Below are 72089 nucleotides of genomic sequence, written 5' to 3'. Positions count from 1 at the left end.
TCAAAACTTGAAATATTACCTAGAGGTGTTGCTTGTGTTCGTCTAATGAATTAGAGTAGATGATAATATCATCAAAGAACACTCCAGTGAAGGTTCGATGAGGCCTGAACACCTTCTCCATCAAGCGGTTGAATGTGGCTGGTGCATTGGTCAAGACAAAAGGCATGACAATGTATTCGTAAAGACCAAATGTGGTGCGAAATGCGGTCTTTAGTATGTCTTGATCAACTATCCTTATTTGATGATAGCCACTTTTTAGGTCAATCCTACTGAAGTAGGTCGATCCTTGTAGCTTATCAAATAGGTCTTCTACCCAGAAACCTATTTTTGATAGTGATCCTATTTAGTGCTCTATAGTCGACACACATATGATATGTGTCATCTTTCTTTTGCACTAATAGCACAGGTGAGCAAAATGGAGATGAGCTAGGACTAACCATGCCCTTCTCAACTAACTCATGCACTTGCCGCATAATCTCCTCTTGTTGATCTTGAGAAACTCTATAGGGAGGTTTGTTAGGCGGTGAACTTCCTGGAAGAAGTTCAATTACATGGTCATCATTACCTCGTTTAGGAGGTAGCTCACAAGGGATGTCGTCAATAAAAACATCTTGAAACCCCTTGAGAAATTTGGATAACTCTAATTCCTTTTGGTTGCTTTTATTTTCTTTTGCTAAAGCATTAGGTTTATTTTGAGAATCTTTAACAAAAATCACGTACACGGAAATAGAGCTCTTTATTGACTTGTTGAAAGCTGGTGTATGTACAATGGGGATAGTGTTACCCATTTCCTTAGCATCTATATACATGTCTTTTTCCCTGAACTTAAAGGAGATTCTCCTTTCAGGAAATTTAACATTGGCAGCCAAGCGGTCAAAACCATGGTGCCCCTAGGATTACATCCTCATGCTTGAGAGGAGAGATAAAGAAGTCCTCTTTGTCCACATAGCCTTGGACATGAAGCCTCAATTTCCCGATTAAGGGAGTGAGTAAAGCTTCTTGCCCCTTGAAGGCACTGTCTGCGGGTAGGACATCTCCCATCTCGTAAGCTTGTATGCCTAGCTTGGTGGCCAACTCTATAGATATAAAACTGTGAGAAGAACCAGGGTCAAAGAGAATAAAAAAATAATTTTCTCTTATCTTTCCCCAAGCATGGCATAGAGGAGATCCTTTGTGGTGAGTTTGGTGAGTCTCCTCCTCTTGGATTTCAACCAAGGTAGCTCTAGGAGGCTCTTGGCGGTTGTTCTTTTGGGGACAAGCGCGGTACGCATGCCCTTGTTCGCTGCACTTCAAACACTGGTTATCCTTACGATAATGCTCAAGCTCTTCAGGAGAGAGTTTGTTCTTACCTTTGTAAACTCCCTTCTCTTTAGCTTTGTTGGAGTTGCCCTTAGGAGACTTTTGGACATTGTCCTTCCCCTTAGGCTCGTTGGAACCCTTGTTTTCCGTGGGCTTATTATTTCTTTTAGCCCCCGTTTGGAAATTGATTCGAGAGGCCACCATAGTATGGTGTATTACCGCCGATATGGTACGTGGCCTTTGGGAGTTGACATACTCCGCCATTTCTTCGGTTAAGCCAGCAAAAAATTGTTTCTTTTTCTCTCCAAAATCCAACTTTTTGAAAACAATGGCTTTGAGTTGTAGGTCCCAAAACTTGTCTACATATTTGTGGATGGATTCATAGGGAGAGAGCTTTAAGCTTTTCCATTCGGTGAGTAGTTTGTCTTTGGCATCGGTGGCTTTCCATGTTCGTGGAGCTTCACCGTTGGCTCATAGGCTAGACCACCATTGCCTGGCGGACTTTTGAAAGTGCATAGCTACATGGCGTAGCTTAGAGGACTTCGTGAAGCCCTCATCTCCAAACTCCACATCAAACTATTGGATAAAGGACAAGACTTTGTCCGTAGCACCAAAGGTACCATCATAGGTAAGGAAAGAGATGCTCTTCCCTCCCTCTTTGAATTTCTTCAGCTTGGATGACCTCTTCCATGCGGCATAGGATTTCCTAAGGCCTCTTCTTTTTTATGGTTCAAAGGTTGCACCATCACTTTCTTCAAAAGGTGAAGAATTTGAAGAAGGTGGAGAAGAGGGTGACCTCTTTCTTGCCTTTTTCTTGTCTTGATCTTTGTCGTCTTCACCATCACTTTCATAAGAGGAAGAGGATGAAGAAGATGGAGAAGAGGGTGTCCTCTTTCTCGCCTTTTTATTATCTTGCTTTTTATCATCCCTCTTTGAATTATGGTGTGGAGAAGAGTGTGATGGTCTTCTCCGCTTTGGTGTGATGGAGAGCGTTTAGCTCGCCGTGTTCGTGGAGGCATCTCCGCCGAGGTGGCGGGAGACTCACTTCTTTCTCGTTCCTTCGGTGGAGGCTCTTGAGTTCTCCTTTGGGAAGGAGATGCATCATCAAGAAGTAAATTCTTGAGCCCTTCGTATGGATTCTCTTCTTCTTCCCGAATCGGAGAGAGACCTCTTTTGGGAGTCTCACAAGGAGGCTTCCTAGGTGTTCTCTCGTCATGGTGATGAGCTTGGAGAATCCCGTGAGCACGGAGCTGCCGTTGCACTTCACTTTGGAGAGATGGATTGCCCATGGCTTGTTGAAGCCTAGAAACAAGATAGTTAACAAGCATCGGAGCATCATTACTAGCTTGCTCATTCGCAAAATCAAAGTTATCAACATTAATTTCACTCTCTTTACTATTGTCAGCCATTCTAACAACTTTTAGGTGTACTTTGGAACTTCAAGCCCTAGTTGCTACTCCTCTTTACCCCTTTAGAAAAAGCACTCAAGCTACTATACCCGTGGCTCGAATACCATTAATTGCAAGGAATAGAAGAGAGGGTCTTTCAACACCAAAACAGCACCGGCTCCTATCAAGCTTCTAATAGCTCAATAGTGGTTAAGCCATAGGAAAGCCCCATAGGACTCCACTATTAAGACCATAGCTCTCGACGGTGATGCCCCGTTAACTGCACGAAGGCAGGCGCACTGCAAGGCTGAAAAATCCCTATTCTACTTACTCACAGGCAATTAATAATACCAACCATTCATAGCTAGCTTGAGGACCTCCCTTCTTGAACAAGAAAAGAGAAACCTTGTGCTCTGATACCAATGTAACATTAACGACCTAAAAACTTGTGTGTAGAGGAAATTAGCATGAACATAGTGGGAATTTCATTATTGACTACCGGATTCAATTGTTCAATTAGGGCTTCTCATTGCCCTCAAGTAACATGGACGCACCTTCGTCACTCTCATCATCATGATATGGCATGCTATTGTATATCCTCTCATATACTTCAATAGACAACTTGTATTGTAAAATTTGACCTAGGGATCCTGCAATAGGCTCCATCAGGAAACGTATGGCCCTAACAAGATGTGAGTAGATCATTACTGAAGATGTGTGATCCAATAGCCGGTATGTATCAGCTTTTCCTTCAACTTGGCCATAAAAAAAGCCTTCAACAACCTTCCCTCCTCTAGCAATTTTGTTATGCCACTTATCCTTTTGTGCTTTCACCGTTTGGTACAACACTTCTGTGCATCTGATAATGTAGAAGTCTTCGTTTTCCTCAGCTGCTTTTACTGCAAAATTATCCCCTATGGACAGCATGCCACTTAACATTTCAGGGCATCCTTCATATAGTGGCAGGTTGGGCACTTGGCTCATCGGAATCGATGTTGAATCTCCACCCTCCTCCTCGTCATCTGATTCATCATCCCTAATTGTATCCCCGGACTGTGTCAAGGGTTTGATACAAACATATTTCCATTCTTCAATGTGCATTCTGTTCCTGCATCTTCTCCACAACCCACGCATACACGGATCACAAAAGCATGAAAGTGATCGAAAGTGTATGGCGGTACGGTTGTCCTGTGAATAGCCATCAGCACAATGAAATGAGTGGGAGCCAACGATGCGCTCACAGTCCCATTGCAGATTGCGCTGCACTGCATTCGCGCCAATAAGCCAAAATACTCTTTGCGTATTACACCTCTGAGACTATTCTCTTGGCTGAAAAGTTGCTTTCAAAACGTTGACAACATCGGCTGCACACTTCATACGCCATCCATCTGGTTTCAATTCCTCATGCGTCAAAGTTCTCTTGATGACTGCCCCTGCCCCATCATGTTCACCTTTTCCATGGCCAGATGCAGAGAAGTTATGCATCATGTGCAAGCCTGTCATTTGATAGTACCTGGCCACAAAATAGTAAGGTCTACGAGCCTTGAATTCTGAAGCAGCACCATCTGACCAAACCCAATGTTGTTGCAGAGAATGTCCTCGTTCTTTCGGCCACTTGTCATGCAGCAAGAAACAATGTTGTACAAACAATGTGTCATGCTGCTTGTCATCCGATATGTAGAAGTGTAGCGTCTTCTGTGTACCACCTGCTGCATTTCTTAAATAATTGATGTGCACAAGTATTGTGACTTGGGTAGACCACCAATGCATTGACTGAATTTCATTCTGAACTTTAAAGGAATAATTCTCCGCAAAGTCAATAACAGATACTAAAACATTGCTAGGAAAATTCTGCAAACAGTCCTTGAATTGTTGGGCTTGCCAGTGGAAGACAAAGTTGTGCCTGATGAAGCCTATCATATGGGCTGAAAATAGGCTAAGAAAAGTCCCACTTTTCATCCGTTGCACAATCAAGTCCTTTCTCTTATTCTCACTCCCACCTTCGTGAACCTGTCCTGTTCCAACCTCCATGAAAACCTTCACAGACACCTCCTTGCTATCCTCTGCTATCTCATCGGGACAAAATGTCAACCTCCGTACTCCACATTGTGAGCAGTCCCCCATCAAGAATTTATTTGCATGGTATTCACAATTTGGAGGCTTTGGGCACATGATGGATTCCCACATAACGATGATGTGCTGACACACTGCTTGGTTTGCAAAACACGTTCCTCTCTCATCACCTCTGCAACAAACGGAGCAAGTGCAAAGGTGACCTTTCTCGTGGTGCCCGAACTTTTTCTGCCGCATTTGATTAAGGGCCTCTTTGAAATAGAGCATCTACACATGAACCACACAATAGCAAGTATTTCTGTCCTTCAACTTCCGTACAAAGTATGGCTTCAATGCCTCAAAGCATCTAAGAGACACTACCACTGTTGAGTGAGCCTTCTTTAATCTTTGGTACGGCTCAACCTATGGCACAAAAACAAAACAATTCAGAAAAAAACCAACATCATGGTACTGGTAAAATTTCACTACTGCAGTAGTGCCAAAACTGGCTTTCGACAGTTCCAAATATGGTACTATAATAGCGGACAGACGTGCACCCAAGTTCAACAGTACCCAAAAGTACCAAATTTGGTACTGTAATAGTGGACAGACGTGCACCCAAGTTCAACAGTACCAAAAGGTTCCAAATATGGTACCGTAGATTTGGTACTGTCGGTAGGCTTTGGTACTCTATAGATATTATTTGGTACTCTACATATAGGCTTTGGTACTATCAGAAATGTGGGATACCCTGTAAATATACTTTGGTCCTATATTGAGAAACAAGATTCTTTGTAATGTTTGGGACATGAAGTACATCTGCTAAGTACTTTGATTTGCCACTCTTCGTATTTAGAGGTATGTCTCCTACATGAGCAATGGGGCGAGCTATGTCATCTCATGTCTGCACATAGCCTGACACATCTTGTTTGCGCATATCTCTAAACCACTCTCCACGAGACGTCATGTGATTAGGGCCACCTGAATCCACATACCAAACATCATCTTGGGTGGAATTCTCTGTAGTCATTGTATTCATTACATGCTACATAACAAACATGCGCTCGTTTTTGCTGTCATCTGCATCTCTGCTAGTAGATTCATAGTTGCCCTGTTCTCTCTTTCCACTTGCTTTTCCCTTTGGACAGTCATGTGACATGTGACCTCTTTCACCACAAGTCCAACATTCTCTGCTATCTGGAGTATGTTGCTGCCTGCTTGATCCTGCACCATGACCTCTTTGACTCCCCCTGCCTTGAGATTGGTTTCCCCTGCCACCTGTATTGTTTTGATTTGATTGACCTTCCAGAAATTGGCCCCTGCAACCCCTTGGGCCTCGACCACGACCTCTACCTCTACCTTTGTTGGAGTTAGAATAGAAGGCCTGTTTAGAATTATTTCTGCCATGAGAAGAAGATGTGTCAAGGTTCTTCTCCTCAAGAATAAGCATAGAAATCAAATCTTGGAACACGGGGATGTCGTCTCTTGTATTCATGGAAGACCTAAAATGTACATACTCATCTCCTAGACCATCCAAGCATGCACGGACAATGTCATCGTCTTCCACTGAGACTTTAATAGATCCAAGAGCCTCAATGATACTCTTGATCTTCAAGGCATAATCATTGATTGAGAGGTTGTTCCTCTTAACCTGATTTAGCTCCGACTTTAGTTGAAGCTTCCTGGCCTTGCTGTTCACCTCGAACACTCTGCCTAAGTTTCTCCATGCAATGGCGGGGGTTTCAGCATCCTGTAGATAGCCCATCATGCCATCTGTGATGCTCATAGAAAGCCAATACATCACTTTGCTCTGGCCTTGTTGCCAGTCCCACAAAGCTTTCCTTTGTTCTGCTGTAGCATTTGCCTCGGGAATCTCTGGTTCCTTTTCATTGTCTCCTTCTACATAGTCCCAATAACCTTTTACTTTTAGGAAATTTGTTATTATGAACTTCCATGCAAGGTAGTTATTTTTCTCAAGCTTCTCAGTAACAATCTGACTGAAACCGTCAGACATCTTGAAGCACTAAGACAAAATAGCTGCAATCTGCAAAAACCTGCAAATCTGTTGAACCTGCTATCGTGGTACCTGTAACTCTTTTTACACTCAACGAGTGTCCACAATCAAGCGTACATACAACCATTGTACTTGTACTTGCTCTCTTAGCCTCTCTTGCCTGCACCAGGCTTTGATACCATGTAAAGAATGGGAATGCAAGAGAGCTACACAAGACAAGCACAAAGCACACAGAGATGGAAAGCTTCTTCTTCTTCTTCACAGAAAAGAGAGTACAAAATGACTAAGTGCTAAAGTTGAAAAGTAGCACATATGTACATGCGGTCACTAAGTGTGAACTCGCTAGAAGCGTACTAGGCTGGCACTATAAGTGTAGTCCAGCTGTAGAATCACTGGCAGAGATCCTCCGTGTCGGTCACCTAACGCGCCAGTGAGTAAATGCCGTAAGCGGCCAAGACCCGTAGTGGATGCCAGCTCAAGGTGTAGAGCTCGACATCTCAACAGGAAATGCCCTCGGGGGGTTTGCTATGTGTAAAACTACCATATCACGTGTGTTCAAGACATGTTTCTAAAACCCCTTATATGTGAATTTTTTTAGGAATATAATATACCCTTTTCTTTTAAAATCTATAAGTTTTTTTCAAAGTTGAAAAAACAATGCCCTTCTGTATATATATTTATGTAAGTTTCAAGAACTTTAAATACCCTTCTGTTGAACTCACGTGATAGGTTACATTTTTATTAGGTGAACTCCCCAGGGAAATGCCTCGTAGGTGGTGTGGAGTGACCACCGCTAAAGCTCGGTGGGAACCAGGCTTCAATGGATTAAAAAAAAATTACACAAAATATGACAATAAAGCTTTAATTGTCCTTGGTGGATGAGCTGGATTAGCACTGATAGGAACCAATGTGGAGATGACGACGTGAACAGCCAGTTGAAGTCGCTTGTGTGTGTGTGTGTGTGTGTGTGTGTGTGTGTGTGTGTGTGTGTGTGTGTGTGTGTGTGTGTGTGTGTGTGTGTGTGTGTGTGTGTGTGTGTGTGTGTGTGTGTGTGTGTGTGTGTGTGTGTGTGCGTGCTTTCGACACAGGGTGATTGCAGAGCGAGGGATGAGGCAACCGGCAGGTGCAAGAGAGCGCGAGGGCGAGGCAACCAGCCATGATGTGTTGGGGACAAGCAGAGCAATAGAACAGGGTGATGATGGCGACGCACGACAGTGTAGGATCAAGCTTTGCAGGTGCCAAGTTGAGAACGTGCAAGCAATCAGTACTGGGTTGTGCGGTTTAAGACTGCAAAAGGTGCACAAGATGGGTGTGATGCCGAGGAGTGCAGTCAATCACAGGCAGAACCTTCTAGCTGAAGCCGTTAAAGGCGTGATAATTGCAAGACGTGCTATGGGCAACACTATGGGTAGCACTGATTAGTAGCGCCAAGTAGAAAAGAAAAATTCATAACACAGTGGAAAGGATTAGGGACAATGGTCACTATGCGCCTTGAAATCCGTAATTGAGCTAGATGCCAGCTTATAAAAAGTGATAATATCCCCCAATTGAAAACTTGAAAACCTCTCTCATTAGATAAAAAAGACAAAAAAACTATTGGCTCTTGGCTTATCCTCCCATGCTTTCCATGCCACTTATCAGAACCTGAATGAGACACTTAGACTATGAAGATGCTTATACCTAGCATGCATGAAGATAGAGAGGCACTTAAAAACAAAAGAAAAATAAAAGATAAAAATATTTACAATCAATTAATAATGCTTGTATAAAGAAAGTTGAATCGATCTCCTAGGTAGAAGAAGAACTAGATAATCTAGCAAGGAGATTATGCCTAAATAGCCTAGGACCTAACACACTATGATACCAGTTGTAGGATTTTAGGGCGGATAATTAAAGGAGTCTTTCATAACTAAAAGATAATAATTAATTATTAAAATAACTTGAGAAACATGACGAGATATAAATGCAAAATTAGGTGCTAGATTCGTTATTGAAGTTTGTACAAAAGTGATCTTATATAGAGCTACAAGGACACACAATATTGACACACAACACATGTTTGACACACACACCAACTAAAACATGGTTGACACACACCGGTTAACACATGGTTATGCATATAGGCTGACACATGGTAGGCAACACAACACACAAATATAGTTTGACACATGGAGAGCGTTTACACATGGGGATTGTTGCAAAACCCACAATCCTTACACTTTGGTCTGTGCTCATGACTGAAATCTAGCTCTATTTGTTCCTGGTTTGGTGGGATTACTTGTGTACGTGGGACGAGGATCACATCCTCAGGTTTTTCAACTAATGATTCTAGTAAAGCTTGGGCTGTTTGAATCATTTTCTGGCACATTTCAAGCCTTTGCTTTTCTAGTTCCACACATGGATATGTCATTCACCTTTGTTCTTGGGTTTGGCTATTTTTGAGTTGTGTTTCATAGGCTTTCAACAGGGCATCTAGTGCCTCATTAACCTTTTTTACCAATACTGATCCTCCTGAACTAGCACTTCTTGATTTCTCTTCTGTAGATGGTTCTTCTGGAGGTTGAGACATTTGTGTAAGAGAAGGTGCAACCCTCTTCTCATGTTGTCGTATCTTCTCTTTAACTTGGGTAAGCTCCTCAGTGAGGAATTTTTGTTCTCGTTCCCTTCGTGCTTTCATCCTTTCCAACTATTCCGTTTGCTCTTTATTTTTTGACTAGGCGCATTGGTCTTTGGCTCACCCAGCTCTGGACTCGCATCCTTTTTGTTTTATTTGTCTTTGGGTTCTCATCAACTTCCTTTTGAGCTTGCTCTCTCGTAACTACTTGAACTGGTACGACGTTTTTGTTTTTCACGCTATTGGGTAGTGGAATGATTCATGAGACATTCATAGTGATCTTTATGATTCGATTTGGAATTTTTGGACAATCGGGGATCAAGTGAATGACACCACAATCAAGACAATAAGCATTCACTTGAGTGATCTCCGTCTGAGGACATTGTTTGACCAAGTGGTTGTCATGGTTTTTGTGTCAATCTGCCTCTGGTTGAGGAGACTCTTCTTGCATTTTCTCTTAGCTGTAAACAGGCTCTAACCTAGCTAAGCCTCTATTCACAATGAACCGTAATGTCCTTTTGTCCATCTCATACCTTCTTTCTTCAAGTCAAAATGCAGGAGGTGGAGGTTGTACCGGCCTGACCACTCCATGTGTTTCTCTCATCTTTTGTTGCTTTGAAGGGTAGTATTTGCATTCGTTGTTATAGTACATTGTAGTTGGTACTAGTGCTTGTTTATTATATGCTCCCATCACACGTGTGTATCTCATGTCTATAGGCATTCTAGCACCTGACTGTGGAGATTGTTGTCCTAAGACAATTTGTGGTCGTGAAACTCCTACTGGTCCTAATGCATTCCTAGTAGCATATCTGGATGGATTAGGTACTACTGGAATAGGTTGTACATACCTCTCCCTAGCATATTCAATGCTATGGTAACACTCTTCCCTCTTATGGTTTGTCCTTTTCCTCTCAATTTTGCACCACTTAGGCTCCCTTGGATCAGACCTTACAAGAGGAGTTAACCTCTTGACCATTTCATCGATAAATTTTTGTTGATCGATAGATGCCGTTGGTTTTGCAATGGACTCACTCATCTGTGAATCACTATGTTGAGAGGACGCGTTGTCATCTTGACTCTTATAATCCTTTTCTTTATATTCCTCACAGAAGTTATCCACCATATAAAGAGATTCTTTTATCAATTTGTTTAGTGTCAGGCTCCTTATCATATGTAAATCCTTCTAGACCTGCATATCTCATTCCCTAGATAAAAATCAGCATCAATCGTGCCTGCGAAGGTAGTTCCTCTCTTGGACAGAACTTGATATATTTCTTGAGCCGTTCTACCGCTTTACATATTAATTCACCCTCTTTCTGCTTAGGTGGTTTTGGCAATATCTGGTAAGTCTTATTTCAGCTCTCCCACCACCCTCACCTAGGATTTGAAGCGCTTGCATGAAATGTTGGATACTTGGTGCCATCCTTCTTCTCTATTTTTAAACATGGGACACATAAAAATCTTTTGATCCATAGGGGATGATGATTTGTTTTGGGTAGTGGACATGAAACGGTAACCAGGGGTCGCCTTATTATTGATAATGTGGGCTTTGGTGGGTTTCTCCATGCTTCCTAGGGTTGCCTTGTCAAAATTAGGATGTTCATCTTTTTGTGCCTTTTCAACACCCTTCTGTGGAGTCTCTTCTTTAGTATCCATGTGTCCCATTTTAGGACTAACTTTTTCACATGCTATTGGGCCTTGGTTTGTAACAAGAGTAGCTAGAAAAAATCTAGCAAAATGCCTAGATTTGATACACTTGAAGCACGCCCCAAACAAGGTGCCAAATCTTAGCAGAATGGCCTTGAGACTATCCCCTACATTCACTACTAGATTATTGGCATATGGCTTTCGTAGATCCCACCAGATACATACCTTATTGGCAACCGTACCTACTACTCTTCTAGATGGTACAAAAAGATGGGTACCTAGGCCTGATGCTAGGTCTTTGAAGTTAGTTCTCAACCACATCAAGAGGGGGACAAATGTCAACCAAACTAGACACATGTCTTGGAATGCATCAGCGGATTCAAAGGAGGGATCCCAAGGGAGCATGCATACTAGTGGCCGATTAAGAAATAATGAGATGTCGGCTAAGACTTTGGTCACGACCACCTCATCACTAAACTACACTAAGAAGAAGCCTTTTGCTAGGTATTCAACATTAGAGATATATCACCCCTAATTCTAGACATTAAAGCTATGGATCCAATTGATAAGCTCAATTCTGGGAGGCATGCTGTCCATGTAAATTTAGCAAGCTCGGAAAACTGTTCCTTAATTGGACCAGGAGGAACCATAATGGTGGTGTGTCATCATCCACTTCCACACTTTCTGTGAGCCTTTTTTTAATGGCTTGATAGGCCTTGTTTCCCTTCATGAAATCCATAGACCCGATGGGTGTCTCAGCTTCTTCTAGCGTCCTTTTGTTTAGGGATAGCATGGTCATAATCTTGGCCAATTCTTTCTCAATCTGAGTCTTGCTCCCTTTCAGATCCTCTTTATTTAGCCCCAAGATGCCGTTCCGGCCACCCCCATTTTGTCCACCCTTGTTGCTTCAGGGCTACCACCTCCCTTTCCCTAACCGCCCACACCTATTTTGGGCTTTTATCGCCGTCAAGTGAGGGGACCTTCTCTTCACTACTGCTCCCCATCATTGCTATGTATATGAAGGCTTATGTCCTTTATCCATGGGCTCCATATTTGAGGTTGACGTGACCCATAATAAAATCTTAGCCCACAATGGGGGTGCAAAACCTTAGCCCCCTTCTCTCTCTCTCTCTCTCTCTCTCTCTCTCTCTCTCTCTCTCTCTCTCTCTCTCTCTCTCTCTCTCTCTCTCTCTCTCTCTCTCTCTCTCTCTCTCTCTCTCTCTCTCTCTCTCTCTCTCTCTCTCTCTCTAAAACCCTCTGAGATAAATTTTATACCTGTCACAAGTGATGTATTGGTATCTGTTGTTTTTCACCCCATGGGGTAGCCATCAATAATGGTCGTGTTCCCAGGACGAGCACGCCACTCAACTCAACCAACATGATGTCATGCAGACCTTTGAGATGGTGTTTGAACCTTCTCAAGCAATCACTCACAATACATAAATTGAGGGCTACAACCCAATTAGGTTGTATGAATGATCATAATCCATGGTGGAATGGATTGCGCTCCAAAATCTAGGCTTCCCAAGACGACCCTACAGGTAGAGAGAGAGCCGTCTTCCAATGAAAGACCCCACCCAAAATCACCCTCAAATCCCACCCACACTCACCCCACCACTCCCATCCACGAAGCAAAATCCCAAGGACTATCGCTTGTTGATGGAAGACCCTCACAGGGGAGATGAATTAAGCTTCAGACCACTCTAATTAGCTTACATGCTGACCCAAATTAGCTGCATAAACACCTTGATGACCTTACACCCACTCTCAACAATACCCCTGCTCCCAACAATAGCAAGGAAAAATTAGTTCACGCCATCACTCCTTTTGCTCAACCTTTTCAATGGGGATTCTATTTTTAACTTAAGAATCCTCTAAGGTTTTTGAGTTTATGGTTTTTAGTGTGTCTTTTTTTTTCCATACTCACAATTGTGAGTGGAGAGAATTTATAATAACTTGAAAAGAATAAAATTTCCCTCAAGCACTACATGTGCCTTGAGGTGTCAAAAATGCCATAGGGGGCTTGAATACAACCACAACCAAAACCAAATTAGGGGTGCTATAGGAAGCCTAGGAAACTCAATGCATGGTACCACTCTTTATCTTTACATGTTTTTCCTCTTCTAGCTCCCACAACATGAATGAGCTCGATGCTTAGACGCATAATATCAGCAAAATGAACCACAACCAGTTTAGCCTCAAACACCCGAAGCTTCCTAGACTTCTACTTGATTAAAATAACAAAATCTGGTGATTTGAGTGCACACCAAAATGGCTTGGTTTTGGAAGTGAAACCCTCCCAGGATCAGGTCATATGTAAAGAAGATAATCTTCCATATCTTCCGTAGCCCTTTGCAGACTTTAGCAGCCAGTCCCTATAAGGTAGGGCACTTGCTAAACACATGTAGGGGGTCCTCAGAAGCTGCTCTGCAACCTAAGCAAGTACCAGTGCTGATCCCTCTAGCACAAACCTTAATCCCAATAGGCATGGCTCCCCACAGTACCTTCCAAATAAAAATTTCATTTATTTAGGCCATTCGATCTCCCATATTGCATTAACCCTTCTTTTCCAACCAATTTTTCTCCCATATTTTGGTGAGTGGGGCAAAAAATTCTCCTTTGTATACCACCTTACAATAGGTATCTTGGCGGCCTTGGGGAGCAAGAACACTATATCTTTTGGTCAATGCCAGGCTTTCCAAACTATCTCAGACATGAAGATGGGTGAAGGTGATGATGACAACACTTCCAAGAGTCTATGGATCATAAGCCTTTTGTATAAACCCAAATTATGGTGTATCACTCATAGCTCCACATCCTTTCAACAGAGGTTTCTGCCATCCCAAAGGTGAAAAATTTTAGAGATTCCTTTGTTTCTTACTTGGTGAACCACTTCCCTCCAAAGGGTTCAAGAACCCCTTCCAAGTTTGAAGAGCCCTCAACCATGGGGGCCAATGGAGAGAGAGAAGCCCTTGAAGTATCTACATTTCTCCCCCCATTCTAGGGTTGAAGCCGTTTGTACACTTTTGTGATAGTTCCCTTCTGCTGCCACCAAGCTTAAGGAATGCTGCCAAGCTTAAGGAATGTGCCAAAATATTATCGTGCATTTGGCCTCCTTCCATGTGCCCCTTTAGAGGAAAGCTCTACTTTGTTTATCATATCACAGGCCATGATGGTCCATTCTTTCTTTTGCTCCATCAACGCGACAACTATTTTGGCGCACACTACTTCCGCATGCAACATGGGTTCTAAGACTCTGTGTGTGTGTGTGTGTGTGTGTGTGTGTGTGTGTGTGTGTGTGTGTGTGTGTGTGTGTGTGTGTGTGTGTGTGTGTGTGTGTGTGTGTGTGTGTGTGTGTGTGTGTGTGTGTGTGTGTGTGTGTGTGTGTGTGTGTGTGTGTGTGTGTACCTCCTTCTCCAATCTCACCCTTTTTATTGAATTGTATTACAATGCATGGGGGGAGGTTGTAGAATGAGTGGAATATCACATGTGCTATCATTTTGACTAGCGTAAAACACTTTTTGACTTTATCACTATTGAGAGGTGCTTGAGAGTAGGGATACTCGGTCAAGACCTTGGTAGCTTTACATTAGCTGGTAGGATTGGGTGAAGGGTCCTTGAGACTATTGATTAGTTGGGAAGGATAGCAGCTAGGTAGAAATTAGAGATTTGGTACTGAAAGTTGATTTTTTCCACAATACTGCATTCTTTTTTATGTTCAGTAGGAGTACGGTAAGTAGAAAACAGTAAGGATTGCATCTGATTTGAGGTGCTTTGAAAAACATCAAAAAATTTGTGTGAGTTATCTTCGGTGTGTTGAAGATAAATTGAGACTATTTGGGGTTGAACTTGAAAATTGAACTTGCAAGGTGATAGAGGATTTGACCCTCACTATTAATTTAGGTACAATTTGAACCACTAAAGAACTACCATTTGAGAGGAAATTGGAAAAAGTAAAGTCAATTTTTGGCCAAACATTGAAACCAGAGCATGGATAAGCCTCAAAAACATTGGGTAAAATCAATCTGCGAAACAATATGAGATTTTGGAGAATTTTATCTTCGACATGCCAAAGATAGAGAATCAACCAGAAAGGTGATTTTGGCAACATTTTCATTGATAGAGCCTCACTTGAAGATCATAGAGCTCTCAAGCAAGTTTGAACAACTTTGAAGCTTTGCAAAGTCTGAAAACACAAAAACAGTTAGAAACCTTCAAAACAGGACAAAAAGGGGTGGTAAAAACACTTACGTATACTCTAAACTTTGTGAAACTTAGTGAGAAACTTGAAATTGCATGTAAATACCTAGGAAAATCATTTTGAGCAAAAATCTCTTGAAATAATGAAGTTTTATCTTCGGCGCGCCAAAGATGGAAAGTCTACCAGAAGGGGTATTTTTTTTACTTGACACTAGGGTTAGCTTTGTATGACCATAGGACTCCATTCAAGTGGTCAAAATCAAATTTACTCTCTCAATAAGGGTGTAGCCATCTTCAGCGCACCTAAGATAGCCTGCATATATTAGTGGTGTTTTGGCTCATTGAGTGGACCCAGTGATTTGTGATAGGAATTGTCACATACTTTATGACTTCAAATTAACAATTGTGGAATCACGTACGGTTTGAAGTGCTATTGTGCAGGGTATCGGTTTTGTTAATTGCTTGTGTCCATTATGAACTTGAGATCTGGTAGGGTGTTAGGTAATCTTGGCACATTGGGAGAAAATTTGAGTAGGGCTTCCACCGAAGAGAGAACAAACACTTACTCCAACTCAAGTTTTGAAACGCTTCTTTTTCACCCAATTAAGGACTAGAAACTCACTCAAGTTCAAGCACATTCTAACTGTTTATAAGACTAACAAGCATGGGGCCCAGATTTATCTAGATCCTAATGAGGAATATGTCGTTAGGATAGAGGACCATATTGTTGATTTCAAAGAGGAGGTTAGAGCAAACAAGCAAGTACCTTCTACATGGATAGAAACGGGATGCAATATCTCAAAATAGAAAATCCTGACATTGTAGACACATGGGGATTGGAAGTTCACACTCTGATTCCAAACATGACTGTGAAAGCCGGGAGTGTTTGAACTAGAAGGATATGACTTGATAGACACCAAACCTCTAAAGTGTATACTTATTGACAACCCAAGGCTTGGAGTCTATTGTTAGGAGGACAACAACGCTACATACTTGGTCTAGACTACTCATGCCAAATATGGATAGTTGACATCCTTGAAAATCATGTAATAAGGGAGAAGGGCATAGCATAAAATCTCGCCCACCTCTTTAGGGATTGTTATAGCTATAATTTTGTTATGATGACTCCAAAGAATATTGAGCAGAAAAAATACCAGGGACACTCAATCCGAGAAATCATTATGGGAACAATCCCTGAAGCAGGACAGAACTTGGGACCAAATGAGAGATCCTATGGTAGCACGGCCAATCAGCGGGGAAGTACAGCACGAAGCAGTCACCTCAATGATAGAATTAATGGGAGTAGAGAGGTGGAACCCACCTATGACAGGGGAAGAATGAGTGACATAAGGAAAAGAAGAGGTCGCACGAGTCACACCTACCAAACTACTGGTTTGAAGGCTTAATGGGAGAAACACAAACCAAGAGACTGGGTGTGGAACATCTCCATAGAGTCAGACCAAGTGATTTTCAGAATTGGGTCAAGAAATATAGCGGGTCAGGGGATCCGTATGACCATTTAGCCAGCTTCATACAAGTCCTGAGAACTCAACGTATAACAGTCCTCCACATGCGACCTGAGGGGTTCGGGATGACATTAGAAGGAAAAGCTTAGACATGGTTCTAGACCATACCTCCTAGATCAATAATCAATCTACCAACTTTGGCTATGAGATATATTGTAGCTTGCTCAAAGATGGGAATCGAGCATAGCACCATGGCACAAATCTACAATTTCAAACAAAAACAAGGAAAAACGTGTTAAGTATGGAGCCTGATTTACCCCTTGTAATTTTTTGTATTAAAAACACACATCTGTAAGGCCCCCATTATGAGGAGAAGCCATCGTGCGTGAAGAAAAATCACTCGCCAGAAACCAAAATTTTCACGACCACCGGAGTATTCCTTTTCGCTGGAATATTATGGTCGGCGGCCACCGAAAAGTGGTCGAAAAATGGCCGGTCGTTTGGCCGGTCAGCCGGTGGTCGGAAGTCAATAGCCGGTGGAACCGGTGGTCGAATTCAATGACCGGTGGCCAATTCCAAAGGAGGACTTGTCTTCTCAAGGGTGGCCACAGATGGGCGGATTGGAGGGTCCAATTTGGACTTATCTACACAAGGACGGCTACACATGGCTGCCTCTCATGAGAGAGGTCAGCCCTTTTGGCCTACAAAAGGAGGCCATTTCTACACACATTTCACAATGTGAAGTTGATGCAACAAGGTGGGTGTGAGGTGGTGAGAGTGAAGCAAAGTTAGAGCTCTATCAAGGGTATAATCCCTTTGTAACCTACTTCTTCTTTGAAGTACTAAAGCCATTAAGTGGCTGCTTTCCCGTGGATGTAGCCCACATTGAGTGGACCGCGTATATCGTGTGTACTCTCTCTCTCTCTCTCTCTCTCTCTCTCTCTCTCTCTCTCTCTCTCTACTCTATAATCTCTTGTGTGTGAAAATTATCTCTCTCCATTAAGTAATCTACTCAATTATCTACTTAGCTATGTCATATTTCCTAACAACTAGTATCAGAGCAAGGTTTGCTTGTAGCTAAATTATCTCAAGGAAAGGAAGGAAGGGAAGCTCAAGATCGAGAATTTCAACGGTAAAAATTCCAACATTGGAAGATGCAAATTGAAGACTATCTCTACCAGAAGGACCTATATTTGCCACTAGGCGGTCTTGCAAAGAAGCCAGCAACGATGATAGATGAAGCATGGATTGTCCTTGATCGAAAGGCACTGGAAACAATCTGATTAACTTGGCATCAACGTGGCCTTCAACGTTTTGGAGATGAAGACCACGGAGGACTTAATGAAGTCACTTGACGACTTCTACGAGAAACCATCGGCATCCAATACGGTATTTCTCATGAATCGCTTGTTCAATCTAAAGATGGTAAAGAATGGTTCAATTGCAGAACACCTAAATGATTTTAAGACCAACATAAGTCAAATTCGATCGACGAAAATAAATTTCAATGATGAAGTGTGAGCTCTCCTTATACTATCGTCTCTACCGGATAGTTGGGACAGCCTTGTGATGGCTGTAAGTAATTCTATTGTTGGCACAAATACTCTTAAGTTTGATGATGTTGTGGGTGTTCCCCTAAGCGAGGAAATGCAAAGGAGAAGCACAGGAGAATCATCAAGTGCTACACTATCAGTGGAAACAAGAGGAAGGCCTAAGGAGAGGTTCCAAAACCAAAAGGGTCGTGATCGCTCAAGACGGAGCAAGTCACGCACAAAGTCAGTTCTTGAATGTTGGAACTGCACCAAGAAGGGCCACGTCAAGAAGGATTGCTAGTCCAAGAAGAAGAAGGAGTCGAAGTCTCAAGACAACAAGCCAACATCAGAGGCCAATGTGGCAGGTAAAGTAGAGCAAGGTGCTCTAATTCTCTCATTAGACAATGTGTCTAAGTCTTGGATAGTAGATTCTGGGGCTTCATTCCATGCGACACCACACAAGCAACATTTACAAGATTATACCAAAGGTAATTTTGGGTATGTATACTTGGGAGATGATGAAGCTTGTGAAATTGTCGGCAAAGGTACAGTTTGTGTCAAAACTGCTAACGAAAATGAATGGAAGCTTAAAGATGTTAGGCATTTTCTTCTCTTTGCAAAAATTTGATCTCTACAGGACAATTGTACGATGAAGTCAAAACATTGCATCCGAAAGCAAACGGTGGAAGATCTCAAAGGGATCTTTAGTGGCTGCCAAAGAGAAAAGGTCGGTACACTTTATTTTTGTACTATTAATACGCAATCTTCGCAATAGCTACGTAAGTCGACAGTGCGGTGTGGCACTATCAGCTTGGACATATGAGTGCCAAAGGAATGCAAATCCTTCAAACAAAGAAGCTTCTACCAGGTTTGAGAGAAGTGGACTTAGAGTTCTATGAAGATTGTGTTTATAGTAAACAAAAGAGGGTAAAATTTCAAAAATCAGGAAATGAAAGAAAAAATACAAAACTTGAGTTGGTTCATTCTGATGTTTGGGGTCCTACAAGTACACCATCACTCGGTGGCTCATTGTATTTTGTAACATTCATGGACGATGCGACTAGGAATACATGGGTTTATGTCATGAAGAATAAATCCGATGTGTTTTCCATATTTTAAAGGTGGAAAGCCTTTGTGGAGAATGAAGTAGGTACCAAGGTTAAATACCTCAGATCCGACAATGGAGGTGAATATTGCAGCCAAGCTTTTGAAAGCTTTTGTGCTAGCAATGGCATTTGGAGGCAAAAGACAACCCCAAGGACACCTCAACAAAATGGGATTTCAGAAAGGATGAATAGAACAATCATGGAGCGAGCACGAAGCATGTAGCTACATGCAGGCCTACCGCTTGAGCTTTGGGCAAAATTTGTAAGTACGTCTGTGTACTGAATCAACCGGTCACCCTCAACGGCATTGGATGGGGGAGTTCCAGAAGAGGCACGGACAGGTAAACCGATGAATTATGCATTTCTCAAAGTGTCTGGGTGTGAGGCTTTCATGAATATAGATAGATGCATAAGATCAAAGCTAGATGCAAAGTCCAAAAAGTGTTTCTTCCTTGGCTATGGAGAAGGTGACTTTGGGTATCACCTATGGAATCCTGAAGATGGTAAAATCTTTAGAAGTAGGAATGTAATTTTTAACGAACAAAATATGTACAAAGATTACTTGGAAAGAAAACAAAAAAAAGAAACAGGTGATGAGTATTGGAGCTTGACGACGGTGAAGACTCAAGGACTGCAAACGGTGACAATGTGCAACAATGTCAACCAAATGAGGAGCCTCAACCTACAAGAGCAAGTAGACCTCCAAAAAGGTTCGTTCCTTCCTTCAACCATCTCTTGATCTCAATTGTGAAGAGCCGGAATCATACGAAGAAGCTATGCAGCACGAATCCAAAGAAGAATGGATAAAGAGCATGCAAGTGGAGATGGACTCATTACATCACAACCAAACATGGGAGTTGGTTGAGTTGCCTAAAGGTAAGTGGGCACTTTAAGCTGAAGGAAGAAGAAGGTGGGAAGAAAAGGTACAAGTCTAAGCTTGTGATAAAAGGGTTTTCTCAAAAGGAAGGTATTGACTTTAATGAAATATTTTCTCTTGTTGTAAAAATGAACTCAATTAGGCTTGTCTTAAGCCTTGTGGCTGCTCATGATCTAAATCATGAGCAAATGGATGTAAATACAGGATTCCCTCACAGTGACTTAGAGGAGGAAATTTACATGCTTCAACCAAAGGGGTATGGAGTAAAAGGTAAGGAGAAAATGGTTTGCAGATTAAAAGAAGAGCTTGTATGGTTTAAAGCAAGCATCAACACAATGGTACTTGAAGTTCGATCGATGGATGTTGGATCATGGATTCACAAGATGCAACTCGGATCACTACGTCTACACGAAGGATTTGGGAGATGGGAAGTTCATCATCCTAATGTTGTATGTTGATGACATGTTGATTGCAAGTGCTAACATGCAGGAAGAGGAGTTGTCTAAATCTTTTTCAATGAAATATTTAGGTGTTGCAAAGAGGATACTTGGTATGAAGATATCAAGGGACAGGACGAAGAATACAATAAAGCTATCTCAAGAGGATTACATCAAGAAGGTACTAGAAATTTTTACAATGCAAAATGAAAAACGGTTTCTACACCTTTGGCTGGTCACTTTAAACTAACCAAGGATATGTGTCCAAAGACACAAGAGGAGATAGCCTATATGTCTAAAGTTCCATATGCTGCAGTGGTAGGTTCTCCTATGTATGCTATGATTTGGACAAGGCCAGACATTGCACACGTAGTGGGAGCTGTAAGTAGGTTCATGGACAACCCAGGTAAAGGGCACTGGCAAACTGTGAAATGGATACTTAGGTATCTAAAAGGTACAACAACAAATGCTTTGTATTTTGGAGGAACTAATATTTTTCTAGAAGGATATGTTGATGCAGATATGACAGGTGACAAAGATACTCGAAGGAGCACTATTGGCTATTTCTTCATGGTTGGAGGTACAGCAGTAATCTGGGCTTCAAAGCTGCAGAAAGTGGTCTCACTTTCTACCAGGCAAGTAGAGTATGTAGCAATGACGGAGGCAAGCAAAGAAATTATGTGGCTTCACAGATTCTTAGAAGATCTTGGATTCAAACAAGACAATTGTGTCTTGTACAGTGATAGCCAAAGTGCTATCCATCTTGTGAAAAACTCAACCTTTCATTCAAGGAAAAAGCACATTGAGGTGAGATATCACTTCATACGCACTCTTTTGGAAGAGGGACAACTAAAGCTAAGAAATGTGCATACAAGTGAAAATCCTGCAGACATGTTTACAAAGGTGGTCAATAAGGAGAAGTTGAGCTTTTGCTCATCTTCAATTGGCATTCAAGGATAAGAAGCCAAGATGGAAAGCAGTCACAGGTTTGGTTTGGAGATCAATCTCCAAGTGGGAGATTGTTAAGTATGAAGCCTGATTTACCCCTTATAATTTTCTATATTAAAAACGCACATTTGTAAGGCCCCCATTATGAGGAGAAGCCATCGTGCGTGAAGAAAAATCACTCGCCGGAAAATAAAATTTTCACTGGAATATTATGGTCAGACGATCGCCGGAAAGTGGTCGAAAAACGACCGATCGTTTGGCCGGTCGGCTGATAGCCGGTAGTCAATGACCGGTAGCCGATTTCAAAGGAGGATTTGTCTTCTCAAGGACGGCCACACATGGGTGGATTGGAGGGTCCAAGTTGGAATTATCTACATAAAGACGGCTACACATGGCTGTCTCTCATGAGAGAGGGTAGCCCTTTTGGCCTATAAAAAAAGGCCATTTCTACACACATTTCACAATGTGAAGTTGATGCAACAAGGTGGGTGTGAGGTGGTGAGAGTGAAGCAAAACGAGAGCTCTATTAAGGGTATAATCCCTTTGTAACCTACTTTTTATTTGAAGTACTAAAGCCATTAAGTGGCTGCTTTTCCATGGATGTAACCCACATTGGGTGAACTACGTATATCGTGTGTACTCTCTCTCTCTCTCTCTCTCTCTCTCTCTCTCTCTCTCTCTCTCTCTCTCTCTCTCTCTCTCTCTCTCTCTCTACTCTATAATCTCTTGTGTGTGAAAATAATCTCTCTCCATTAAGTAATCTACTCAATTATCTACTTAGCTATGTCATATTTCCTAACAAAACCGTAAGAGATTGTGTGAGTCAGATGAGGCAATACCTCAACAGATGTCCAGAGTTGGAAATTCCAACCGAGGAGAGACTTGTCTCATTGTTCCTGAAAGGATTACTTAACAAGGAGTTGCATGCCATTTTGTATTGTAAAAAACATACAACTTGGGAAGCATGCAACATAGATGGAATTGACTTGGGTAACAATTGCAATATTTTCAATGAGGAAAGCATTGTTAAGGATACGCAAAGTGAGCGGACCACATCTACTGTGTCTGCACAATTAGGATCAACTGTGGCAACTCCTTTCAATTATTTGGAGGACATTCTTAAGCGCATGAATGACATGATGACAAACATGCAAACGATGCCTATGAGAGGGTCGGTCCACCACAAGGATAACCTATGGGTCAACACAGACCATTGAAATGGTGTGCCATTGAAGGAAAATGGACAAATCACAAAATGAATGAATGCTATAATAAGCCTAAATATGACAAAAATGTCTAGTATGTGCCAATGAAACAACAGGAACAACCCATGTATAGATATTCACCAAACATGGCACCAGTTTAGAAACCACCTATTGCTATGGAGAGACCACAACCCCGTATTAGGCCAGCAGTCGCCACTACGAGGAAACAATGTTGTACCAGTCAAGTACATGCTACTTGAAGGGAGGGCAACTAGATGAGTAGGTGCTAGTACCAATCACGTCGTATAATGAAGCCAGCTCTGTGATAGTGGAAATAGAGGATGAGTGGAACACTCAGTCAACTCCCATCACAAGAGAACAAGTTTATCAAGCACCTCTGGATGCAACATCGATTTAATTCATTGCAAACCAAGGGGCTATGCCACCCATGATGAAACCAATGCCTACACCAAAAACCAATAATTTCCATAATTGTGGATCAAATGACCACTAGAAAAATGCTTTTCCCAAGCCAGATAAGAGCGCTAAGCCCATTGAGGCATATTTCTTACAGTGTGGTTGCAAGGGTGGAAATTTACCAGAAGATTATCCAAGGAATCTAGCTAACAAAGGGAAGGCAATCATAAATGTAGTTCCAGTCATGTGGAATAGCTCATCAAAGGGGCAACCCACAATTACAATCCAGACAGTTACTAGGTTGCAGACAAAAAAATGCAAGCGAGTCAGACACACCCAACAAATCAACAAAAGACTCAAAAAAATCACAACGTAAACGATTCTATCTTAGGAGACAAAAGCAACAAAGGGAGATTGAAGAGAAAGTGCAAAAGAAATTAGAGTAATTAGTGCAGACAATATCATCTGAATTTAAAGAATCGAAACCAATATCGATAGGATCTGTATTGGTAGACAAAATATATGAATCAATCAATGCAGCCCTAGAAGATTTTCAAGAGAGATTGAAAGTGGGTCAAACATTAGAAACAAAATGGAAAAATTACCCAGCACTTGACATGAAATTCGCCAAACTTAAATCTTACAAAAACTTAGTGCAAATCATGCAATCTATGTTGGAGAAATAAAAGCCTTAGCTAGAATTCATAGGAAAACTAGCAAAAATTGAGATCAGATCGAACAAAGGAAACACGCACGTGATGAAGAGTTGAGAAAAACTTTAACAAATATCGGAACACCTGAGATAATAGCTCCCAATAGTGAGGAGGGGCTAGATGGCGTTCCTTAGCTAACAAAGATTGTCCAAATCACCTCTGGAAACGAGTCTAGGAAGTGAAATACGAAAGCCTGCCACTAAAATAGGTTCTTCTTTATGGAGTTGAAGTGCGGGATGGGAGCATCTCAAAGTCTACTTGGAAAGAGTTTTAGACTGTCCAAAAGCGTTTTCTTACAAACTTTCTCCAAGTTAAGACACAAACACGATATATGCTCCTACTTCTTGAGTCGAGATCTCTTCTAATTGAAGTTATAGGCATGGAAAGTGTTGTGTAGTACATGATAAAGATGCGTCAAAACCTCTCACATTGACTTCCTACAATTGCATCGGAAGCAAGCGAAAAGTTCAAAAGACGCATAAAAGCAAGATCTTGGCCACAAGATGGATGCAAGATATAAGTGTTTTGGAAGATGGGATGCATTACACTTGCTAAATGATCCCTCAATAGACTCCCAAGTGAATGACGCTTTTCTACACACCAATGTATTACGGCTTGGGAGAAATCTGGGGGGTCATGCTTCATATATTACACCACCCATATTGCCCCCAACTACAAAACCATGTTCTTTACTGAAAGTGGAAACCGTACTAACCCTTACATTCTTGAGCCTATCCCCTTGTGAGCGACAGGCCCCTATTGCAGCCATTCAGCTTAGCTCCCACTCCCTCCGATGAGAGACAGGGCGTCAGGAAAATGGAGAAGAGTCAAATTGAGTAAGCACGTTATTCTCACTGCAAGTTCAAGAGTCTGAGTACCACACAATACTAGAGTGCTTAGCTTTTGGTCACATCCGAACTTGCTTCCCTCACATTTTTAGCTATGATGTAGACCTACACACTTTCCTCTCCCAGCCACAGTGTGGGCTCTTCATTGTGACTCTCATCGCCACAATTTTGGAGCATCGAGAATCATTCATTAGCCACACACATACTACATCACATGTAACTTTGGTCCCATAGGTCATACTTGACCTTTGAGGACGATAATAAAATCTCTCTCTCACTCACTCACTCACATTGAGGTGCCCTTGCTCACGGACTTGCTTCATTTGCAAGAAGGTAGCTCTAGGCCGCTTTCGACTTCACTGAAAGATAATCTCTCTCTCTCTCTCTCTCTCTCTCTCTCTCTCTCTCTCTCTCTCTCTCTCTCTCTCTCTCTCTCTCTCTCTCTGCGTGTTTCAAGAAAGAACGCCAATAGCTCTCTCTTTTCCTCTCAATGTTGCAAGCCCCTTTTGCATGGACGGGTAGTATCGATTCAAATCAGAGCTTGCCTTCCACAAGCACCGCTTGCTTTCTCACCCATCATGCATGCCGCAACTTTAGACATGTAACACACACCCATAAAAGGGCCTTTAGAGCTTCAATCTGGACTCTGTAGCATTAAGTTGGCTACCCAAATCTCTCTCTCTCTCTCTCTCTCTCTCTCTCTCTCTCTCTCTCTCTCTCTCTCTCTCACACACACACACACACACACACACACAAATGATGAATTCAATGAGTGTTGTGTGATACGTGATAATACAACAATAAAAACCATGAGCAACATTTAGGTAATCACATGCATAGAAGCGAGCAAATTTGTTTCTTTTGCCCTCTTTTGCTATCGATTTAGAAATACAACAGGTGGGGATATGTCTTAGTTTACAAAAAAAAAAAAAACTCTTGCTCGTCCTCTTCATTAATTCTCATTCCATATCAATGATGCCTATGTTTGAAATGATAATCTTCATTTGGTCAAATAATCTTGATATGTGGTGTATTCCCTGAGTAGCCCAACCACAATGCCAAACATTGCCCACCTGCCATTGCCAATGTCATTCTTCACGCTCTCTCAGCAACCTGCCACTCAACCTTGCAATCCTAGAAGTAGTATCGGAGCTCCCTAGAGGACTGGTGCTAATAGTCAACAATGTTGACAAAGGAGGAGGGATTAGGGGACGGGGCAAGTAGGGTCGGAGAAGGGGAAGTTTCAAGGGGGGAGGTGTAGCCTCTGTCACAGGCACAAAAGGGCGCCTGAGTGGACCTTCTGCTTGGTGAAGATAGGATGTGGACGAACATCGGCCCGGTCAGATTGAAGGTGAAAGAGGATGCCATTGTTTTGATGTGTTGTCTGTGTAGGAAGGAAACACGTAGAGAGACTATTTGCTGCTACATTCTTGCATTCTCGCCATCTCCTGCTTCTCTCTCTCTCTCTCTCTCTCTCTCTCTCTCTCTCTCTCTCTCTCTCTCTCTCTCTCTCTCTCTCTCTCTCTCGGTGGACAATAAGAAAGTCATCGATGCTACTACCAAACCCTAGCTCTCCTTCTGAAGATGTTAGAGGAAAAGATATTGAGATGATATCTCCCTCATCAGAGGATGTAGCTACTTTGTCGCACAAATGATCTAGAGATGTTGCAAGCTCTTCCGGTAGTGATATTGATGCAAAGGTTGCACAAAAAAACACTACAAAAAGTGCTCTCTTATCAAAGAAACACCACGCAGCAGAGTTTCTTGATCAGGATGGACCCTCATCACCACTACTTTAGGACTTGAGGTAGTGAGGCTGGCAAGGTCAATGTTGCGACAAGCGTGAGGATTCAAGAGTAGCCAAAAAGGGTTAGGTTCTGATGAGGTGTGAAATGTGCACATCCGGAAGAGTGTCACAAAGTGATGACATGGCTACCGACAGTAGAAATCCTAATTTTTGCCAGAAACCCTAAAAATCCTACAAACCCTAATTTCTACCAAAAACCCTAATTTTTGGAAACCCTAATCCTAACTACTGCTTGAAACCCTAAAATGGCTGGAAACCCTAAAAGCAAGAGGCCATGCCACATGGCAGAACTGTACGGATATTTCCAAAAATCACGGAGGTGGAAAAAAAAATTTGTTTTGTTTTCTTGAGCGACGCAAATCCTAGCTTTTGGCTACGCTTTGAAAGATAGGGAGAGAGAAAGGCATAATTGCTTTGTTTTGCTCTCCGTGAGAGAGAGAGAAACTACTTTTGAACTGAAAGCTTTTGGGGCTCTGCTTTTGGGCATCCCTTGTAATCTTTTATATACACGGTTTAGGGCTCACTCTGCAGAGCATCTGGACGTAGAGTCTGAGAGTGAAACCCTAACCACTCTTTGTACTTTGACATGAATTTTAATACATAAAGAAATACTAAAAGGGGCGCCAGTCTTTGGGGCCAATATCTCTAGGCACGGAACTCCGTCGGGCAAGTGCAAATCTATTGTGATCTATGAGTTGTTTGAAGTGGTTATTTGGTGCTGTCGCGATTGATTCTTGACTTGGAGTGTCCAAGTCTGTTACAGTGGTATCAGAGCACGACCGATTTATCTTCTATGGGAAATCCGATCCCCAATTTTTTTTCCGCGGCACCTATGGCTTCACGCAAGGAGCAGTCGACTCCCTTTGCATCTGGAGATGTGGGCAAGGATCACAATGAAGATTCCAGCAAAGAGTATGGCCCACCTCGGCCTACTCAAGTGGAGCAAAGAGAGATGAAGCCTCATCAATTGATCGGCGATGCAACAAAGATGATGCTCAATTTTACGAACGATCCGAAATTGGCAAAATATATGAGCGAGACTTCTTTTCAAGAAGTGCATGCGCAGTGGCAGAAAACCACTACACTCCTGAAACCCACTCTCAAGAAACCTTCTGATCACAAACAGTATTCAGAGAAGGAATTACAAGAGGTGGTTGATGCACGGATTGCTCAGCTTTTTGACGCGCAAAAGAAAGCCAAAAAGCACGACAAAAAGCAGAAGAAAAGCACTGACTTCCCGGGATATTTGGGTCATCAGTCGCATTTGACAAGGCAAAGAAACAGAAGAAGCGTGTTCGATTTGAAGGAGTACCCAGTTCTTCTTCTTCTTCTTCTTTTGACAGTTCTTCTAGCTCTTTAGATTCGAGCAAAGAAGACAGAAAAGGTAAAAAGCGAAGCAAGAAACAAAGCTTCGGAAAGGGCAAGAAAAAGGCAAAGAAGGCTAAATCTCGCCCAGAGACTGACAGTTCTACTGAGGACTCGTCTACAGACAGTTCAGATTCCAATGACGGAAACTTTTATGCGAACAAGAAGAATTTTTACAAAGCCAACCAGTATGACTTTCTCGAAGATAAAAGCAAGAAAGTCTGAGAGTTTAAGGAAGGTGGCCACTTATTCAAGTTTGATACTTTTTCAAGATACTTAGATACTTCGAAGGCTTTGTCTTTTATACATCAGTTTGACATCGCTTTCGCGGGAGGACGCTATTCAGAGCACTCCAAGATTCGAAGAGCTGCCTCTTACTCTAAGGGGAATGCTCGTACTTCGTGGTCCACGCTTCTTTTAAACAAGACTGCACCAGTTAAATGGCTGAAATTTAAGAAGCTTTTTATTTCTTCTTGGTTGACGCAAGAATATGAACAAGATGTACGAGCTCCTTGGAACCATCCTCGGATGACCAAGAAAGATACAATCAATGCTTACTGTGAAAGATTCTGGAGCTCTTTTCTACCCGCCTCTTCATTCAAGAAGATCTCGTTCAGAGAACAGATTGAGCGGTTCACCTTGGGTATACCTACAGAGATCCGAGATCACTGCTTGGAACAGAAGTCAGCTTCTGTTCAGGAGCTGATGAGTCATGCGAAGCGTGGCTTTGCCATTCACTCTGGCAGTCTGACCTACCCCACAGATGAGGCCATGACACAACGAGCAGAACAGACTTCTGGGAATGAAAGTAGAAAGAAAAAAGTGAAATCCAGAGAAAAAGGAAGCACGACCCAGCCTTACTCCTGAGGAGAGAGCTAGCTTCATCAGAGAGGGGAAGTGCTTTGGATGCGGGAAACATGGACATATCTCCGCAAAGTGTCCTAAAAAGACACAGAAAGAACAGAATGATAAAGACGACGATAGGCCTGAGAGTTCGAGAGCAGCTGAGGAACGTGGCAGGAAAGGCAGATAGAAAAGCAAAACGGGTATCACATGGTGTGGGACCTGCACCGAATCAAATGACTGAAAGTACAAACTTTGCCGCTTTTTGGGCAAAGTGAAGGATCGGGAAGCTCTTTTGAAGAGGCCAAGGCCAACTTCTTTTCACTTGGAGTTGGCGGCTCGATTTGGAATTATGCCCGACAGACTGACCCCACAGGCGGAGATAGTTCGGCTGGCACCCATATGGGATGTTGACATTACAACGAGCATTGGCAAACTTCGTTTTCAATGATAGGGGTGTTCAGGGCACACGAGTGACGTTCTACTCAGGATCCCTTGGTACCACAAGAACTACGTCGTGGTTGACTACCGGGCCGAGAAAGCGACTTTGATAAATTAAGGGCTCAGAGATTGTAGTTGATGAACTTCAGTTTCCTTACTCATTCCTCTGGGAGAGAACTGAACGATGGATAAAGGTTGAATATGTTTTGACCTGATCAAAAGAACGCCAAGATTTTTCTCCACACTCATGCCGATTGCTTTTCAGAGGGCCTGAAGATCAAACCATTGACCTGATACCTGGAAGCACGCCACCGAACCGGCCACCTTACTGTGTGAGCCGAGTACATAATGAAAATATTATATATGAACCCAGTGAAAGACCTCTTGGAAAAGGGTCTTGTCCAGCATAGTACTTCACCGTATTGCTCTCCACTGTTGTTGGATTTGAAGAAAGACGGATCTTGGAGAATGTGCATCGATTATAGAGCTCTCAACAAAATCACCATCAAGAATAGATTTCTGATTCCTAGGATCAATGATATACTCGACAGGTTACAGAGATCCTCGTGCTTTAGCAGGATTGACTTGAAGAGTGGATATCATCAGATCCAAATCGCGCGGGGAGACGTCTACAACACAGCCTTTCGGACGACTTTTGGGTTATTTTGAGTTTTTGGTGATGCCTTTTGGCTTAACCAATGCTCCTGCGACATTTAATCGGATATGGACAAGATTTTTTGAGAGTACAGGCTATTTGTTGGCACTTTCTTTGATGATATCATTGTTTTCTCCAAGAACGAGGCAGAACACAGAGATCATGTGCTTCAGAGATACAATTTTTTTGGGATACTTTTAGGAGTGCAACTAGATCCGGCCAAGATAGACACTATCCGTGATTGGCCCGATTTGAAGAATGTCCATGAAGTTGGAAGCTTCTTGGAACTGTGTTCGTACTACAGACGGTTCATTCAAAAGTTTACAGAGGTTGCTTCCCATTTGCATATCTTGATACAGAAAGGAGTCCCTTTCTCGTGGGGATCCACAGAGGTGACTTCCTTTCAGACATTGAAAGAGAAATTGACTACGGGACTAGTTTTGACTTTGCGGGACTTACAGAAGTCATTTGAAGTATATTGTGATGCTTGTGGTCGTAGTCTGGGTGGGGTCTTGATGCAAGAAGTCCATGTCATTGCTTACGAGAGCCGATTGTTCTCTAGGCCGGAGATGACAGCACAAATATATGAGAAAGAGATTTTGTCGGTTATCCATGCTCTTACTCAGTGGCGGCATTACCTACTCGGAGAGGATTTTACTGTCTTTACAGACCATCAGAGTTTGCGCTACTTCTTGTCACAGAAGCAGCTGTCGGAAAAGCAGATGCGGTTGGCGAACATCTTTTCATAGTTTCACTTTCAGATTGTCCATGTGCAGGGACAGAAAAATGTGGTGGCAGATGCTTTGTCTCGGAAGCCATTGGTTCTAGCTATTTTCGCGATACATCATAGGAGCTTCGAGGATACAGATACAGATTTTGCACATATTTTCACACAAATACGGGATGGGGAGACAGTAGATCGATACCCCCTTCGGGAAGGCTACTTGATGAGAAAAACCATGTGCGTTACACAGCCGTTGAGGGAAAAGGTTATGACTGAATATCACTATCCACCTTTTACGGGTCACCGCGGCATTGCTACCACCATGAAGAGGGTAGAGAGATACTTCTTTTGGCGGAGACTCAAAAAGGATGTGGAAGAGTTTGTGAGCAGTTGCTCAGTATGCCAGAAGGTCAAGTTTGACAGGCATACAGCACAGGGATTGTTACGGCCTTTACCCATATCCATCCACCCCTGGGAAAGTATTGCAGATTTCATTTTTTATCTCCCGAGAACACAGAATGGTCACGGTGATTTTTTGATAACATGGCATGTCTGAGATGATTATCTCCGACAGAGACCCCAGATTTATGAGTTTGTTTTAGAAGGCAAATTTGGGAGAACGTTGGCACACAGTTGCATTTCTCGTCATCGTTTCACTTGCAGACTGATGGGCAATTTGAGATTGCCAAATTCAGTGGTTTTAGATTTATTGAAGTCTTGTATCTCGGATCAGAAGACTCAATGGAAAAAGTACTGTGCGCGTATGTCCTACGTGTCAATGCAAGGAACTTGTCGATACACTGTGTGCGAGCCACAAATGGCTCCAAGCACACAACAAACCTAAACTAGTTAGCTCAAAGATGGCGATCGTGTGTCACCCACCGCTCTACGCCTGCTGTCGTGGAGGATTCCTTGCCGCGAAGAAGAAGGAAGACGCCACTACGCCGCGCTCAACAGCTTCACCGCCGCCGTGCCGTCGTCGCAATGCTCGATCGCACTCTCTCTCTCTCTCTCTCTCTCTCTCTCTCTCTCTCTCTCTCTCTCTCGCATACATACACACAAAGAGATGAAGAAGAAAAAGATGGAGATGGAGCAAGAGCACTCTTCAATTGCACAAATGAGAGAATGAGTGAATTTTAGATGTAGTTGACTTTATATGAGCTCGCCGCCCCATTTACACTTGGGCGCCCATGCTTAGCCAACTAATCCTTTGAATGTTCCAGTTAGAGTGCGCCTCTCATCGACGATCACTCTTACCCTTTTTCTATTGGACCGACAAGCCCCGTACCCGACTCTACCAAGTAAATAATACAACGTCCGTCGTAGGTGATAGGGTGTCCGTGAGCTGTGAGGGTTAATATACCCCCCTTCTTGATGTAGATTCCGTCCTTGGAAGCTATTGAGTTGCAGCTCGTTTGTCGAGGTGAAAGAGCATTTGAGATGAATGTCCTTAGCCTTCTTCAGTCACTGCAAAATCAAACAACATTGGCACTGTAATTGCATTCTCATAGGCAATTAAAAAGCATATGCAGTTGTAGGCAGACAATTTGATTGGTAACAGAATTTTAAATCATTTGTCAGTAATAAACATTAAATTGCAATATAATCAAACGCACAAACAATTGTAAAGGTAAAAAATTAAACAAGTCTAAGGTGGTTAATTTAACGATTGAAAAGCACTAAAGATCGACTATTGATACCATGGGTACGCTTCTTAATTTTCTCTGGTCAATTAAGTTGTTTAATCGCGAGAGCCAAGTATTTCATGTTCAAGAGCTGACTAGAGGTTATACGTAGAAGACCTTGTAGTTTACGATAAAAGAAATTTCTCATGAAATCATTGCCTGACTTATTTTCTTTTCTTTGACCCTCCAAAGTCTTTTCACAGTGTTTCAATTTTGATGTGTATGATTATTTTGTATGCCTTGGATTTTTGGCTTTTCAAGGAAAAGCGTCCACACTGGGAACCTCTAGAGCTCTAGTACCATAGGCGATACATGTGAGTGAAGTACCAAATCAAGCTCAGATTTCTCTTTCAGCTTAAGATTTTACATTGTGGTACTTTGACGTTTTTGTTGTTTGTTTGTTTTCAGCATTTTAATTTTATAACTTTGGAGGGTTATATAACATTGTTACCCTCCTCAGACTCATCATACTAGTAAACTCCCTTTATAATACTTAAGCTAAAGGTCAATAGGGACTAAGCCCAATAGAAAGCCCTAGTACATTTCCCACAATGCTGCTTAAATCGGATTAAGAACTTAAGTAACCATTGATTATTAGGAAGACATTCCCCATGGTATTAAGAGACCTAGCTTGGTCAAACTAGCTTAGTCGGACTGCTTGATTTTTAAGCCTAGACAAGTGATTATGACAAAAATTACATTGAATTTAATGTTTGATACTAAACAAAGGCACTGAATATTATGCTACCAATCACAATTAAAGCAGACAAACATGGATGCAAAAAAAATAAGGGGCAATGCTAATGGACAAGAAACACATGTTTGTGTTGATGGTCGTGCTTGATTTTAAGTGTGAACGAGGGAAAGATTCCATGAAGGTCCAAATCCTAACAACAGCAACACGTTCCTATACACACGAGGAAACACAAAGAATACCTCTAAGAGTCACATGAGTGGGAAAAAAGAACTTTGCTAAATCAGTAAACTCTAAAACAGAAACACTTCGATTGTACTAATCCTACCTACCCTCCATCACTTGAGTGATGAGGATCAAAGGTGTTTTATGACATAGGTTCCTATTTCAGTGTACCGAATGTGAATGTGTAGGTCTAGGTCAAATGTTTTGACTTTTATTGTGCATACTCGTTTGCTTATTGCTCTTGCTCTTTATTTTTATTTTTTTGTGAGTATAAGGCTATATATATACATTCCCTAAAATTGGTGATTGAGAGGTCAGGAAAACAAGGGTGAGAGGAAAATAATTCAATAGGCTAACGTGAATGAAGACTTCCCCCCTTCCTTGGATAGATCATACCGTTTGAAATGTGCTTGCCACCCTTTGAAACAAATTGTTCCAGTTGGTAATAGGTGAGGATTTTTGCCATTAGTTTTCTATTACATTAGGTGTCTCGTCGAGTTGCAAGAGCGGTAAAGTACTCTCCCAGGATCGAACTTGAAGTGGTTCATCATGTGATTCTTGAACACTGGGAGGTGTGGATTCCTTTGTAGCTTTATGGAGTTCCACTATTGTAGGTGGAGGCTGTGGAGAAGATTTTACCTCTATGGAAGCATTACATGAGGAGCTAGAAGCTTCATGTGATTTCCCCCTTCCTAAGCTAGGTGGAACAATTGGTTCTTTCTTCGGTACCCAAACTAGCTCTGGAGCAGGTGTGTAGCATTTTGTGATTTTTTTCTTTCGGAGATTGTCAATTCATTTTGGAGCTACAGGATTGGGATCACATAGGTCAGGTGACAAGTAAGAACACAATCTACGTTTTGGCACCCAGATTTGATCATTTCCTTGATAGTATCCTTGGGCTTCTAATAATTTTTTAGGGATCCAATGCAACGTTTCTTTACATTTCTTGGGGCGAGTGCGACGTTTCTTACAAGGCCTCTATTTTTTAGTACTAGCCATGGTCGCTAAAGAAGCTTTAGGGACCCACTTGTATGTTTTCTTCGTTACATTAGGATGAGTCTTGTCAGAAGCTATATGCATTGCTTGTAGCATATTTAAGGATACGGGCATTTCATCCCCCTTAGGTGTTACCCAGGTCGTCCCCCTGTTTCCCCAAGTGTCTATGGTTGATGCTAGGTGGACCCAATCCACATTGTCCGACTCAGTCATCCCAGGTAGTACATCAATATAAGGAGAGTCTTTCCCAAACATCAGTGTCCGATTTACACGTGTAACAATACTGCAATGGGGCCGAGTTAACTGTGGTGTCAGATCTATGATCAATTATAAACCTATTTCCTAGGGGATGTGCTTGACCCATCACAAGATCCACTCGAATGACAGAATCTTGGAACTGCAGATAGACATGGTTTTTAGACCAGTCATATACCATTTTTGCTTCCCTCATGAAAGGACGTCCTAAGATCATCTCCGATGCCACAGTGTGTTTGGAGAAATCCATAACAATGAAGATAATCCTTATTTTATGTCCAAAGACCTTGATCTTGAGATCTTCTAGCATCCCAATAGGTTTAACAATAGACCCATTGGTCATCTTCACTACTATGGTTGTGGTTGCAAGGTGAGGTCTTCTCATAGTTTCCCATCAATTTTTAGTTCACAATGCTAACCCCAGCGCCACCATCAAGGATTTCCTTCACAGTTAATCCCTTAGTAGTTATTGGTATGGTTGCATTGAATTCATCACCCTCAAAGTATTGTCCCAACTTGTTAACAGGTATTTCTATAACAAGGTTCTCATCTAGGTTGGGTTGTGGATTTAAGTGTTCCTCCTCTATTGGCATCTCCCCCACTCCATCCATCTGTGCAAATTGTGGTAGCCCAAACTTTAGTTCTCTATTGAAGAAGGCTCGAAGAGCTGAGACTACCTCGGGGTCTTTATATAGTTTGGACATGATGGTGGTTCTAACTTCTGAAGACATGAAATCCATCAATTTGACAATGTTTAACGACACCTTTTGGCCTTGAGTCCCTTGACGTGGGGAAGATGGGATCTCCATTTCTTCGATAGGATCAAGTAGTCCCTCTGTAAACATTCTTTCCATCAAGAAGTGAGTACGCCCACTTTCCCATGACTTTAAGTCACTTTCTTCTTGGATGACACTAGGTATGGCTAAGGGTCTATGGACTTGGTGAGGTTGTTGTTGCGTCGGGAACACGCTGTCTGTAATCTGGATCTGCTTAGGTGTTGGTTCTAGATTCCTTTGGGTATCTTCTACCAAACTCCTTAATTGCTTGACTCGCTCGATATCCTCTGTAGGGTTTGGATAAGTTCCTATCTTCATCTTGGATCCTTGCCATTGTGGCTCATGAAGATCTTCCTTATTGGTTTCTATCTTAGTGGTTGTTTTGGTCTCCATGGTTTCACCTGAATCAGAATCCTCTTCAGCGTCGTTCATATATACGAGATCGTCACCAGTCCCTATGTTGGTCTTTGAACTAGGGTCTGACTTCGCTGCTTTTTGCGATCTCTTCCTTCGTGTTTTCTTCTTTTTCTAAGATTGAGCAATTGATGCCGTGTCTCTTTTCTCAAGAATATAATTTTGTTTTTGGAACATCGATCGTGTGAGTACGTTTACTAGTACCACATGTGTACTTTGTGATGGCTCCTCGGTAACTTCAATCAAGTTTAATGGCATGATCTTTGGTGCATTTGGATTATTTGGACATTGGGCAATCAAATGATCTATGCCACATTGATTACACATGAGTATCAGCATTGTAGACGTGTTCGCTTGATTGGTTTGCATTAGTGTGGCATTCTTTTGTAGCCTAATAGGACACTCGCTACATGATGTGGACCTCCACACTCATAGGATTGAAGAGGTGGTCTCTTAGCAGTGTAATTGATATTTTGGCCTCTTGCTGTAAGAGCAGCTACTTGATATACAGGTTTGACTTGTCCCCAATAGTCCTCCATGTAGTATTGTGGACTTTCTTCAAGTACATCCATCCCATATGCAATATTAGGATCTATATCTTCCTCACAGCCTTCCAAACAAGCAATAGATGACTCACAACCCACTTAATTCAGTGAAGTGATTCTCGGATGTGGTGGTTGCGGTCCTAGCATTGGAGGTGGTAAAGGTGTTGTTTGAACAACATTTTGGGCCCTAAGGACCATGTGTTGTGCTGTTTGTTCAAGAGGTGGGGCCGGTATCAATGCAGGCACTCGAGGTGTGTCTGTCCATGCTATGGTTGGTCTATTGGCCATCGCGCGCTTAAATACTATGCAATCCTTAGCTTGATGACCATACCTCCCATAGGCATTGCAGTTCCCATTCAGTTTTACTCTAAAAGTAGAGCATTCACTAGTACTATGCGGTCCATAGCATACTGAGCACCATTGTTGCTCCCTTCTTGGATACATATGATTGTTTTGCGGAGCACGATTATCTCTAAGACTCTCTTGAATAGCCTTGGTGAGATCTGCTAAAGTCATCTCAGATATCTTTGCTCCTTAGCAATAGGCTTTAGGGTCATTGGATGATGCACAGATGCTTGTGAGCTAATAGATTTAGACTCAACAGACACTCTTTCTCCTTGAATCATTAAATTATCCTCCAATTGGATCGCATTGGTGGTGACTGCTTTCCAAGTGGTGATACCTCTAATGACTAGGCCATTGTAGATATCCTCATGTCGTAATCCCCGAATGAATCTATCCAGCAATTGGTTATTGTTGAAGCGTTCATTTGGATTACAACGAGAATTCAAATGCTTCAAGCGACTAATAAAGTCTCTCACCGACTCTCCTTCCTCTCGTTGGGTTTTCTGGAGCTGAGAGGCTACACCCCAAAGCACTCCCTCTCGTATGTATTCTTTCAAGAATAGTCTCCTAAGAGTAGGATAAATTGTTTTTTCTTCCACCCTTAGGGTTCTATACCAATCTCCTGCCTTCCAACTTAAGGTTAGGCTTAAAGCATTACTCTTATGCAGGTCATTGTGTTCTCCTAGAGAATCGCATATTTGTTCAAATACTGCGATATGCTTTCTCACATCCCCGTCTCCACTAAATTTTTGTGTGAGCTTGGCTATTTGTACTGCCTTACTTCTAGACTCTCTATCAACCGTGTTACACATATTCTCAGCAATAGATCGACCAATAGCTTGAGCAAATGTTGCCAAGTCACCTAAGTGAGCAGGAACCGTGGGTGAAGGCGCTCCAGAGACTACATGTGGAGTAGGTATTGGCATTGGGCTTGGCGCATAGAAAGCCCTTGGGTTCCACGTTGGGTACGATGTTGTGCCATACGGTGGCCCAAAGTTCATATGTGTTGCCCTAGGCATAGCAGACGTCGAATGTGGCATGCTAATGCTAGCCGGTATAGTCCCATGGATAAGAACTTGGGTGTTGTGGTTGTGAAGAATAGGTAGTTGAAACAATGGGAGGAGTAGGGACTACATGAGTACGATGACCCATAGGTGCACACGATTGGTACACACTTGTAGGTACTATTGCAGGCATTGAGCTACCATGTAGCGGTGCTTTACTAACAAATGAGATCCATGGCGTGTTTCTCGGCATGCCCATCATTGGGGTAGGCATGGTAGCCGTGGTGTCATCAAGGGAAAGATGAGCTAGACTTGGAAAGGTAAAGCTATCACTTGTGGGCTCAGATTGCACTGAGACCCCTGGAGAAACAACATATGGAGGATCCATCGGACTCATTGAGAGAGTCTCCATTTGCGATAAGGTCAGTTGTTTAGCATTTCTTGTATCCAAGAATCTCATGAGATCCGTTGAAGGCATGTTGATCCCCTTGTTCTGTCTCTCTAACTCAATGACCCTATGGATGACCTCACAAACTCTTTGTTGTTGATCTTCCACACTAGTAGCGCCCATTGTGGATTGTAGGACATCTAACCAACCCACGTGATAGGTGTGACCTGTGTATAGGTCGGTCTGAGTTTCCATTTATAGTTCGTACTCCCATTTCTCATTTAAGGATGCTCCATCTAGGATTGAGGTGCTAGGGGTGTCCTTTGAGCTAGATGCAATGTTGCTTTCTAGGGGTTAGCCCTTAGTGATTGCTAAGTCAGGAACACTCGATTACTCTCTTAGCAAAGATATTGACATAGAGGCTTTCGCTTTTAACTCTCTTCGTTGTTCCCCCTTGCGTAAGCTCTCAATTTCCTTTTCCCTCGCTGCAAGGATATACTGCTCAACCTCTTGCACTTAGGCAAGGCTTCTACCATCGGGTAATATGACCTCAGAGGGAAATAACTATGAAGAGTCAGGAGGTGCAGTGAATGAAGTATTCACGTGCACATTCTCTAAGGGTATAGGGTCTACGTTGGTCATGAATAGAGAATTTACTTCCCCACCCCCCTCATTTACATCATTAACTCCATGTTCGGAGCGAGTGGCTCTACTAAAGGTTTCCTTCAGGCAGCTAAGTACGCTCGGCCCGGACCGCGGACCCATGGCATGCATGTCTTGGCTTAAGCTATCGGGATTAGGCATTGGGAACCCTCCATGACGTCGTAGTCAAAGGAAGAGTCACTAGCCGCTATGTTCGGGTCTTCGTTTGTACTACCTTGGGTCCCCGCCGAGGGCCCGGAACCTAAGGTAGGTGGATATTGAGAACTCGCGTAAGTCGAAATTCTCTCTAGTTGCTCCGTCTCTAGCACACGACCAGAGCGCTGATGCATGTACCTTTGACAACCTACAAGCGTCGGCGAATAACCTCGAAGGTTAACCGCTTACTTTTTTAGACGTTTGTTTTCACTCGTTTTTTTATGTTTTTTAATATTTTTGGATGTTCGATTTTTTTTATTAAAGTGTGTGATAGCTCAAAACGAACGTATCTCTCAGAGGGCAGCGGTGTGCTTTACAGCACAACGTTCGGTCACTTGAAGCTCCGTTGGTCCTCAAAAAATCGATTTTTAGCGACGTGTGAAGCTAAAATTCGTAATTTTATAAGGCGACTGAAGCCTAAGCCTGAGCGTGAGCTTGGGCTTGGGTCTAAAAGATATTCCCGATCGCGGTCCTACCTTTAAATTTTATTTTTTTTAAATTTTATTATTATTATTATTATTATTTTAAAGGATAAAATCTTCGTAGCCTGCGCGAGAGCACACACACACTCTACCTTCCTACTTCCAACTAATACACCTACTGTTACACACTAACACACTCTATTAGCTCTCACAGATCTACTTCCTACATACTGTACATTACATTACACAGAACTAACAACCTTAATACTAACACCTTACACAGAGAAAAACACAGTACCTTTGGAAACTCCATTAACAAAAAAAATACAAAGTAGTAACACAAAATCCTTCTTCTCAACACACACACCCTCCTTCCTTACCTTTCCTACAATTGAAATTGCACCACAAAAGAAGCACAGAGTGCCATTCAAGCTTAGTGTATGGCATTCCCCAACAACGGCGCTAAAAATGTGCACGTATGTCGCACGTGTCAATGCAAGGAACTTGCCGATACACTGTGTGCGAGCCACAAATGGCTCCAAGCACACAACAAGCCTAAACTAGTAAGCTCAAAGATGGTGATGGTGTGTCACTCACCGCTCTACGCTTGCTGTCGTGGAGGATTCCTCGTCGCGAAGAAGGGAGACGTCGCTACGCTGCGCTCAACCGCTTCACCACCGCTGTGTCGTCGTCGCAATGCTCGATCGCACACTCTATCTCTCTCTCCCTCTCTCTCTCTCTCTCTCTCTCTCTCTCTCACGCATACACACACACACACAAAGAGATGAAGATAAAGAAGATGGAGCAAAGGCACTCTTCAATTGCACAAATGAGAGAATGAATGAATTTTAGGTTTAGTTGACTTTTATATGAGCTCGTCGCTCCATTCACACTTGGACGCCCATGCTTAGCCAACTAATCCCTTGAATGTTCCAGTTAGAGTGCGCCTCTCATCGACGATCACTCTTATCCTTTTCTTATTGGACCGACAAGCCCGGTACCTGACTCTACCAAGTAAATAATACAACGTCCGTCGTAGGTGATAGGGTGTCCGTGAGCCATGAGGGTTAACAAGTACTTACCTTTGGTGGAATTTGCTTACAATAACACGATACACTCTTCGACGGGGAAGGCGCCATTTGAGATTGTTGAAGGTGCTGTGAATATTCGACCCTTCCTAAGCACGAAAGATAAGATCTTTGAAGCGGATGAATATACGCAAGACTTGGATACGGCTTTTGTCAAGGTTCGCGAGACTTTGCAGAAGTCTCAAGAACGACAGAAAAAGGCAACGGATCGCCATCGCCGCGACTTGAAATTGAAGGAGAATGATTGGGTGCTCTTACATTTTGAGAAGGCACGCCTAAGAAAGAAAAAGGGAAAGTAGAGGGTTTTTCCAAAGCTTAGTATGGGATACTACGGACCTTTCTAGATTAATGAAGATAAATGATGTCTCCTTTCGATTGAAACTGCCAGATACTTGGAGGATTCACAATGCATTGCATGTGAGTCTCTTGAAACCTTTTAAGGGTGATGTGCCTGATGATGGGGAGCCTGATGAGCAACCCGAAGTGGAAGAAAACGAGGAGATCCTTGTTCTTGAACAGATTTGGCACATAAGGATACGAAGACTAAAGGTAAAGTCCGAAGGTGGTTCTTGGTTAAGTTCAAGAACTATACTGCATTGGATGCGAAGTGGATGGAGGAGGAGGACCTAGCAGATACTCCTCGGTGTGAAACTTTACCTCGATGCTTTGATTTAACATAGTCTACTCCAAACGGAACCCAGAATTCAGCTTGGCCGGAGATCTGGTGCAGTGAGATGCACAAGAGGGGAGTCACTCCACTCCTTTGTCAACAAATGCCTTGATTTTGATACTAAAGTCACTGATGTCTCTTTGAGCTTCAGGGATACTGAGAGCTGACAGCATTCTCGTGGATGACTTTATGAAATGGAATTCCTGATAATGATACTGATTTGTTCTTAACTTCTTTTGAGTGCAAGAACTGATAGATGAAATGGCTGCAGCATTTTGGTTTGATTGATCTCGAATAGACATGGTTGCAATAGGGGTTAGTCAATCGGACATCGATGAGGTTCCGATTGGAACTAGAAGTGATTGCTAGCTACATTGTTGATAAATCATGGTCTAAGATCCGAATGAATGTTGAATGTCATGTGATGTCCTGCAATGTCTAGTGATGTCGTGTGATGTGACTATCGATTTGGTACATGTGCTAGATGTGTGTTCCTAGTATATAGGTACTAACTGTCAGTGTCTGCTAAGACAGTTTATGGCTTTTGTCGGTTTTGCAAGCGTAATCGTGGTCGATTACAATGCTTTCAAGAGGGGGGTATATCACAAAGTGATGACGTGACTACCAGTAGCAAAACCCCTAATTTCTACCAGAAACCCTACAAATCTTGTAAACCCTAATTTTTGCCAAAAACCCTAATTTTCAAAAAACCCTAATTTTTAGAAACCCTAATCCTAATTGCTGGCTGAAATCCTAAAATGGCTAGAAACCCTAAAAGCAGGAGGCCATGCCACGTGACAGAAGTGTATGAATATTTTCAGAAATCACGGAGATGAAAATTTTATTTTTATTTTTTTTTAGCGACGCAAATCCCAGCTTTTGGCTACGCTTTGGAAGATAGAGAGAGAGAAAGGCACAATTGCTTTATTTTGCTCTCATTGAGAGAGAAAGAGAAACTGCTTTTGAACTGAGAGTTTTTGGGGCTCTCCTTTTGGGCATCCCTTGTAATCTTTTATATACACGGTTTAGAGCTCACTCTGCAGAGCATCTGGACGCACAGTCTGAGAGTGAAACCCTAACCGCTATTTGTACTCTAACATTGATTTTAATGCATAAAGAAATACCGAAAGGGATGTCAGTCTTTGGGGCCAATATCTCTAGGCACAGAACTCCGTCGGGCCAGTGCAAATCTATTATGATCTGTGAATTGTTTTGAAGTGGTTATTTGGTGCTGTCGCGATTGATTCTTGACTTGGAGTGTCCCAAGTCTGTTACAGAGAGTAACCGAGTAGGAGCGGAGACAAGCTGAGGTGAAGAGTTTGCATGGGTCAGGAGCGGGAAACATAAAAGGTGGATGCAACACATGTCGGTAGTTGTTGTGGGCACTCTCTAGAAAGTTGTGATGAACTTTTAAAAACACAACAAGGGGATAGCGAGGATGGCCGAAGGAAGGATTTGCCAATGCATGGAAGCCTGAATCCCTCCTCCTATTATATAAGTATAGATGTTGTGCTATGTATGTAGGAAGGAACACGTAGAGACTATTTGTTGCCACACTCTTGCATTTGCACCATCTCCTACTGCTCTCTCTCTCTCTCTCTCTCTCTCTCTCTCTCTCTCTAAGCGGGCAATAAGACAATCATCAATGGTACTACCAAGCCCTAGCTCTCCTTCTGAAGATGTCAATGAGATGAGATCATTAACAATGCTTCCTTAGCAGAGGACGTGGATCCTTTGTTGCACAAATGATATGGAGCTGGTAGTGATATTGATGCAAAGGTTGCACAAATAAACACTACAAAAAGTGCTCTCCCATCGGAGAAACACCATGAAGCAAGGTTGCCTGATCTGGGTGGACCCTCATCACCAGTGACCACTACTTGAGGACTTGAGTTAACGAGGCAGACAAGGTTGATGCTGCAGCAAGCTGCTGTGAAGAGTTGTGCACGGGTCAGGAGCGGGTATTCAGCACTTCTGCTACCGATTCAAAAATACAACAGATGGGAATATGGGCTAGTTTACAAAACAAAAAAAAAATAACTCTAGCAGCTCGTCCTCTTCGCTAATTCTCATTCCAGATCAGCGATGCCTAGGTTTGAGATGATAATCTTCATTTGGTCAGAAAAGTCTGATCTGTGGCGTATTCCCTAAGTAGCCCAGCTGCAATATTGCCAAATATCGCCCACCAGCTACAATTGCCAATGTCAATCTTGATCACGGTCCCTCAGCAGCCTGCCGCTCAGCCTTGCAATCATGAAAATAGTATTGGAGCTCCCTAGCGGACTGGCCCAAATAGTCAATTGTGACAAAGGAGGAGGGAGGAGGGGCCAAGGAAAATAGGGTTGAAGAAGTAGGAGCATCAAGAGGAGAAGGCCTTGCAAAGAGAGGAGGTGTAGCCTCTCTCACAGGCACAAAACCACGTCCAAGTGGACCTTCTACTTGGTGAAGATTGGACATAGGTGCAGATGGGACCCCGGCCGGATTGAAGGCAAAAGAGGATGCCATTGTTGATGTGTTGTGTATGTTGGAAGGAAACATGCAGAGAGAATTTTTTATGTTGCACTCGCACCATCTCTCTCTCTCTCTCTCTCTCTCTCTCACAGCAGAAAGTAAGACAGTCATCAATGCTACTACCAAACCCTATCTCTCCTTCTGAAGATGTTAGAGGAGAGGATAATGAGATCATTAACAATGGTCCCGTATAAGCCGAGAACGTGGCTCCTTTGTCCCACATATGATCTGGAGATATTGGAAGCTCTTCTAGTAGAGATACCAATGCAAAGGTTGCACAAATAAAGACTACCAAAAGTGCTCTCTGATCGGAGAAACGACACGAAGCAGAGTTGTCTGTCAGGGTGGACCCTCGTCACCACTACTTGATCTGAGGTAACGAGGTTGGCAAGGTTGATGATGTGGCAAGCATGAGGACCTAAGAGTAGACGAAGGGTTAGGTTGTGATCAGGTGTGCAATGTGCACACCCAAAGGCGAGTAGGAGCATAGCCAAGTTGAGGAGAAGGGTTGTGCACGGGTCAAGAGCAGGTAACATTAAAGGTGGATGCAACACACGACCGAAGCCGTTGTGGGCACTCTCTACAAAGTTGTAACAAATAGAGCACGGCAAGGGGATAGAGAGGATGGCCGGAGGAAGGATTTGCCAACATGTGGCAGCTTGAATCCCTCCTCCTATTATATAAGTATAGAAGATAGATAGTCAATACTTCATACCTAACTCCCGTAGCCGTTGTGGGCACTCTCTACAAAGTTGTGACGAACTCTTCAGAACACGACAAGGGGATAAAGAGGATGGCCGGAGGAAGGATTTGCCAACACGCCTATTATATAAGTATAGATAGATAGTCAATACTTCAAACCTAACTCCCATAGATCAAATGTATGCCTAATTCCTTTCTTCACTAAAAGGCTTGTTTTTAAAAAGGAGAAAACACGATGAAGACATCACTTGGGCATTCAAACCAAGGGTTTATTTAAATGCTTACAAGCGAGACCATTAAGTATCTATGCGAAAAAACCTTCAAAAATAGAAATTTATGCCTTCCTCTCTTCCCTTAAAAGGCATGTTTTCATATACCAAAACAATTTTGGCAAAAAAAAAAAAACACAAAACCTGTTTTCTTTTTTGCAAAACTCAGAATAGCAAGCATAGTAAATTAGCACACCAAAAAATTACAACACTATGCCATGCTCAAACCAAGCCATGGCACCATAGACTGTCCCAAGATACAATGCCTGCCACAAAACATCACCCTAGATACATTGGCTAAAAGGTGCAACCCATCACACAAACCAGCAGTACCCAAACCCAAAAAAAAATAGCGGCTAACAAGGGAGCCACCCCACCAATCTCATCTCCAAAAACTGAGCTACATACCTCATACGACTGCATAAGGGGGGAGAAGAAGGCTCCACCACCTTGCAAACAAAGCTTGCATTCTTAACCCGGGGATGCCACCGGAGAGGCTACTGTTGCCATCCAAGAACCCCCCCATCACCGACCACAAGTATCAATACTAAGAGATCCATAAAGCATCACCCTTACCGTTCGCCAACGATCGCGGCCACCTTTCTGAGCCTTGGTAGCCACCCGCCACCCAAATACACTGAGAAGCTCCACCCCACGATCCCAAGTCCTCCAACAGCGCAGCTTCAACGGCCCTTCTACAAGATTTCATTGGCCCTGCAAAAGCACAAAGCATTGTCACACAAGACGAGAAGGCACAAAACATTCTTACACAAGACGAGAAAGGCACAAAACAAGAACTTACTTTTGTGAAAATGTTTGTTACTTCGCCACAACTTGAGGTCAACTTAGAATAGAGAGAGGGGAACTTAAGTTCTCAAAGGTACTTCCCTTTCCTCGAAACGCACTTACACTCTTTGGTTTAGAGTTTTTGAACTAAATCAGACCACAAGAAGATTTAGAAATTTTCTCATGTAGGAAAACGGAGTCTTTTCCAGTGTTTTTCATACAATGAATAACATCATGAGCTTCTGCTCGAGAGGCTCCGTATACCTAGCTAGGTATGCGGTGCAGAAGCTCATGATGTTGAGGTAAGTCACAATGTGGGAATTCTTGTGAGAATTTGTCCAAAACTTCTTGTGGACACACCTCCACAATCAGACACACCTCCATAGAGAGGAGGCCAACATTACTGCAATAAAATTGAGATTCAACGCTTTCTCATTTTGAGAAGTTGGCTCCTGCAAAGCTTAGCCAATCACAAATTAGAAGCATAATTGATAGCCTTGTGGCATGTGTCCCCCTTTACCCTTTTGTGAGAGCTTTAGGTAATTAAATAATTCATCAAAACTCTCATTGGACCTTTTTGTCTTTTGGCCAATAGGAATCATGCAAGCCATTGGGCTGTTGGATGCTCATTGGACCCCTCGGTAGACTGTCCAATAGTCTTTTGGGGAGCTTAATTTCTATTGGTTCTTTTATCAAAGATTTTTTAAATTGATTAGACTAAATTTACTCTAGCCTAATTTTTATTGGTCCACCTCTATGGCCATCCAATAGGATTTGAGGGGAAATTGGGAGCAGCTGGGCTAGGAGCCTCACATGTGTCGAGTATTCCCTTTCTATAAAGGGGGAGCTTTGGAGTGTGTCTGTGTGTGTGTTTCTCTCTCATCCCCTACAATAAGGGCTTGCCCCCTCCTTCCTAGGGATGTGGGAGGACTTTTTAGTCTTCCCATGACCATCCAATATTTCCCTTACTTTGGCCTTTGGACAATACAATTAAAATTATGAACTTTAGCCTATGGAAGTCTTAATGGGGTTGAACCTTAGGTCTTCTAAGCCCCATTGAAGCACATTGCTCTTTTGCAAACTGTCCCCCTTTGGATCCCTATTTTCCCACATTTGGATTCCTGAGAGAGAATTGGCAGCCTTACCAATATTCTAGATTTTACTCCCCTAGTACTTCCCCATATTAAATGATCGGTTTAACATGAGAAAATTGTTTGGGAGTATTAGATATTAGTTTTTATGATATTACTTCTCTTCATAAATCATAGTCGTTCTCGACTATGAGGTAGAGAAGATAAAGCCTAGTCATTACTCCTTTTGCTAGCGGGTAGAGGATCCCTATTTACCCTACGACACCGTTCCAGAATGGATGACTAATCCATTTGGTGCTTGAGAGCGTTAGCTGCCGCAAGCATGTCTACACATTAGTCCATATCAATCTTCCATAGTAGAGTGACAAGCTTTACTTGGTGTTCGAGAGACATCGTCTCCACAAACATGATCCTAAGCATGCATACTCATTGACATTTGTGCACAATAAAGAAAAGAGAGTCTTATAAGACAAAAACTTTGTTCATTTAAACATAATTACATTTGCTTATACTAGAAATCATTGTAAGCATTGACAAGGTTCAGGTTATCCTTTAATTGTATTCCTTGCATCCATCTAGCATCTTCAAAAGGATAATTTTTAAACTTGATAAGATATCATCGGATAGTCTTACCGCCTCGTAATACCTTGTCTTTGTGGTGGAGAATGGACTTGGGCTACGACATCTCTTCTTGGTCCTCGATCTCCGGTGGGTCTTCAATAATTGCTTCTTAAGGTGGCTCTCCTTTGTAAGGCTTTAGTAGGCTCACATGGAAAGCATTTTGTATGGACTTTTGCCTTTGCTGAGAGATGGATATATCATCCTTAATCTTTTGGAAAGATTCTTGCAGGTCTCGGATATATTCATCTGCAGCAAAGATCTTCCCATGTACCTTGAGTAGCAGGGGACTTTTCAATCTTCCCTCGATGACCTCAAAAGGTGCCTTTCCCGTTGAAGTATGTACAATGTTATTGTAGGCATACTCCAATAAGGGTAAGTAATTCTCCCATTGGGACTTTTGATCTACTTCTGTGACATAAGATTTTAGTAGATCAAGAACGGTTAGGTTAGCTATTTCACTTTGGCCATCCGTTTGGGGATGATAGGCCGAAGAGAAGTTTAGTCTTGTACCTAAATTCTCAAAGAGACCCTTCCAAAAATTATTGGTCATTCTAGGATCTCTATCCGGCACTATAGACATTGGCAAGCCATGGTGTTTGAAGATTTGTGATATAAAGAGGGTTGCCATTTGATAGGCCTTGATAGTCTTTCTAACAGGTATGAAATGTGCTTGTTTGCTAAACCTGTCGACTATTGTCCATATTCCCATATTCCTATGGATAGACTTTGGCAATCCAAAGATAAAATCCATGGATATGCTCTCCCATGGTGAATTAAGGTTTGGCAATGGTTGAAGCAATCCAGGTTGCTTCCCTCTATCAAACTTTTTCTTTTGGCATACCACACATTTTGAAACATACTCTTGTATGTTTGCCTTCATGGCAGGCCAATAGAAATATGTTTCTATCCCTTTTAGTGTAGACTGAATCCCACTATGCCCCGCATAAGGAGGAGCTTGAGATTCATACATTACTTTCTCACATAGTGAGTTAGTAACGCGTAGTCTATTGCCATAAAGAAGATAACCATCTTGTAGGGTAAATGGTTCTTCCTTCTTCCCTAGTGCAAGGACTGAAATCACATCTCTAAAACTGGGATCAATAGTGTACTCATCTATCCTAGAAGATAGATCATTGTGAGTTTCTATGGATACCGCATTCACTCTCGGTCGTCTTGAGAGTGCATCGGCCACTTGATTATGCTTGCTAGCAATGTGAGCAATATGAAAATGAAATTGCGAAAGGAAATTTGCCCACCTCATTTGTTTGTTGGAGAGCTTGGTCTGCGTCATGAAGTACTTAAGGCTTTTGGTGATCCGTTCGCAGAATGAAAGGAGTCCCCAGTAAAGAGTGCCTCCACGAGTCTAGAGCATGTAAAAATGCTAAGAGTTCCTTCTCATATATGCCTAGAGCTTGCTCAACAAGATCAAGCCTTTGACTTTCATAGGCTATGGTGTGCCCTTCTTGGAGCAAAACAGCTCGAAGGCAATCACCACAAGCGTTGCATTGGACCTCAAATGTCAGGACAAGGGTACTGTACCCTAAGAACTAGGATAGTCATGGACTACGGCCAAGGGTCGGGCTAGGTAGTGTGGACAGGGGATCCGTCTAGGGCAAGGGGCTAGGAGCCCGCCTATATAAAGGGAGGTTGGGAGGAGGATCCTAGAGTCTAGTTCCTAGTTCTTACACTGGTATCAAAGCTTAGGAGTCTCTGACACTCTCTCTCTCTAGGCGTGGTCTCTTTAGATCCCTAAAAGCAAGCTATTTTGGTGAGAACCGTGGCTTTTTGGGGGCTTTTCCAAAATTAGACAGTTTTTTTCCAAAACGGGACGCCTTTCCCATTTGGGAACTGAGTGTATGGTGCATGAAATCGAGAGGTTCCTTGCTTGGAGGGGGCGCCATGGGGAAGTAGAGCAGTGTGTTATCACCTTTAGGCCATAACCGACCTCGGCTAGCCTCCCCTTCATCATCTTCGGCCTCGCAGTTCTGAGAATGTTGTTGCTCGTTTTTTTTTGCTTCATAACTTGTGATTTTCACACTTGTGAGGCCTTTGGCCATTAAATTTAGGCCTTGGCCACTGTAAGAAGCCTTTCCCACAGGGAATTCAGCAAGTTAAAAGCGGTGAAGCAAGCCAAAGCAAAACAAGCAAGGAAAACTCTCGGCTTCAAGTTGAATTTCCCGAGGTCGGACGTCAACGCTTCCAACAATTAAGCTTCGACTCAAAGGAAAAGCTTCAACCATACATAGTGGGGAGTTCAATTTCAATTAAGCTTCGACTCAAAGGTAAAGCTTCAACAATATACGGGGCGGAGTTCGATTAAGTGCTACGACGACTCACTGCTACGACGCGGAGTTCGCTATACTTTGCAATTGCTACCAACATCAGGTATTTTTCCTGAGTACTTCTTACACTGCACTGTGTAGCCATAGATTCGGATATCAACATGACATTCAATTTTGAGCAAAGTACTCCCGATCCTGCCAATGATGGCTCGTGGACAGATACTCTCAAGGAGAGTACCCGCGATGCTACGGCAGGAGAAGATACTTATGAATTGCTCGATATTCAGGAATTTCGTGCACTTCAGACACGCATGACAGTCATGGATGAAAATTTTAAGGCTTTAAATGAAAATGTTACTAAACTTTCCACTTTATTCATTCAATTGATGCAACAGCAGACTAAGAGTCCGGCTGACACCCACATGCATGAGCACGTTGGAACACAAGGGCAAGGCCCAATTAATGAAACACTGCATACTCTCACTGCCAAAGAGGTAGATGATTTGTTGAAGAATTTCAAACCACCAGTTTTCAAAGGCGAAGACCGGGATCGCAATAAGGATGCAGTGAACATCTTTCTCAGTAAATCAGATGGAATTCGCGCCTTACGGCGAACTCCGGATGCAGTAAGAGCTCTGCAAACGAGCTTAACTCTACAAGGCAAGGCCTACAAATGGTGGATGTCTCTCAAGGAGAAGAACATCATACCACAGAGTTGGAAAGCCTTTGAATGAATGTTTAGCAAGGATTTTTTTCCTACAAACGAGGCCGATCAGAATTGGACCGCTTGGGACACGTATTCCATGTGCCAATTTCCGTCACTCCTTGAATATATCTCTCACTATAGGGACGTCATCCTCAAGTTGGAAAGATTGGATACCTTTCAACAAGTACGAGGATTCATACAAGGTCTGACTCCAGAACTTAAGAAGTATGTCAATCCCAGGACCCTAAAACACTTGAGGAAGCCATAGTGAAAGCACATATTCATGATGACCCTAATGATAAGAAAACACATAACAGTAACGTGCCTGCTAGTACACATAGTAACACACGCACTCAGTATGGGCACAATAAAAGAAAATTTATAGTTGCTAATTCAGATGCATCTAAAAAACCCAAGGGGTCCAGGGGTCCTCTCTCCCCTGAGGATTTTGATAAGTCCAAGAAAGAGAAGCTATGTTTTCAATGCTTAGGAAGAGGACATGGCAAAAAGGATTGTCCCAAGGGGAAATCTGCTGCCCAGGGGAAGGAGAAAGCAGTGCACATGGTGCAACTACTTCCTCTCGAGTCTTCCTCCAAGTTCTCTACAATGGAAGTAACACATACTGAGGTGGTGCATGAATGCTGTCTCACAGCTTCCATGTGGCAACAGACCTTTGGACCACATGAGTTAGTATGTATGCACGGATATCTGCAAGGGCACAAGGTGCGCATCTTGGTAGATGACGGTGCTACGCACAATTTCATCAATTGTGGATTGGTGAAAAAGCTCAAACTGCCTCAAACTCCGAGTACCCACCGCTACAAGGTAGCAATGATGAATAGACATGATAGTGAATATGGGATACTCAATGGCGAGTTGTTCCATTGGAAGTACAAGGGTACTCTACTTGTTTGGATTTTCAAGTTATGAACATGGAAAGGGCTGATGTGGTTCTTGGTAGGGAGTGGTTGCATAGCCTAGGACCATCACTGAAGCGTAGCTATGAGCACAATAGTTTGATGTTCGATTCCCATGGCACACATGTGTTGTTGTTAGGATTAGGAGAAAAGGATATACCATCATCACCACTGATTTGTACTGCCGAGCTTGTGCAACTCGTTTCTGATAATGAAATAGAACAGGTTTTCTTGTGTTACTCACTGTCTCATTTTCTTTCTAACATTGAGTCTGTTGCACATTCCTCAACGCCGCATACTTCTCTCTCCTCTATTCCACCAATTTCTAATTCTACACAAGCAAACGTTGCTAATCAGTTACAAAAATTGTTAAAGGAATTTCAAGATGTTTTTCCTGATGATTTGCCATCAGGTTTACCACCGACACGCTCAGTGCAACATGGCATTGACGTGACTGCAGGCTGTAAACTTGTTAGTAAACCACCTTACCGTATGAGTTACTCAGAGGCTGCTGAGGTGGAATGTCAGCTTGCTGACTACCTTAGCAGAGGGTTTATACAACCTAGTTCTTCACCATGGGCTTCGCCTATACTTTTGGTGAAGAGAAAGGACGACAGTATGCGCATGTGCGTAGACTACTGGGGCTTAAATGCGGTTACAGTTAAGAACAAATACCCATTGCCAAGAGTCGATGAGTTATTTGATAAGCTAACTCTCATAAACGAATTTTTTCAAAAATTGACTCGAGGTCAGGATATCACCAAGTCCGTATTTGGCTTGCTGATATACCTAAGACTGCATTTCGAACACGGTTTGGACATTACGAGTTTTTGGTGATGCCCTTTGGGTTAACCAATGTGCCCGCGACATTCATGACACTTATGGATAGTGTCTTGAAACCATATTTGGGCAAATTTTTCATTGTGTTCCTCGATGACCTTCTAGTTTATAGTGCTTCTGAAGAAGAGCACTTACAACATCTCAGGCAGGTGTTTGAGTTGTTACGTGCAAACAAGTTATATGCCAAGGAATCTAAATGTGATTTTCTCAAGGAAGAAATTCATTATTTAGGGCATGTTATTTCAGCTAATGGCCTATACATGTATCAATCCAAAGTGGATACCATCTGGAAATGGCCACCTCCTAAAGATCTAGAAGAATTACAGATCTTTTTAGGCTTCGCAGGTTTTTACCGAAGGTTCGTTAAAAACTATGCTCACCTTGTTGTACCTATGACGGACCAACTAAAAGGCAAAGGTAAGGCTTTTCAGTGGGGTTCCGCTCAACAACAGAGTTTTGAAACACTCAAAGATGCATTAGCTACAGCTCCTATATTGGCTATTGTAGATCCTTTAAAACCATTCGTTTTGGAAACGGACGCTACTGACCGTGCTATTGGAGCAGTCCTGTTACAAGACGGACGACCAATTGCATTTGAAAGTAAGAAGTTGGATGCAGCTCAGTAGAATTATTCTGCTTACGAACGTGAACTCTATACAATAGTGTCTGCCTTAAAGACATGGCGTCACTATTTGTATGATGCTCAGTTCGAGATTTTGTTTGACCATGAAAGCATCAAATGGTTTACACAACAAACAAATTTAAAGGGTCAAAAAGCCAGGTGGGGCCGAGATCCTTCAGGAATATGACGCCAAGTTAAGGTATCGCAAAGGCCGATACAATATAGTGGCAGACGCTCTCAGTCGAATGCCAGAGATCAATTCGCTCTTGTTCACGGAACTTCATAGTGAATTTTTAGAATCTCTCAAGGGCAAATATGAGCAAGATGACACATATTCCAAAGTGTGGAGCCATGTTCAAAAGAGAGATCCTTCTCACTCCAATGCAGGTAGTGTACAGTTAACCTCCACACCTAGTTCTCCTTTATCAAGTGATGAACTACAGCGATGGAAGCATTTTACCATCGACAATGGGTACCTACTCCACAAGGGGAGAGTTTGTGTACCGACAGACACAGACATTCGGTGCCAAATTCTTTATGAATGTCATGATAGTCCAAGTGCATGGCACCCGGGGATTAGAAAAACTTATTCTCTCGTAAGACGCCAGTTTTACTGGCCAGGCCTACATGGCTTTGTTCAAGCTTATGTCTTGCATTGCCAGAAATGTCAAGTTAACAAAGCAGAGCTCCAAGACCACATGGATATGCTGAAACTTGCTCGTCACAATGTCCGACAAGCACAGGATCGGTATAAGAAATACGCTGATGAGAAACGTCGGCAAGTTACTTTCGAAGAAGGGGAGGAAGTATTTTTACGGGTGCCGGAACATTCAGAAAGTCTGAAAACTGGACCGACACCCAAATTATCTCCCCGATATTGTGGTCCTTTCAAAATACTCAAGCGAGTTGGTGATGGTGCCTACAAACTACTCCTACCATCACACTCTCGCATTCATCCGGTGTTTCATGTAAGCCGTCTACGAAAGCGGTTACATGGGGACGACAACGTCATTGACCAACAGGTTTTGGTCGATTACATTGAACCTCCTACGTTACCGCATGACCCTGAACGTGTTATGGATTACCATGAGTTGTGTACACGCCATCATGTACGACAACAAGCCTTAATCAAGTGGAAAGACCGACCTGAAGAAGGTGCCACTTCGGAAAACATTAGTGTTCTTAAGAAGAAGTTTCCCACTTTTGTTTTCGAGGATAAAAACTCTTCTTTAAGGGGGGAGTAATGTCAGGACAAGGGTCCTGTACGCTAAGAACTAGGATAGTCATGGACTACGGCCAAGGGTCGGGCTAGGCAGTGTGGACAAGGGATCCGTCTAGGGTAAGGGGCTAGGAGCCCGCCTATATAAAGGGAGGTTGGGAGGAGGATCCTAGAGTCTAGTTCCTAGTTCTTACACCAAATGGCTCTGGCATTATAAGCACAGATTGAGAGATAAGCTTCTCTTTAAGATTTTTGAAAGCATTGTTCTCCTTGATGGACCATATATACCTAACGTTTTTCTTTGTTAGGTCATGTAATGGTCCCGCAATTTGTGAGAACTTTTCTATGAAGCGTCTATAGTATGCACACATACCTATAAAGCTTCTTAATTCATGTAGATTCCTTGGATTAGGCCATCCTTTTATTACCTCTAACTTTGATGGATCCATTTGGATGCCACCTTGAGAAATAATATGACCTAAATATTGAATCTCTTGGAAGAAAATTTCACTTCTCTTTCGATTTATATAAAGCTTATTCTCTCGTAAAATTTAAAATATTACCTGGAGGTGTTGTTTGTGTTCGTCTAATGAATTAGAGTAGATGATTATATCATCAAAGAACACTCCAGCAAAGCTTTAGTGAGGCTTGAATAGCTTGTCCATTAGACGGTTAAATGTGGCTGGTGCATTGGTCAAGCCAAAAGGCATGACATTGTACTCGTAAAGGCCAAACATAGTGCGAAATGCGGTCTTTACAATATCTTGATCAACTATCCTTATTTGATGGTAGCCATGTTTTAGGTCAATCCTACGGAATTAGGTCGACCCCTGTAGCTTATTAAATAGGTCTTCTACCCGTGGAACGAGAAACCTATTCTTGATAGTGATCCTATAGTGCTCTATAAGTCGACACACATATGATATGTGCCATATTTCTTTTGCACTAATAACACTGGTGAACAAAATGGAGATGAGCTAGGCCTAACCATGCCTTTCTGAACTAACTCATGCACTTGCCGCATAATCTCTTCTTGTTGAGCTTGAGAAACTCTATAAGGAGGTTTATTAGGTGGTGAGCTTCCTGGAAGAAGCTCAATTGCATGGTCGTCATCCCCTCGTTTGGGAGGTAGATCACAAGATATGTCGTCAATAAAAACATCTTGGAATCCCTTGAGGAAGAAGCTCATTGCATGTTCGTCATCCCCTCGTTTGGGAGGTATATCACAAGTGTAACATTTAATGGCCTAGTAACTTGTGTGTAGCAAAAAATAACATGAACATAGTGAGCATTTCATTAGAATAGATTCCTGATGAGCATAACAAGAGTGCTTGGCTGGAGAGAGCACCAAAAATCATAACACCTAGTTAGATAGGCATGAACAATACTTCAAAAGAAAGAGAAATTAAGCTATTGACAACAGTTGAGGACCGGATTTACATGGAGCTGGCCCCCCCTCCAAAAGGCTTTGTATTATAGGTTTCTCCCATCAAGATAGACATTTGACAATACAATTCTTTGTGTTCCTTCAATACTAGCTAGTGCAATGAAGATGGACGCTTCACGCACTAAGCAAAACACTTATAAACACAACATCAATTCCCTCACGGTCTCACACCCAAGACCTCACACACCTTTGAAGATGGTGAGAGCTAGCAGGGTATGAGAGTAGATTGAGAGGAAGAAGGAGTAGTCTTACGTGAAAGATGTATATCTCCTCACATAATCATTCATATTAGCATAGCTTTAGTAATTATCTGGTAGAGGAGATGATCATGCATCGAAGCTTGGCTCTTGTTTGGATTTGCATAACAAAGCCAAGAGTTGCTGGTGTTGGCCGCCCTTAATCTCACAAGCTTGGAGTAGGGGATAAGCTTTCCATTAAAGCTTGAGAAGGAGAGAGAGAGTCTTCTTGCTCCACACATGATATTGTGTGAGTGTGTGTGTGATAATGACTTGATAAATTCAGCCCTCCCTCTCTCTTGGTCGACCCCTCTTGCATTTTACTCATGCTAACACCCCATTGGACCTCTCCCAGCTTAGCCAATGAAAATTAAGTAGCATAAGTGATAGCCTTCTGACATCTGTCCCCCTTTCCCCTTTTATGAGAGATTTAAGAAATTAATTAATGCAACTAAACTCTCATTGGACCCCTTTGTCTCCTAGCCAATAGGAATCAGGCAAGTCATTAGGCTGTTGAATGCTCATTGGACCCCTTGGGAGACTGTCCAATAGTCTTCTAGAGAGTTTAATTCTTATTGTTCTTTTATTAAGTGTTTTTAAATTAATTAAACTAGATTTACTCTAGTCTAATTCTCATTGGTCCACCTCCATGGCCATCCAATAGGATTAGAGTACACCTTGTGGGCATCTGGGCTAAGGATTTGACATGTGTCCCTCATTCCCTTTGTGTAAAGGAGAGAGAGAGAGAGAGAGAGAGAGAGAGAGAGAGAGAGTGTGTGTGTGTTTATCTCTCATCCCCTACTTGCAAGGCTCACCCCCTCCTTTGTAGGATTCATGAAGACTTTTGGTACACACACAAAGCATCCAATTTTTAGTAAGCTTTGACCATTGGACATAACCTTTGAATTTTGAAACCTTAGCATTTAGAAGTCTTAATGGGCTTAACCTTAAGGTCTTTAAAGCCCATTGTTGCACATTGCTCTTTTGTAGATGGCCCCCCCTTTGGATCCCTATTTTCCCTCCTTTGGATCCCTACTGTGGACGGTCTACCAGCTTAACCAATATTCTAACTTTTTCTCCCTTGGCACAACTTCCCCATATTAAATGATGAGTTTAACATGAGAAAATCATTTAGGAGAATTAGATATTAGTTATTATGACAAGACAAAAAATTTGTTCATTTTAAACATTTGTACATTTGCTTACTCTAGGGAAGCATTGGAAGCATTGACAAGGTTTAGGTTATCTTTTAATTGTGTGTCTTGCATCCATCTAGCATCTTCAAAAGGATAATTCTTAAACTTAATAAGATATCATCGGATAGTTTTACCGCCTCTTAATACCTTGTCTTCATGTCGGAGAATGGACTTGGGCTGCAACACCTCTTCTTGGTTCTCGATCTCCGGTGGGTCTTCAATAGTTGGTTCTTGAGGTGGTTTTCCTTTGTAAGGCTTTAGCAATGTGTATGAGCTAATGGCTGGGCAACTTGAGTTGATCGGCCATCTCATTGATTGGCCTAAGAATCTAGAAGGGGCCATAGTACCTTTTTGCCGACTTAGCATAGTACTTTTGGTGTCCCGTAGGATTCTTGCCCATCATGTGCCTTAAACGAGCCTTGGGAAATTTAAGTAATACCCAATCATTTTCTTTAAAGGCTTGCGCTCTTCTGTGCTTATCAGCAGAGCAGCCTTTTGCCTTTGCTGTGAGATAGAGATAGCATCCTTAATCTTTTGGAAAGATTGTTGTAGGTCTCGGCTATACTCATCTGTAGCGAAGATCTTCCCGTGTACCTTAAGTAGCAGGGGACTTTTTTATCTTCCCTCAATTACCTCAAAAGGTGCTTTTTCCATGGAAGTATGTAAAGTGTTGTTGTAGGCATACTCCACTAAGGGTAAGTACTTCTCCCATTGGGACCTTTGATCTACTTACATTACATAGGATTTTAGTAAATCAAGAATTGTTAGGTTAGCTATTTCACTTTGGCCATCCGTTTACGGGTGATAGGCCGAAGAGAAATTTAGCCTTGTCCCTAAATTCTCAAAGAGACCCTTCCAAAAATTACTGGTCATTCTAGGATCTCTATCCGACACTATGGACATTGGCAAGCCTGGTACTTGAAGATTTGTGAAATGAAGAAGGTTGCCATTTGATGGGCTTTGATAGTATTTTTGAAAGGTATAAAATGAGCTTGTTTACTAAACCTGTCTACTATTGTCCATATTCCCGTATTCCCATGGATAGACTTAGGCAATCCAAAGATAAAATCCATGGATATGCTCTCCCATGGTGAATTAGGGATTGTCAAAGGTTGAAGCAATCCAGGTTGTTTCCCTCTATCAAACTTCGTCTTTTGGCATACAACACATTTAGAAAAATACTCTTGTATGTTTGGTTTAATGGTAGGCCAATAGAAATATGTTTCAATCCCTTTTAGGGTAGACTAAATCCCTCTATGCCCCACATAAGGAGGAGCATGAGATTTGTCATAATAATCAATATCTAATTCTCCTAAATGATTTTCTCATGTTAAACTGATCATTTAATATGGGGAAGTGCCAAGGGAGAAAAAGCTAGAAACTGGTTAAGCTAGCAGACTGGCCATAGTAGGGATCCAAAGGTGGGAAAATAGGGATCCAAAGGGGGGGGCATCTATAAAAGAGCCATGTGCAAAAATGGGCTTAAAAGACTCTAAGGTTCAGCCCATTAAGACTTCCAAAATGCTAAGGTTCCAAAATTCAAAGGTTGTGTCCAAAGGTCAAACATTGGGGGAATTGGATGCTTTGTTGTGTGTCCCAAAAGTCTTTATCAATCCCTACATAAGAGGGGGCGAGCCTTGCAAGTAGGGGATGAGAGAGAGAGAGAGAGAGAGAGAGAGAGAGAGAGAGAGAGAGAGAGAGAGAGAGAGAGAGAGAGAGAGAGAGAGAGAGACACAAGCTCCCTTTACACAAAGGGAATGAGGGACACATGTCAGCTCCCTAGCTTAGATTCCCACAAGGTGTACCCAATTCCTATTGGATGGCCTTGGAGGTGGACCAATGAGAATTAAGCTAGAGTAAATCTAGTTTAATTAATAACACTTAATAAAAGAACCAATAAGAATTAGGCTCTCTAAAAGACTATTGGATAGTCTCCCAAGGGGACCAATGAGCATTCAACAACCCAATGGCTTGCCTGATTCTTATTGGCCAGGAGGCAAAGGTCCAATGAGAGTTTAGTTGCATTTATTAATTACCTAAATCTCTCACAAAAGGGGAAAGGGGGACACATGTCAGAAGGCTATCACTTATGCTGCTTAATTACCATTGGCTAAGCTTGGGGAGGTCCAATACGATGCTAGCAAGAGCAAATAGCAAGAGGGGTCGACCAAGAGAGAGAGGGGGCTGATTTTTGCAAGGCATTATCACACACACACTCACACAATCTTATGTGTGAAGCAAAGAAGACTCTCTCTCTCTCCTTCTCAAGCTTCAATGGAAATATTACCACCTACTCCAAGCTTGTGAGAAGGGAGGTCTACACCAACAACTCTTGGCTTTGTGATGCAAATCCAACCAAGAGCCAAGCTTCAATGCATGCTCATCTCCTCTACCATGCTAATTACTAAGCTAAGCTATGCTAATATGAGTGATTATGTGAGGAGATGTACATCTTTCTCGTAAGAATACTCCTTCTTCCTCTCAATCTACTCGCATACCTCGCTAGCTCTCACCATCTTCAAAGGTGTGTGAGGTCTTGGGTATGAGACCGTGAGGGAATTGATGTTGTGTTTGATAAGTGTTTTGCGTAGTGCATGAAGTTTCCATCTTCATTGCACTAGCTAGTATTGAAGGAACACAAGAGTTTGTATTGTAAAATGTCTCTCTTGATGGGAGAAACCATAATACAAAGCCTTTTGGAGGGGGGACCGGCTCCATGCAAATCTGGTCCTCAACTGTTGTCAATTGCTTAATCTCTTTCTCTTTTGAAGTATTGTTCATGCTATCTAACTAGGCGTTATGCTTTTTGTTGCTCTCTCCACCCAAGCACTCTTGTTATTCTCATTAGGAAGCTATTCTAATGAAATGCTCACTATGTTCATGCTATTTTCCGCTACACACAAGTTACTAGACCATTAAATGTATAAGATTCATACATTACTTTCTCACGTAGTGAGTTAGTAACGCACAGTCTATTTTCATAGAGTAGATAACCATCTTGTAAAGTAAATGGTTCCTCTTTCTTCCCTAATGCAAGGGCTGAAATCACATCTCTGAAATCGGGATCAATAGCATACTCATCTATCATTGAAGATAAATCATTGTGAATTTCTATGGAAACTGCATTCACTCTTGGCCGTCTTGAGAGTGCATCAGCTACTTGATTATGCTTGCCAGCAATGTGAGCAATATGAAAATGAAATTGCAAAAGGAAATTTTCCCACCTCATTTGTTTGTCGGAGATCTTGGTCTGCGTCATGAAGTACTTAAGACTTTGGTGATCCGTTCACAGAATGAAAGGAGTCCCTAATAAATAGTGCTTCCATGACTCTAAGGCATGTAGAACTGCAAGGAGTTCCTTTTCATATATGCCTAGAGCTTGCTCAACAGGGTCGAGCGTTCGACTTTCATAGGCTATGGCATGCCCTTCTTGGAGCAAAACAGCTCCAAGGCAATCACCAAAAGCGTCACATTGGACCTCAAATGGCTTTGAGAGATCCGGTAGTATAAGCACAGATTGAGAGATAAGCTTTTCTTTAAGCTTTTTGAAAGCATTGTTCTCCTTGGCGACAGACCATGTATACCTAACGTTTTTCTTTGTTAGGTCATGTAATGGTCCCACGATTTGTGAGAACTTTTCTATGAAGTGTCTATAGTATGCACACATACCTATAAAGCTTCTTAATTCATGAAGATTACTTGGTTTAGGCCATCCTTTTATTACCTCTAACTTTGATGGATCCATTTGGATGCCATCTTGAGAGATAATGTGACCTAAATATTGAACCTCTTGTAAGAAAAACTTTGATTAACATAAAGTTTATTCTCTCTTAAGACTTGAAATATTACCTGGAGAGGTTGCTTGTGTTCGTCTGATAAATTAGAGTAGATGATGATATCATCAAAGAACACTCCAGTAAAGGTTCGGTGAGGACTGAATAGCTTCTCCATCAAGCGGTTGAATGTGCCTGGTACATTGGTCAAGCCAAAAGGCATGACAATATATTCGCAAAGACCAAACGAAGAGCGAAATGCGGTCTTTACAATGTCTTGATCAACTATCCTTATTTGATGGTAGCCACTTTTTAGGTCAATCCTACTGAAGTAGGTGGACCCTTGTAGCTTATCAAATAGGTATTCTACCCGTGGAATGAGAAACCTATTCTTGATAGTGATCCTATTTAGTGCTCTATAGTCGACACACATATGATATGTGCTATCTTTCTTTTGCACTACTAACACGGGTGAGCAAAATGGAGATGAGCTAGGCCTAACCATGCCCTTCTCAACTAACTCATGCACTTGCTGCATAATCTCCTCTTGTTGAGCTTGAGAAACTCTATAAGGAGGTTTATTCGTAGGCGGTGAACTTCTTGGAAGAAGTTCAATTGCATGGTCATCATTGCCTTGTTAGGAGGTAGTTCACAAGGGATGTCGTCAATAAAGACATCTTGTAACCCCTTGAGAAAATTGGCTAACTCTAATTCCTTGTGATCATTTATATTTTCTTTTGCTAAAGCATTAGGTTCATTTTGAGAATCTTTAACAAAAATCATGTACACGGAAATAGAGCTCTTTATTGACTTATTGAAAGCTTGCATATGTACAATGGGTATGGTGTTATCCATTTCCTTAGCATCTATGTACATATCTTTTTCCCTGTACTTAAAGTAAATTTTCCTTTCAGGGAATTTAACATTGGTAGCAATGCGATCAAACCATGGTGCCCCTAGGATTACATCCTCATGCTTGAGAGGAGAGACAAAGAAGTCCTCTTTGTCCACATAGCTTTGGACATGGAGCCTCAATTTCCCGATTAAGGGAGTGACTGAAGATTCTTGCCCCTCTCATGTCGTAGGCTTGTATGCCTAGCTTGGTGACCAACTCTGTGGATATGAAATTGTGAGAATAAAAGCATCATGTTCTCTTAACTTTCCCCAAGCATGGCATAGAGAAGATCGTTTGTGGTGAGTTTCCTCCTCTTGGATTTCGACCAAGGAGCTCTAGGAGGCTCATGGCGGGTGTTCTTTTGGGGATAAGCGTGGTACGCATGCCCTTGCTTGCCGTGCTTGAAATAGTCGTTATCCTTGCGATAACGCTCAAGCTCTTCAGGAGAGAGTTTGTTTTTGCCTTTGTAAACTCCCTTGTCCTTAGCTTTGTTGTTATTGGAGTTTCCCTTAGGAGACTTTTGGACATTGTCCTTCCCCTTAAGTTCATTGGAACCCTTGTTTTCTGTGGGCTTAGAATTTCTCTTAGCCCCTGTTTGGAAATTGATTCAAGAAGCCACCATAGTATGGTGTATAACCGCAGATATGGTGCGTGGCCTTTGCGAGTTGACATACTCCGCCATTTCTTCAGTTAAGCCCACATAAAATCCATCTTTTTGAAGTGTCTTTGAGATGTAAATCCCAAAATTTGTCTACATATTTGTGAATGGATTCGTAGGGAGAGAGCTTCAAGCTTCGCCATTTGGTGATTACCTTGTCTTTGGCATCGGTGGCCAAAAACTGCTTCATGATGGAAGATCTTAAAGCTTCCCATGTTCGTGGAGCTTCACCGTTGGCCTGTAGGCTAGACCACCATTGCTTGGTGGACTTTTGAAAGTGCATAGCTACATGGCGTAGCTTAGAGGACTCCGTGAATCCCTCATCTCCAAACGCTTGCATCAAATTGTTGGATAAAGGCCAAGACTTTGTCTGTAGCACCAAAGGTGCCATCGTAGGTAAGGAAAGAGATGCTCTTTCCTCCCTCTTTGAAATTCTGAAGATGAAGAATTTGAGGAAGATGGAGAAGAGGGTGACCTCTTTCTCGCCTTTTTCTTGCCTTGGTTCTGTTTGTCCGCACCATCACTTTCTTCATAAGAGGAAGAGGATGAAGAAGATGGACAAGAGGGTGACCTCTTTCTCGCCTTTTTCTTCTCTTATTTTTTGTCATCCCTCTTTGAATTATGGTGTGGAGAAGTGTGCGATGGTCTTCTGTTACCATATTCATGTGGTAGTGATGTGTGTGAACACACTAGGACCGTCAGGGCATTTTTTCCCTCTTTAGGAGGTTTTTTCCCCCGAGCATTGTATATACGCCCATCACTCTAGGGCTATCTATTTTTCCATTACACACTAAGTAACACACTCTCTATTGTGTGCCTTGAGCTTCCTTCCTCTTCTCCAAGCTGTGTGCATTTCTCTGCAACCCTAATTCCAACAATTGGTATCAGAGCAGGTTGCGTCCTCCCGGGCTTAGTTGCCAGCTGCTCCAGCACACGCCTACTCACTTTCTCCGATTTCAGTGAGCTTTGGCAAGCGTTCGTAGATCGACAAATATTTCGGGCTCATTTCGGCCTCCGTTACCACTACAGGCGGTACTACACATGCTATTTCGTCATTTTGTGCAGAGTTTCTGTCAGTGTAGTCCACTTTACCTGTACTTTGAAGACACAACAAAGGGGAGAGGGATACAGGCTGCTAGATTGCACCTGTATTAGTAGACCGACACCATATTGGCCCCTAACTTAGGCGCCCCTTTCGGTATTTCTTTATTGTTCAAAAGAGGGAATAAACGCTGTGGTTCCCTACAAGCTGCCCCGCACACACTTGGCTGAATTTCAACTGTTCCGGCCCAATTTCGGCAGCATAACTGTACTATGACCCTTCACAGTCAGTATTCCCACGCATTGACTGACTTTCCCGACGCATACGGGCACTTTGCAAAACCTGGTGAGAATCTGCAGCACGTTGAATTCTCTGTTTTCAGCCCTGAAAATGTGCTAGATCACCTGTACAGCGGTCCCCTCGCGTCCCCGAACCTCCTGGGGGTATTAGGGACCGTTTAGGGTCATCTACGGTTTGTGCTATATATCACGTGTTGTTCCCGCTCTGTTTCTCCTATTTTCACGCAGTTTTCACATCAGGTGCAACATTTACCATGGCTGACAACAACAATACAGATGTGTTCAAGATGTTTGCTGTTGAGGACAGGTTGGATGGGGACAATTACCCTATGTGGGCTTATATGATGCAACATGTTTTGGTGTCAAAGGGCGTCTGGAACATTGTGCAGGGCATTGATGTACGTCCTGGTTCTGAGGATGTAGGCGATGTTGAGGATGTTGCAGGTCTTGCTGCAAGGATTGCTGATGTTAGAGTTGTTTTGCCTATGGCAGAACAAGCTCGTTGGGATGTTAAGGATACGCAGGCTCATGCATTGATTGCGTTGTCTGTGAAGCGCACCATTGTTCCTCACATCCGTTCAGCAAAATCTGCAAAATAGGCTTGGGATATTTTGGCTAGTCTTTATGCAAGTCGCAAAGAGGCTAAAATTGCTTTGCTACGTAAAGAGCTGGAGTCAAAGATTATGCATGAGGAAGATGATATGGACACTTTCCTTGCTAGTGTCAAGGATATCAATGAGCAACTCATTTCTGCAGGTGAAGTCATTTCAGACAGTTCCTTAGTGCAGACTGTTACACAAAAATAGAGCTCTTTATTGACTTATTGAAAGCTTGCTTATGTACAAGGGGTATGGTACTACCCAACTCCTTAGCATCTATGTACATATCTTTTTCTCTGATCCTAATTTGAATTTGCCTTTCAAGGAATTTAACATTGGCAACCATGCGATCAAACCATAGTGCCCCTAGGATTACATCCTCATGCTTGAGAGGAGGGACGAAGAAATCCTCCTTGTTCACATAGCTTTGGACATGGAGCCTTAATTTCCCAATTAAGGGAGTGACTGAGGCTTCTTGCCCCTTGAAAGCACCATCGGCAGGTAGGACATCTCCCATCTCATAGGCTTGGATGCCTAGCTTGGTGGTCCAACTTTGTGGATATGAAATAGTGAGTAGAACCAGGGTCAACAAAGAGAATGAAAGCATCATGTTCTCTTACCTTTCCCCAAGCATGGCATCATGAGGAGATCCTTTGTGATGAGCATCCTCTTCTTGAATTTTGACCAAGGTAGCTCTAGGAGACTCGTTACGTGTATTCTTGTGGAGACAAGCACGATAGGCATGCCCTTGCTCCCCGCACTTGAAACAACGGTTATCTTTTTTATTATGCTCTAGCTCTTCAGGAGAGAGTTTATTTTTTCCTTTATAAACACCCTTCTCCTTAGCTTCTTTGTTGTTTGCGTTGCCTTTGGGAGACTTTTGGACGTTGTCCTTCCCCTTAGGCTCGTTATGGTCCTTGTTTTCTGTGGTCTTAAGATTTCTCTTAGCCCCTTGTTGGAAATTGATTCTTGAAGCCACCATGGTAAGGTGTATGATCGCAGATATGGTAAGGTGTATGATCACATATATGGTACGTGGCCTTTGGGAGTTAACGTACTCCCCGCCATATCCTCGGCTAAATCCGCACAAAATTGTTGTTTTTTCTCTAAAAAATCCATCTTTTTGAAGACAGTGGCTTTGAGGTGTAAATCCTAAAACTTTTCTACATATTTGTGAATAGATTCGTAGGGAGAGAGCTTGAAGATTCGCCATTCGGTGAGTACTTGTCTTTGGCATCATCGGTAGCCAAAAACTACTTCATGATGGAAGCTCTTAAAGCTTTCCATGTTCGTGGAGCTTCACCAATTGCTCGTAGGCTAGACCACCATTGTCAGTCGGACTTTTGAATTGCATAGCTACATGACGTAGCTTAGAGGACTCCGTGAAGCCCTCATCTCCAAACACCGCATCGAATTGTTGGATAAAGGCCAAGACTTTGTCCATAGCACTAAAAGTGCCATCGTAGGTAAGGAAAGAGATGTTCTTTCCTCCCTCTTTGAACTTTTTCAGTTGGAAGACCTCTTCCAAGCAACATAGGATTTCCTACGGCGTCTTTTTTTAGGTGGTTCAAGAGTTGCACCATCACTTTCTTCAGAAGAGGAAGAGTATGAGGAGAATGGAGAAGAGGGTGACCTCTTTCTCGCCTTTTTCTTCCCTTGTTCCTCCTTGTCTGCACCATCACTTTCTTTAGAAGAGGAAGAGGATGAGGAAGATGGAGAAGAGGGTGACCACTTTCTCGCGTTTTTCTTCTCTTGTTTTCTCTCTTCCCTCTTTGAATTATGGTGTAGAGAAGTATGCAATGGTATTCTCTATTTAGGGGGTGTTGGAGAGCATTTTGCATGCCGTCTTCGTGAAGCCATCTCCGTCGAGGTGGCAGGAGACTCACTTCTGTCTCGTTCTTTTGGTGGGGTCTCTAATGTTGAAACTTGGGTTCTCCTTTGAGAGGGAGGTGCGTCATCAAGTAGTAAATTTTTGAGCCCTTCGTACGGATCCTCCTCTTCTTCCCTTATCGGAGAGAGTCCTCTTTTGGAAGTCTCACAAGGAGGCTTTCTAGGTACTCTCTCTTTTTGGTGGGGAGTTTGGAGAATACCATGGATGCACAATCGCTGTAGCACTTCGCCTTTGGAGGGATGGATTTGCCAGGGCTTGTCGAAGCCTAGAAATAAGATAATTTACAAGCATAGGGGCATCATTAATTGCTCTTTCATAGAAAAATCAAAGCTATCAACATTCATTGTCCATAGGACTCCATTGTTTAGACCATAGCTATTGATGGTATCCCCGTTAACTGCATAAAGCAGGCGTCCTTCAAGGATGAAAAATCCTTTGGAATTAATAACACCAACCATTTATAGCAAGCTTGAGGACCTCTCTTCTTGAGCAAGAAAAGAGAAACCAATAGCTCTGATACCAATGTAACATTTAATGCACTAGTAACTTGTGTGTAGCAAAAATGGTTGAGGATTTTATTAAGAACAAGTTCCTAATGAGCATAGAGAGAGTAATTAATTTGAGAAAGCAACATAGTAATTTACACCTAGCTAATTTGGCATTGACAATACTTGAAATGAGAGAGAAATAGAACAATTGACAACAGTTGAGGACCAGATTTACATGGAGCCGATCCCCCCTTCATAAAGGCTTTGTATTATAGATTCTCCCATCAAAGGAGACTTTTGTACAATACAATTCTTGTGTTCCTTGATAAAACTCGTTGGTGTAATGGAGATGGAAGCTTTATGCACCAAATTATGCTTGAAAAACACACCTAGTGTCCCTATCCTCATTCCCAAAACCTTACACACCTTCAAAAATGGTGAGGGTTAGCAGGGAATTAGGAGAGGTTGAGAGGAAGAAGATGTATCTTACAAGAAAGAAGTATTCTCCTCACATAATCACTCTAATAGCATAGCTTAGCTTAGTAATTAGCATGGTAGAGGAGATGAGCATGCTGTTGAAGCTTGTCTCTTGGTTGGATTTTCATTCCATAGCCAAGAGTTGTTGGTGTAGGCCTTTACTTGTCAATGCTTGGAGAAGGAGATGGAGTTCTCGCTCAACACCTAACTAGTGTGTGTGTGTGTGTGTGTGTGTGTGTGTGTGTAGCAAAATGTGTAAGAGTAAAAGTGCCAAGCTTTCTCTCTCTTGGTCGACCCCTCTTGCTTTTTGCTCATGCTGGCCTCTCATTGGCTCCTGCAAAGCTTAGCCAATCACAAATTAGAAGCATAATTGATTCCCCTTTTGTGAGAGCTTTAGGTAATTAAATAATTAATCTAAACTCTCATTGAACCTTTTTGTCTTCTGGCCAATAGGAATCAGGCAAGCCATTGGGCTGTTGGATGCTCATTGGACCCCTTGGTAGACTTTCCAATAGTCTTTTGGAGAGATTAATTTCTATTGGTTGTTTTATCGAAGCATTTTTAAATTGATTAGACTAAATTTACTCTAGCCTAATTTTCATTGGTCCACCTCTATGGCCATCCAATAGGATGTGAGAGGAGATTGGGAGCAACTGGGCTAGGAGTGTGACACATGTCCAATATTCTCTTTGTGTAAAGGGGGAGCTTTGGAGTGTGTGTGTGTGTGTGTTTCTCTCTTATCCCCTAAAATAAGGGATCGCCCCCTCCTTCCTAGGGATGCGGGAAGACTTTTTAGTCTTCCCATGACCATCCAATACTTCCCTTACTTTGGCCTTGGACACTACAATTAAAATTAGGAACTTTAGCCTATGGAAGTCTTAATGGGGTTGAACCTTAGGTCTTTTAAGCCCCATTGAAGCACATTGCTCTTTTGCAGACAATCCCCCTTTGGATCCCTATTTTCCCTCCTTTGGATCCTTGATAGTAGAGACCGGTCTTGCAACCTTACCAATATTCTAGCTTTTACTCCCTTGGTACTTCTGCATATTAAATGATCAGTTTAACATGAGAAAATCATTTGGGAGTATTAGATATTAGTCTTTATGACAAATGGCATATGGGACAAAGATTGTATACATAGATAATGGAGCATCAATTGTATATTTGGTAGTACATAGTGGCAACATCAAAAAAACTTTGTAATTTTTTCACTTGCAGAGGGAGAATTGTGTTTCAAGAATAGAGGCCATGCTTTTCTGTAGCCGCGACATCGCGCAGGTCACATACGAGTATTGGCTAATCCTATGGAGAAGAGGAGTATATTTGCGTGTAGAGAGAGAGAGAGAGAGAGAGAGAGAGAGAGAGAGAGAGAGAGTCTTCGCCTCTGCACGTCATTGCCTTTCCATGCACTCTTATCAAATTAATAGGTATTCCTAATGGTTTCCAAAAAAATCAAAAGGTATTCCTAATTCAAAGATTCCTCTCAAACAACAACAAGAAAAAACGATGCGTTAGTTTATAACACATAACAATAGGCAATGACAAAGCACATAGATTTGCAACAATATTAGTTCGGAAGGACGGATACAACATTGAGAGAGAGAGAGAGAGAGAGAGAGAGAGAGAGAGAGAGAGCGCAAAAAAAACGCTAAAGAAAAAATGAAAGAGAAAAAAAACACCTATTTATATGGGCACAAATGTCTTTTGACTTTTTACCTTCATTCTTCTTTTGACTTTCCACCTTCATTTGTTTTTTCATTTCTTAAACTCACCCTTCAATTATGCAATTAATATGTTTTGAAAGAATTTTTACAATTAATATGTTTTGAAAGAATTTTTATTTTTATGAGATTGGGGAGTTCTAATCACGTTAAAAATTATGTTTCTTCCTCGGACTGGTTTTGTTCTAGTATAGGCTATAAAATTAAAGGGAAAAACCATGCACATCACATGCTTTAAATTAATAAGCCCCGTAGTCGTGGTAGAGGGAAAGAAAGCATCATCGTCCTCATCCCTCCCCCCCCCTCTCTCTCTCTCTCTCTCTCTCTCTCTCTCTCACACACACACACACACACACACACACACGACACATGTTTTTGGCGACTGGGCCTGGGCCCAAGCATGTATACTTGAAACTCTACTCGAAAGAATACGAAACTCGCATGCATACGCACCGCCCGCTAGCTCGACTCCCGGGTCTTCTCTGCTCGTGTATGTCTTTTCTATGCAGCTCTTTGTCGGTCATCGTGAGAGTCCGTTTGCAGCTGTGTGTGTGTGTGTGTGTGTGTGTGTGTGTGTGTGTGTGTGTGAGAGAGAGAGAGAGAGAGAGAGAGAGAGTCTCCTAGCTGTCGAAGAACGAAGCTTACAAGCTGGTACTTGTGTGCGCTTTTGTTTGTCATGTGCGTTTTGTGTGTGTGTGTGTGTGTGTGTGTGAGAGAGAGAGAGAGAGAGAGAGAGAGAGAGAGATTCCATGTATGCACGAGGCACACACAGGGTAAAGATGTACATAGTAAGGGCTGTCTTAAGGTTTCTGCAATTTATGGAGCAAGCTGTTTGCGTTATATGGAAGACAGAGACTACATTCTCAGAATACACTTCAATTCCTGCACACGTAGCCTGTCTCATAGGCTGATTCGAGAAAGGTCTCTAAGCTTGCGGATGCGGCCAAGAGCTTCAAATTTTGGATACTGTTGTTTGTTTGGTTGGGTTTTGATTGATTTTGAAATTTTTTGGGGAGGGTGTCGCACTATAGAATTTGGGTCATAAGGGCAACCAGACAGTGGTCCACTCAGATCCTTAAGTAGTTTGATACTCTTATCTCTAAAGATTTCCACAAAAAGAGTGACTAAACCAGAGCACCCAAACACAGCCCTTGCAATTCAGCATAAGGTGTAAGGTGTCGCTGTATAAACACAATACGGTGTCAAGGCAACAGAGAGCATACCTATGCTGCATTCAGCATAAAGCATAGGCTGAGGAAGAACGTAGTGTCAAGAATCTTTATAAATGGCCATCATGGAATTCCGATTTCAGCTTGGGCATCCAACTCATCACACATATGCTGTTACTAATTGGTGGCCGTAGCTGCATTTTTCGTGTATGGATAGCAGATTGTACTGTTGTGCTCCGCCCTCATGGCCACCATGTAGTCTTTTGCTTATTTTGTCATTTGTTATAGTGGGGAAGCTTAATAGCTGCATCTTATCGTTAACAAGCATTTTCTCTCTTTGACTTCAGGTAGCTCTGAATGGAGCAAGGATCAATGGGGCCACATGTAGTTTCAGATGAGGAATCAAGCTTTAAATTTACAAGACTCCAAGACTCAGAATACCTCGTTGAGCAGCAAATAGACATACCGCTAGCTTCATCTTTGACAAGGCAGTACTGGCCACAAAGCTATGAAAGGTCCATGGATCTGTATTCCCGCTCTCCTTCGTCTGAAACGGGCAAAAGCTTCTTACAGCACTCTAAACAACACTACATTGGAAAGAGCAGTGACCTCTCTGTGGACAAATGTGAGGGCAGACTTAGTGAGGCTCTACCACTTCTCAATAGCGCCCATACGATTGAGGACAAGGTTTGCGAAGAGGGCTCCCCTGCAGATGATGTTCGACCAGCATTTCAACAACAGCAGAAAAGCTCTTTCTTTCAAGCAGTCTTTAATGGCGTAAACATGCTTGCAGGTAGACATGACTTTCAGGTTATATCGTGTACATAATTTTGACTGCGTTCATGATCATAAATTAGAAGCGCTGGACATGATAAAGGGTGGTGGTGTTGTCATTTTTTGGGGCAGAACTTTGATTGAGTGTAACCGAGAGTCAGCCTTTTGATGGTGGTCTTGTTGCTTTCAGGAGTTGGAATTCTGTCAATGCCCTATGCTGTGGCACAAGGAGGGTGGGCCGGATTAAGTTGTCTTCTTATTTTTGCGGCTGTCTGTTGCTATACAGGAGTTCTACTCAGGCGGTGCCTAGACCTACATCCACATCTTTCTGGTTACCCTGATATTGGACAAGCTGCTTTTGGAAGAGTTGGGCGGATAGTTGTGTCTGGCTTGCTGTATGGTGAACTTTTTGCGGTTGCAATTGAGTTCCTCATTCTGGAGGGCGATAATCTCACTCAGCTGATTTCTTTTGAGGGGCTTAATTTTGGGTTTTTCCGGCTTTCTTCGGAGAAGTCATTTGTGATCATTTCAGCTGCTGTGATGCTACCAACAGTTTGGCTTCGTGATCTCGGTTTGCTATCTTACTTATCTCTTGGAGGAGTACTTGCCTGTATAACAGTGCTCTTAGCTGTCGCTTGGACTGGCATCTTTGAGGTTGGCTTTACAAACCATGGACAGCTGCTGAATTTACAAGGATTTCCGATTGCCGTTGGGCTCTATGCATTCTGCTACTGCGGCCATGCTGTGTTTCCAAATATATATGGGTCAATGCGAGAGAAGGGCAAGTTTTCACTTGTAAATTCCTCCGCTATCTCCTTCTTATTAACTTCTAGACTTTGCAAAAGTAAGGCATATTCTTCTCCATGCTAGCACGTATCAACCATTGTTTCTTGTCATTCATTGCAGGTGCTAGTTGTAAGCTTCATGGTATGCACAATCATCTATGGAGGCATTGCGGTCCTTGGCTTCCTGATGTTTGGTGATGACATCAAGTCCCAAGTGACCTTGAATTTGCCAAGAGGAAGAGTAGCTACAACGATAGCTATCATAGCAACGTTGGTAAACCCATTCGCAAAATATTCCTTAACTGTTACACCATTGGCAGCTGCTTTTGAAGAATTGCTTCCTGTGGACTTAAAAGCTTGGAATTTTACGGTTTGGGGAATGATTATACGTACACTACTTGTTGTGTCCACCGTCATTGTCGCCCTCACAGTGCCTTTCTTTGCTTACCTGATGGCTTTGGTTGGTTCTTTCTTGAGCACCACAGTGGCAATAACTATCCCTTGCTTATGCTACATGAAGCTTTTCTCAGGTAGAATACCTCTGTGGGAGAGAGTATTAATTATTACTTTCGTAACAATTGGGTTAGGTGCCTGCATAGCAGGTACCTACTCTTCAATTTGGGAAATTGCCAAAGGTTTATCTGTGACGTTATCTTGAAGTATGATTTCTATTGAATCGGCAGTGTCTGTTTGGAAAAGGGAGATGCTTGCAAGTGTTGCTATGAGATGAGGTTTTAAGTTTAGGCTTCGCCTGCGATATGGGCACTGCTCAGTCTCTTAGTGGATCACACTCAATTCTTTGCAAAGGGAAAATTTTAATCTGCTGCGAGGAAAGTGTCACTCAAACGGCTTTCGAATTTCAGCTGTCTTTCTGGCAGAAGCATATGCAAGTTGCTGCAATGAGCATCTTGAGAAAGATCAAGATGTTGAGGTTGTCCAGGATGCTTTTGATTGGTTATGTTCTGTTACCATATTCAAGTTCCTCAATTATGAAAGGATGCGGTCATTTGCACGAACCGTTCGCGTAACCTTCCAAATGCGTCGATCATCTTTAGTGTCATCCAAGAAGGACTACGACCGTTAGGTTCCGTGCATTTCTGCCATCTTGGT

General features: G+C 42.4%; 1 protein-coding gene and 2 long non-coding RNA genes across 6 annotated transcripts; 1 reads left to right on the top strand and 2 right to left on the bottom strand.

The window, feature by feature from the left end:
• Positions 1-31686: 31686 nt before the first annotated feature.
• Positions 31687-43334, bottom strand: LOC147458393 (uncharacterized). The gene is made up of 2 exons (XR_015188220.1): positions 39803-43334; positions 31687-32065 (listed from the first exon to the last, which is right to left on the bottom strand). It is a non-coding gene; the product is annotated as an uncharacterized LOC147458393 (long non-coding RNA).
• Positions 43335-44613: 1279 nt separating this feature from the next.
• Positions 44614-45339, bottom strand: LOC147458392 (uncharacterized). The gene is made up of 2 exons (XR_015188219.1): positions 45248-45339; positions 44614-45159 (listed from the first exon to the last, which is right to left on the bottom strand). It is a non-coding gene; the product is annotated as an uncharacterized LOC147458392 (long non-coding RNA).
• Positions 45340-68578: 23239 nt separating this feature from the next.
• On the top strand, positions 68579-71677 carry LOC147458391 (amino acid transporter AVT1J-like). 4 transcript variants are annotated; one of them, XM_086513045.1, is made up of 4 exons: positions 68579-68741; positions 69768-70213; positions 70385-70989; positions 71101-71677. In XM_086513045.1, the coding sequence occupies exons 2-4, from the start codon at positions 69778-69780 to the stop codon at positions 71635-71637; spliced, it is 1578 nt and encodes a 525-aa protein (XP_086369171.1). In that variant the 5' UTR covers positions 68579-68741; positions 69768-69777; the 3' UTR covers positions 71638-71677. The 4 variants fall into 4 exon arrangements, with proteins under 4 accessions (XP_086369171.1, XP_086369172.1, XP_086369169.1 ...); XM_086513046.1 differs by lacking the exon at positions 68579-68741 and adding an exon at positions 68759-68902; XM_086513043.1 differs by lacking the exon at positions 68579-68741 and adding an exon at positions 68942-69172.
• Positions 71678-72089: the final 412 nt, after the last annotated feature.

This window comes from Adiantum capillus-veneris, chromosome 5 (genome assembly GCF_014529385.1).
Source record: "Adiantum capillus-veneris isolate H3 chromosome 5, ASM1452938v2, whole genome shotgun sequence".
NCBI classification, from domain to species: domain Eukaryota; kingdom Viridiplantae; phylum Streptophyta; class Polypodiopsida; order Polypodiales; family Pteridaceae; genus Adiantum; species Adiantum capillus-veneris.
Note: the sequence above shows the minus strand (reverse complement) of the source record. Positions and strands in the feature narration are given on the sequence as shown.

What these genes read in the sequence shown, in the direction of transcription:
- LOC147458391 (XM_086513045.1), top strand. Translation starts at nt 69,778, where the DNA reads ATGGAGCAAGGATCAATGGGGCCACATGTAGTTTCAGATGAGGAATCA. An exon ending in TGGCGTAAACATGCTTGCAG is followed by an intron (nt 70,214 to 70,384) that starts GTAGACATGACT and finishes TGTTGCTTTCAG; the next exon opens with GAGTTGGAATTCTGTCAATG. An exon ending in AGAAGGGCAAGTTTTCACTT is followed by an intron (nt 70,990 to 71,100) that starts GTAAATTCCTCC and finishes CATTCATTGCAG; the next exon opens with GTGCTAGTTGTAAGCTTCAT.